Source organism: Lipophrys pholis (genome assembly GCF_963383615.2).
Source record: "Lipophrys pholis genome assembly, chromosome: 10".
Taxonomy (NCBI): domain Eukaryota; kingdom Metazoa; phylum Chordata; class Actinopteri; order Blenniiformes; family Blenniidae; genus Lipophrys; species Lipophrys pholis.
The window spans coordinates 20844313-20904879 of NC_137640.1; the positions used below are offsets into that span (position 1 = coordinate 20844313).

Here is a 60567-nt window from a genome sequence, read left to right on the forward strand (position 1 = left end):
CAACCAAGATCTCCAAGAGACGCTGTTCTTTTCTGATTCATCTTCCTCTTTAGCCTGATGCGCTGCCATTTTTTCTCCTGCTGCTTAATTTGCAAGATATGTGGAACTTACTTTTAAATAGTCTTTAATCTAAATGTGTAGATTTAGTAGTTTTGTGACTTAAACGAATTAAGTGCCGACTCCCGTATCTGTAAGACATCACAAAAATGTTCTCACTCCATCAAGAGGGCTTGAATCAGTGGCGCCCCCTGTGGTGAGGGTCGGGCCCCCACTGGTTGGGAATCAATACTTTAAGTTGTTTGTTTTGGAACCTTCGAATTCACGGGTTATTGAATCATTCTGTTCCTAATGTCAGTGTTTTCTGGTTTTCTAGCTCTGATATGAGAGTTTTTGTCCTGGACTGTGTGTGAGGGAACCGTTTTTGTCAATGACAGCTGCGGCACTGCGCATGCGCTGCGCTCCCTCTCTAGCTGTGGACGATCTGAGTGCGCGCGGGGCTGCTGTAGTAGAGTTGTGTGTGCGCGCGCGCGTCTGAGAAAAGCTCCTCTCGCTCTGGATGATATGACCGAGCTCCACCGGACGACACTTTCTTTTCCCAGCTCCGACTCGGTCGCGTCGCCAGCAGCTTGGTTGTAGTTTCGCGTTGTGTTCAGGGACCGTCGCGGTGCTCCAGCACACGGCGGGGTGAAGCTGCTGGCCTTCCGGGGCTCGCTGGCTAGCGGAGCGGGGACGCAGAGGAACCAGCTGGTCGGACGGCGGAACGGTTGGACGTTAGCATACGAGCTAATCAGCCCCAGAGACTGAGCCTGGATTACCGTGTTTAGTTCAAAGCACGGCTGCGGCTTCTCCCACGAAACATGAAGATCACTGTGGATTTCGAGGAATGTTTGAAGGACTCCCCGCGGTTCAGGTGAGTCGCGACAAGCCGAGCTTTTTGTCTCATTTCCAGCGCTGATTAATTTAGAATAGAGAGAGAAAGTACAGCGCTAGCCGCCTGCTAAGTCACGACCATCGGCGGTAGGGAGCGAGCTGTTTGCTGCCTGCCACTTTTCTATTTTCGTCCCGTAAGAGAGCTGGGGCCAGCCGGGGCAGTCTGCTGGTGGGGCGGCGGAGCCAAACACAAACTCAATGAGGCTCCCGGCAGCTGCTCCTCTCGCCTCTTTCTCCGGATAAATCATGAGAACATTAAACACGAACACAAGAAATGACACAGTGCGACAGTAGGCTTCACTTGGACAAGGTGGGATCTTATTGGTAAACAGCAGACCTGGCAATAAACACTAGAGTCATCAATTTAACCGAATAGTTAATTGATTTATTAGTCATTTCTAACAACTGACCAGTTTTAATGTAAAAACAAACAAACAAAAAGTGTTTTCAATTGTTTAAGTATTTTTTTTAGATTATTATTTTTTAATTCCCAGAATGAAACAAACAAAGCCACACAATATTTCAGTTTGTGTTTAATGACTTTCTCAATTTGAATTAAATTATGGAAACAATTAACTTGACACTGATGTTAACCAGGTAGATAGCCCATGTCTAAAGCAGATTCAGTTTTCTTTTTATTAAAGCCATAAGCAGTCTGATTTAACAAGGTATTATCTATCTATTGATGATCAATTGATCGAGATGACCAGATCAATGGATTGAAGGTCCATCCATGCCTTTATTGACCTCCAGTTAACCTAAACATGTCACAAGTCTAGTTGGTTTTTACCTGATGAACTTGCTTCCTGTCCAGGGTTTCCCTGCCTATGCAAATTGTTAACTTGGATTGAGTCCAGCCACTTGTGACCCTCAAGTGGTTAAAGTTGTGTAGAAGATCAATGGATTAGATATTCCACTGGCTCATAGTTAAAGTTGTGTTGGGCCAGTCCCTCCACTGATCCTTTAATGTCATATTTGTCCCAAACAGATGCTCAAAATAGAAATAATGATTTTATTATCAGAGATCCAAACAATTTTAAGGCAAGACAAGTTTTTAACATAGCATTATTGAGACAAAACTCAATTCGCAGTGCTTTACAAGGAAATGAATGCATACATTAAAACAAATCACTTAAAAACGGCATAAAAGGAGACTATGACACTAAGTAAATGTAAGCGCCGATAAGAGTGTCTTCAGGCCTTTAAAAGAAATGAGTATGTCGGCAGTCCTCAGGTGTTCCGGACGATGTGAGAACATGTGAGAAGTATAGGAACTATAAGCTGCTTCACCTCGTTTGCTTCTGACTCTGGGAACACTTGTTCACCTCCTGAGGACCTCAGTGGTCTGGATGTTTTATATTCTATAAGTAAATCTGAGATGTATTTCGGCCAGAGGCCATTCGGAGCTTTATAGACCAGAAGTAAAAATTTTGAAATCAATCCTCAGGCAGCCAGTGCAGAGATTGACGCTCAGCTGGAATGTGGAAAGCTGTTCAAAAACTAATTTCTTTTCTTGACAACTGCATATTAACACTAACCTCAACCCCAAATTCAGCTTTGAGAGAATAGTGTAAATCTATTAAAGATATCAAAATGGTTGAAAGTTAATTGATTAACTAAATAATTATCTAATTGGAGTTAATAATAGACTTTTGACTTTATATTGCTTTGTCATTATAACAGTTGAACAGGACACATAAATCTGTTGGGAATAGCTTGTTATATGGTCGTGGAAAAAACGGGTAGAAATACGTTGCAGTCTCTAGTGATTTATAAATGTTTGTACTATTTCCTACTCTGTAATTCCAAATCAAAATGATACAATTGGATATTGCTCTGGACAAAAACAATGTGTCAACTTTAATGAGGTTGTACTAATCAATTCAGTACAACCATGCTGAAATGACTCAGAGTTTTAGTGCTTTTTGTTGCTGCCGAATGTGCGACTGAATATTTACAAAGCTCAGCCATAGTTGGTCACACGTCTTAAAACCGAAGGTCTGAATGAGCTTATCGGTGCGGGTCAGGTGGTCTGTGTTCAGCTGACGCATTCACAATCGCACTAATTATTCCTGTTGTGTCCCACAGCATCTATATGTCTGTAATTTCTTCATTTTGTGAAGCTGAAAGTTGTGTAAAGTAGGATGTTTGCTCTCAGCTTTGTCACTTTTCAGTATTTTCAGAAGGAACCTCCCTCCTTCCTCCCTCAGCCCACGCACGATCGACTGCCGCTCCTCCAACGTCCTCTGCTACAAAAACGAGGAACAGATGTTAGAAAGTTGTTTGCAGAAGAATAGAGTATTAAAGAAAATAAAGCATTTCCTGTTGGCTCGCATTCGGAGGGTCGGACAAAGGGAATTATCTCAACTTGTGTTCGTGGCTTGTTTAACACGGCCTTTAAATGGCTGTTTTAATCTGTTGTATACTTTTGTATAAAGTTTGTCACTATGCGTCTCACTAAGACTTACTAAGAAGTTGGCACACCTCCAAACATCTTTTTCTTTGAATGTAATAACTCGAGGGATATAGCAATAGATGTTGTGGATTATTTTGCCGACACAGGCTTTTTCTCAGCACTGTAGCCGTCTGAAGGTGAAACAAATTTTTACATTTTCTTGTGTGTCCTGGTTTTTTTTTTTTTTTTTTTCCACACCGACCGCAATAAGTTGGAGGAGCAATGCCTTCACTTTGTTGTTATGAGTTCATGAAGTTTGGACTTTGCAGTTTTATTGAAGCATATATTCATCTTGCCACTAATTTGCACATTAGATTGTAAAAAAACTAAACATTTCCAAACAACCCCAAGAATTATTTTGAGTATGTGTTTATTGATGTTAGTTATAGAATCAACATATATAGGGTACAGTACAAGGTTGAATCAGAAAATTTGTGTTGATGATTAATAATGATAATGGTTTAGTAATAATAATGAATACATTTCACAGTTAAATGTGACATTAAGTGGAATGTTTGCAGTTTTTGTATTGATCTTGAGTCATTTCCAATGGTACTCTTTAATACTTGTAATCAAAAGTCATTGATTGTTCAATAAACAACAGACTGATACTTATTCAATCAATAGCTCACCCTTTTCTGAATGAAAACTGAGCGACCCGCCATATCCCAACATTGCTTATATTGACTCTGTGCGTTTCAGAACTCCCCGGACTGGTCCTTGGATGTATACGAGTATCTTAAATTTGTAGGCTGCAGTCTGCCAGGTCCCTCTTGAACAAGAGATTGAAAGCTAAGTTATAGCTGGCCCGCAGTTGTGTGTTCCTGGTCACCAAGATCACCAAAACCAGCTTCTTTATGGAGCAATAACAGTTTTTATTAAGCACACATGGCATCATGAGATACGGTTTGGATAGAATATTAAATACACCACACTGCTACTTGTCTGGGGAGGAGTCTGCTGCTGATTTGCTGCAGTTTGTTTTTTACCTTTACAGCATTGTTATAGTTCTTTAACTTATTCTAACACCCTGGACGAATGTGTTTTCTTCACAAAAATGAGGAAATAACCTCATTTGCCCAACTTTTTCTAAACAAATTGACACGATTCTGCTTCTCCACTCGTTCAACTGAGCCAAAGGTTTTCTGCACAGTTATCAAACCTTTGAGAGATCGTATCGGTGACAGCTATGGAATTGGCCGGCATGTCTTTTCCAACGTTCCCACCTCACTGCAAGAAAATAAATAAAATAAATGTTCGAAATTGACTTTGCTGGGAAGGTTTTTGGTATGGTTCCAAAATGTTCTGATGCTTTCTCTTAAGATGAACCCGGATCAACCTTATTGTCCTTGCTGATATCACGACTACAGGCAACAAATGCAGAAGACTTTTCCATTCATGAAGGTTTCCGATTCCCGTCCTGTGACCTCTGAGAGTGGTGGGCAAGCCTACCTTTCATCGTCATAACGCCTGGAGCGTTTACAATAGCTTAAAGATTCAGTGATAGCAGAAAAATAGAGCTTTGCACCCATATACTGTTCATTGCAGGTTAGGGTTAGGCTAACCCTAACCCTTTCTGGACAAATACCGTATGCATGACAAACCATACAACTCCCCATGAGCCTCTACAGCGCAGGTTCACTCATTTCTCGTCGAAGTTTTACTCTTCTGTGGTTTTGATAACGAACACAATCGAGTCTCTGTTTAATCACCTTGATGTCAAACAAAGACACTTCCCATGATCCTCTGCAGCCAGACGTTCAGCTCTGCCTATTGCTCTCCTCTTTGTTGATATTTTTAGTGACCTTTGTTCCTTGGAGGAGTCAGCATTTCTCAACCTAATCTCTTCTGGAGGTTTATTGCCGTTTGTAGCTGACAGACCTTCGTTGTAGCACCGTTTTCCTTCTCAAGCTCACACTTTTATGTCGGGCCAGAAACAGACGACGGCGCTGTAGAGGAGGAGAAAGAATAGATGAAAACAGATAATACACACACTACCAGCTCGAACTCGCTCAACATCTGTTTCCATTTTGGTGTCTCCTTTTAACTTTGTGCCAGAGAAAATAGAGCCCCCAAATGTAGCGACGGTTGTTTTTAAGTGGTAATTTGGCACGACCACACTGCAACAACCCCCCCCCCCCGGTTTTCTACTCTCATCGTCATTTCAGTGGAAAGCTGTCTTTGCTCACAAACCATGCTTTTTGCCTGGAGGAGAGATACGCTGGTGCAGAAATTCAGTATTTTTGGCAGTAAAACCCTACTAGCCTAGTTTTCCACATGAGAATAGACATTGGACACGGCCTCGGCCTCGGGAGCTTTCCTGGCTCTTCCTCAACTATGATTGTTGAAAATTCCCTTCAGAGTGCTGTGGCTTTTCTTCCCACATGTTTAGGAACAAATGCTTAACATATTTTAATTCTTTCCATCCTGTTGCCCCCCCCCCCCCCCCCCCCCCCAAAAAAAAGCCATTATCCTGAGTATATTTTTCATATCAAGTCAGCGACGACGTGTTTGTTGCTTAAGAACCACAGTAGTGACAGCTGATTTAAGTATCTGCAGAGCTGACATGTAACAATATATGGTTTTAAAAGTATTTCAGTATGTCCCTAACACAGACAGTGGCCGTCCAAGAATGAGCCTATTCTTGTGCTAAGCAGCAGTATTTCCCCGAGTTCTGTTAATCTTTCGAACACGATTGTGTGCCCTCAGTGGGTTTTGCTGATTCTTAGTTTGGGCTGAGAGCCACTGGTTGAAAGTGTTGTGTTTCAGTTTCCCTTGAGTCATCCACAGCAGCTGCAGAGACAACAGCTCGCTGACAGGCCTCAGTGCTGCACATCCCACAGTCTGGTGAGGAGATCTCATACTGATTAGTCTCCCTTCAGAGCCCAGCTGGCTTGTTAGGACGCTACACTTGTTGTGGTTTCATTTAATTGAGCCGTGGTTCATTTCCTCTTAATGGTTATCAGTAAAGGCAATTAAAAGCTAATGACATGCGAGGACTAATGCCACCCTGCGTTTCGGGCTGCTGCACCACTGTAGTAATTGAGTAAGTATGAGGCAAATAAAACACAATACTTGAAATGACCATGAAACGGAGCTAAATTGATAGAAAGTCAGCAGAAATTAAAGCTATTTAATAGCGCTATCCCCTTTCAAGCAATAACACAATATTTTAGTTTTAACTGCCTGTGAAATTATGTTTTCTGTGATTGGAAAATAGATGACTACTTTTCTTTGGCCTGTCAAATTCTGATGGGAAAATTGCCCTGAAATATTTTATATTTTCAAGTCAAATTTGAATTATTTTCTTATAAAAAAAATATTTTTTACTAAAAGATCATCAAAATCAATAAGTTCAAAATGTCTTGATTTTTGACCCTATAATTCTTGCAGCTCATAATTTAGTATTATAAACTTTTTCTGGTGCCGTCTAACAACATCCTGCTTAGAAGAAATCCAGTCCCCGACCCCTTGGATTAACTTTGCTACCACACTTGTGATGCTTGCGTAGGAGCCAGATTATAAGCTAATGTCTGAGTAGAGCCGCACGATGCTAGGCTATTAGATAGGTCACAACAAACATCTTAAAAGACTTGAGGAAAAACTCGTACCACTTCTACAAGTGTACCGGAACGAGCTGATACTCTTGAAAAGGGCATAGCAGAGACAACTATTTTGGAAATGGAGGCACAAGAAGACAAAATTGATCAGCCTTTGAAAATCTTTTCATTGTGTCATTTCGAATTGATTGAGGGATCTCATGACATATATGTGCATAGGTGTCCCATTCACTCCTTTCACTGTCCTCTGGATACTCTAAAAGCTGTAATCCCCTCCATCTTTGGCCTCGGTGTGCTTCCTTCCTGTCACTTACGCACGGATTGAACGAGGATGTACGCTGAACGCTAAAACTCGCTCATTGCAACAGCGGGGGCAATTTCCCAAAAGTTGTCAGTGTTTATCTTTATGCAATGACTTCATCTTGTTGATGTTGTTGAAGCTCTAATGGTGGGTTTTTACCAGAGAGGGCCTCCCCCTCCTCTATGTCACCACTCTCTAACAATCGCAGGATCTACGTCACGGTGCTGAAGCTCACTCCATTCTTCACATTTCCATCGACAGTAACAGATTCACTGGGCTAGATTGTTGCCTGCTTTTTTTTTTTTTTAGTCAAGTGGAATAAACCCTCGTTTTAATCGCGCTGCTCATTGCGTCATGTCAAAAACAACACTTAGTCTATTTCCTATGACACACAACACTGGTGTCAAAATGTAGAGGAGATGACAAAAGTGAGTTTGACACTGAACTAAATGTATTTAGAAAACATCAGAATGAAGGTTTAATAGAGAGCTGATGGACACTGAATTTATATCAGATGTAATAGTAATTATGAAGTAAGCTTGTTTTGCTTTGGAATGCTTTATTTGGATACTTCAAATGTAGGATTGGGCTCTGCATTAAATTAGAGTTTGTGAACTTGCCAAGAGTGCCTTTACTATTTTCCACAACATGAATCACTTTTGTTGTTGTTTGGCTGTTCATGAGACTGATATTAAGAAGAGACTTGAACAGCAACATGTACAGGTGCATACCATCAGGGGCCATGAAAATCAAAATATACCTCTACAGTACCTTCAATACTACCATAGGTGACTGTCGGTACAAGCAACGGCGACGGCTGGAGGAACAAATTTACCGACGGGCTCTTAGAGCTTAAGTTTTATAAACCACAGTGGTTTTCTTTTTTCCTCTTCATGACACTTTTTTTTTTAACAAATTCAACTTATTCCCAGGTGTGAGTTATAGTCTGGAAATTACAGTAATTGTGGCTTCAAGTTGAACAATTACATATTTTTGTATCAAATAATCTTTCCTTCATCACATGGATTACTAGGTGAATAAATTATACATTTGGTTTAAGGAAGTTTTGCTAAATTACTGTCTCGGCAGCGTAATGCTCAATTGACATTGCAACTCTAAAGCATTAATTGTACTATTGAGAGAGAAAAGCGAAGCAGAAACCTCTGAAAAGCCTGAGTTTTTACTCGCGCACACAGAAAGGCTTTCTCTGGTCTTGTAATGAACCAACAAATAGTTTTCACAATAAGAGCTGTTTAAAAGTTTCACGATGGTTACAGATTTTCAGCGGGACCAAGGATATCTGGGGTTACCTCTGCATTGGAACCCATCCTCCAACGAGCAGGCCAGTGCAAATATGCTGGTAGCAGATGGTCTCGGAGTGTCGGCTTATGTCTTTGAAGTGCTGAGCTCTGTGGCGCGGGCTCATAGAAGAGTCCATTGAGCTGGCAACATGAGTGACAAACCTGTTCACCGGCCTCACTTCTGCATGCGGAGTGCGCGCAGTCTGCTGGCTGCCTGCCAATAGCCATGCATCACGCTCCCAGGGCGGCACTCTTTGTTTTGGTGTGTGTCCACGCTGAATCACTGCAGAAGAATTAGGTGGCTCCGCTTTTATAACGACCGAGCACTGAGTAGTGTGCTCCATTGCGAACTGCGCTTTACCCGTTTCTGTTGTTTATGCTGGTTTCTTGTTGGCAATGGCCGAATGTCTATGTGCATGTGTGTCGATATAAAACCAAACAAATAAATGACAAAATATTTCACCTCTTCTCTAAATTAGTGTTGGAATTCTGAAGCCACAACCTGAAGCGTATGTTTATTTAGGTAGTCTTAATAAGTTGCACGGGTATTGTTCACGTTGACATTTTTGAGATAAACTCGTGAAACTGCATGAATAAAATGTGGTTTTTTTTCCCCCAATAAGTGGGACGAAATTGTACTGAAATGCCACCATAAAAACCCTTTAAATCACAAAAAACGGACTATTCAACAGGTCCATGGAGATTTTCAGGAGAATTTCTTTTTTTGGTTCATTTCAGCACTGTGAAAAAACACCTACAATAATGGGGAAAACCTCCAATAAAGCTACATATTTAAATAAGCTACATACCAGTACGAAGACGTAATGCTATCAGATTTTACAAATATAGGCCATCACCCGATTATTTTTGTTTCACATGGCTAGTTCTACTCATATTATTGTGATGAATGCATTATGGCACACTTTTTTTTATTTTTGGACAAATTGCAAGCCGACACATCTAAAATGTAGTTGAGGTTTAAATGATGCAGTCCTTTTGTAATGAAATATACAGTTTGCTTGTTGAGGTAGAGAACATCCTTTTATCTGGTATATTTAGTGGGGCGGTGTGCTCTCTCTCAACATAAAGAGAAGTCGTCCATGTTGCTGAATTGACCCCTTTTCTCACAGATGTGGTTGAGACTGACTTTCTCCATGAGCTGTCGACTCCCTCATACCCACACGTCTCTGTGTGGCCTCAGCACCACCCTCACACCCAAACAGGCCTTCAACCAGGACGTCTAACTTCCCTAATTTATATTGTTTCATGAAGTGAAAACGCTAGCAATCATGGGTTCCTTATCTCCTCTACGATTTTATAGAGAAATGTCTTTATTTACTGGTGATGTTTGTCATCTACATGAGTAAATTAACGTGGTGAAACTCTACAAAACAGGCAATTGGAGAAGGTTTCTCATGCAGGACACATTGAGGGCATAACTTCAGATGCTCGTTGTCACCATAAGTATTTGTTGGTTAATGTTTTATTCATGTACGAGAAGCTGTTTGTGTCATTTAACCCCTCGCCACTAATTAGAGCTGCAGCGCCATCAGACAGCAGTCCCCTTCCCCGCAGCAGCTCTCGAGTAGACGGCCGCATCAAAACTGTTGTGAAGTTGGAGACCTAAACAAGAATCTGCAGTATTTTCATCCACAAAATGCTAAGACACTAGCACTGAGTTTGAGTCTGAACAGTTTCCACATCCCACAATGGACAGAAAATAATTGATAGGGACTGGATGATATATAGCAGCTCAAAAAAAGCTTTTATTTTAAATACTATAATGCTCCTTCTCCTGTGTTGTTAACTAGCGCACTAAATTCTACAGCTGGGGTGAAACTAGTTCAGCGCATGCTGTTTCAGGTTCACATAGAAGCATCGTACCAGCAGCAGCCTTAAAGGCAAAGGTAAATATTCATTTGTTTTCTGCTAGTGTCAAAATCCCAAAACATAAAAGGGAGTTTATTTAGCCTGGAGAAGAGAAGACGAGAGGAACAGGAGAGGTAGGGGGGCATAGATATCTTGCCCTGGGCCCCAGCAACACTGTCAGCTGGCCTGCTTGTGAGTTCTCAGGTAGACTAACGGCTTGGATTGGACATCCTGCACTGACCGGACAAATCGGCGCGCACGGACAGGTTATAAAAGTTAACACACAGGGTGTAACTTCCCGCAGCATAGATTATTGTTTGAGATAATAATCGATGCTTTTATCTTTTCTCATTTGGATTATGGTAACACTTTTTAATTTTATTTGTTTAAATGAATCAGCTTTGGTCCACCGTCAGACTGCAAACTGTTGCAGGAACACTTTTAACCAGGCCCTCACATTACTCCAGTCTTGGCTTCACATTATTGGTTACCAGTAAATTTTTGAATTTTAGTCTTTAACTTTTAGGGGCCTACATGGTGAAGCTCCATGACCATGCTATTGCTGAAACCATGTTCTTCTTCCCGTGCCGAGATCTCCAGGTCAGAAGCTGCTGTTAGGCCCACGCACTCGGTTTAAAACTCAGGATCGTGTGTTTCAGGCAATGGCAACTGGGGAAGTCTCTCCCACTGATGTACAAATTCCAGCATTGTGCACTTTAGTCTTCTTATGTCTCGTGTTTCTCATAACTGCCTCATGCAGTCATGTCGATATGCACTTTGTTCAGGTGATCCTATGTGACAGCGCACCGATCCCTCCTCTGCTCCCTCAAAGTCCACGTGATTCATTGGTGGAAATCATGAACTGGTGTGCACTAAATGGTACATTTTTTTAAAGGAAATGAGAAGGATAAAAATATATATATGAAAATGTAGCTGGTATCATATGAGAAGTTTCTGGATCCTGTTTTAACCCTGCCATAATCTCCGGGCCCCATTTCAGAACCATCTGCGTAAATCAGCTATTCATCTTGGCGTCATCTGAGAGTGAAGAAAGTGTTGGTCAGCATTTTGCAAGCCAGTATCGGTTCAAATTGCTCTCGTAAGTGCTGCCAGGGTGTTTTTCAGAGTCCCACTTTGTATTTTCTTGTTCCCTGTGTACTCTATGCTTGTACTGCTCGGCGTTTCAGAGTTCAGTGTTTCTAAGGGGGCTTGTGTGTTAGACGTACATGTCTGCTCCATTTGTTCTCTCCAGCTCATTATCCAGACTCGTGTTGGACATGCTCCAAGATTGGAGTTGTGAGGCAATAGCCTAGATTTTCATTTTGTGACAGCCCCTCCTTTTCTTATTCTCCGTCAGCGCTTTCACAAGTTCAAACCACAGGACTTTTATTCTCTCGAGATCACAGGGAAATGGTCATCTCCTTGTGGATGACAGTGACTGGGCAGGCAGTTGAGTTGAACTTTCACACATAACCCTTCTGTACTAATCTTTCCAGTAGTTGAAAACTCTTGACCGTTTCTTGGCCAAGCTTCCTCTAAGTCACTCCTGAGCAAACGGCTAAACTTACCTGATGTTTGCCTCTGAGCATAGATTCAAGTTCTGATCATCAAGTATAATGGGCTTAAGTAGATCTGAGAAAAATTGTAATGATTGCATAACTTTCATTTAAGACTATGCATGATTGAGTTTGAATAATATCAATGTAATGTAAAAGTCAAAAACAACACCTTGTGATATAAAACAAAGCGACTCCATACAACTTGATATTCCTCAATAAAATATGATACCAGAAATTGAACATTCGCCCGATACTACGAGACCATACATGTTGATCCGGCATGACTTGACAAAATACTGAAGGATTTACCAAGGCTGGACTTGATACAACACGAATTATTGAAAAGTAATATGACATGACTTGATATTATAGACAACACGTATTTAATGTGGTCTATATTCAATAAAATATGACAACACGGTGTGATATCGCACCCATTCATACATTACACTTTATAGGGTGATTATTCACACACACAATGAATACCATTATTATTTAAACATGTTCTATCAGGGACATGTTCCATGTTAGACTGACATTTCCCGTAGCTTTTTGCCATTTGTGCCATTAAGTGCACTACGAGGATTACTTATATAATGAAAATACTACAATATTGTTTTTAGAATTACTTGGCAGATAAATGAAGAATTAGTCCACAGACCCTCCAGAAACCTGGATAAATCTGACCTTGGATGCTTTCACACCAATGTAGTTCACAGACTCAAGCCTACAAGGCAAACATTCATGCAACGTTCAGCAGACAAAACTCGTCCTCTAACGTGTTCTTAAACTTTCGACTGGGGTCACTGTCGGTGTGCAGTCTTTATTGCTTTTGACCTTGTTTCTGCCCTCCTTGTCTTCTTAAGTTCTTAGTTCTTTCCACTTTGTTTGGGTTGGTGTCAAACTCTCATAAAAACAGCTCTAAGACCTTTCCTTAGACTAGATTTGCTGACTTATGAAATACAGATGGTACAAAATTAACCAAACGGACAGGAGTTTGATGAAAGCACTATTATTGGATGTTTGACTCAAAGTATACAGCAAAGCAGACTTTCTTTTGCTGTAAAATTAATTTTCTAAGTTAAAGGGGCTTTTGAAGAGGCGAATCCTGTAGTTGTTTGACTAGATAAGACCCATTTTTGGCTAAAGAAAGCTCAATTCATGTGTTTTTGCATCCTCACAGTTCCACTTAGAGTGTTGGCTTTATTGCGGGGGTATGTATGTATGCAATTATTTCCTGTACAGGGAGCATCAGCTACATTTTATATTCAGTTTGTACTTGGAAATATAGGAGTCATATTTATTGTGGTTTCAGTTTATGCTCAGACAAACTGTGTGTCTGTGTGTGTGTGTGGGGGGGGGACCCTTGATGTGGAACAATTCTGACTAGTTCTACAACAGGCATTGACAGCTGTGTCAGTGCTTCAACATATGGAGGAACTCCTAATCTCTTTTCTACCTTTGTAAACATCTGGCTCTTCATCAGTAAAATCACTCAATGACAGAATTATTATTTTTTAATACTTGGATATCACACTTGCAGGGGGAAAGCGACACAATTGGCTTGAGCTGAGATCATCTGTTTGACAAGAAAGGAATAGAAAGGATGAGTCATCCAGCTTTGTTATAACAACCGTCATGTTGGTACTGTTGCTGTGGGTTGTTAAACTTCTCTTTTTGATCATTATCACTTTCAAGTGGATAGTGAGGGTCATTGCTCTCAAGTCAACACATAGATAGATACTGCCTGCAGTTAAGTTCAACTTAAACTCTTGAAGCTGTCGTCGTTATTGTCCATCTACCTGCGCATGTGCAGAGGAAGTGTTGACTATGGCCCTGGTGTGCATGCGCAGTCGCAGTGTTTCCACCATCTACGTAGGCGGAGCCCGAGCATTTTGACAAAGTTGTGTTTTGCCCAATTTACATGTGATGTGGAGTCGGTGAGTTTTCTAAAAGTTCTAGCTTGGAAGCTGTTTTCAAATAGGGGGAGTTTCAGTGGCTCCGATCTCCTGTTGTCATGTAAACGGACACCCAAAACACAAGTAAAGCTTTGCGTTTTCACTTGAAAACAATGTCGAGTAAAACCGAGTCTTAGCTATTATCCACATCTTTGCACATTTGTCCATCGCAGGTGTGAAATAGAGAAATAAATCAATGCAGCATAGGTTACTATTGGTGACATTTCTGTCCTCCGCACAGCTCTCTGTAACAGCCACAGGGATGTTTAAAATTGTATAGATTAGCTTCAAAGACACTGAAGTTGAAAATATTCAAAACGCCTGTGCTTAAGCGCGAAGAATTGGGTCTTCTTTCTCCCTCAAAGCTTGTAGGCTGTCGATCCTGTGGAGAACCAAGCTGTGCCCCATCATGTTTTACAGGACATCGTGCCAGACCTGATTTTAGACCTGCAGCATGACCCAAAATGACAGCTGTGTGTGTGTGTGTGTGTGTGTGTGTGTGTGTGTGTGTGTGTGTGTGTGTGTGTGTGTGTGTGTGTGTGTGTGTGTGTGTGTGTGTGTGTGTGTGTGTGTGTGTGTGTGTGTGTGTGTGTGTGTGTGTGTGTGTGTGTGTGTGTGTGTGTGTGTGTGTGTGTGTGTGTGTGTGTGTGTGTGTGTGTGTGTGTGTGTGTGTGTAACTTCTTCATTGTGGGACTGGCCTGAATAGCAATATCAAGATGTCTCTGGTACTGACCTAAAATGGCTTTAATGTGAAACGATGGCATTTGCTAAAAATGAAAATGTTTGCCAACGCCCGGCCATAAAATGAGTAAATATGCCTAAAAATATGGACCAGATTGCCTCAGTGAGAGAAACATCTAAGCCATTTTAAGTAGGATAAATTTGATTTGGAAGCAAATGTCACAGAGATATAAATAGAGCTTATATAAAACAACCTAAATTGAAATTGTTTAACTTTGTGCTTTCGCACAAGTCATCAGCCGGCTGTCACTTAAAATATAGGAGTATGCAAAAACAGCGCATTAATCCTACTGCAGAAGAGACAGTATAGAATGTAGACTTACATGTTAGTAACACTGTTGAAACAAATTAAAAATAATCGTTAGTGTCAGCAAGATGTGGTAACTGTGGCTCTTTTGTGCTGCATAAACAGTTTTTCCATCCCTTCGCCTTCATATCATTATAAAGTACGTCAGGTGCAATGTTGATACTGTGGACATTAAGGTGTAACAAAAATGACTACTTTCAATGTACTCTTTGCAACCTGGCTGATCTGAATGCTGAGAGCACGGGTTGGTAAACAATGTCACAAATCTGTAGGACTGAACTGGCAAAGACTGTACTTCAGACCAGGATGTGTCCCCTGTGTCTTCAGTCATGTTTCACTCTTCTTGCATTTGAATGTCAACAAGGCTTCGCTCTGTTTCACTCGTCTGTGTTTTCTGTCCTTGCAGAGCCACCATAGAGGAAGTGGAGGGGGATGTGTGTGAGTTGGAGTCCAAGCTTGACAAAGTGAGTACCACCCATAAAAAAACATTGCCTAATTGTTTATTCACTCCACTGTGTAGAAGTGGCCGCCTGTGAGTGAAGAGCTACAGGTTCCTCGGGTATTATTCCCTGGCAGACTGTCCTCAAGACGCAAACACGACAAAACATTCAAACATGAACTTATTGGATTGATCCCAATACTGTTGCCAAAAAGGTTGAGCAATGGACTCCACTGGCAAAAAGATGTTGGCAGAGAATCCTGTAAGTTAAGAGGTCGGTCTCCAATGAAACTATGATCATAAATGATCCCTTGTGAATATTTTTCTAGTTTTCCTTCTTTGGGCCACTTTTGGTCGATACAGACCACTGCAGAAAAGTAACATCCCACAAGCGCTGCAAGATGCTCCGCTTCAAGCACACTGACTTTGAGGAGAAATTGTTCACTTGCTGCCTAATTTATTGCAGCCACTTGAAGGTAAAATGATAAAGAGAGTCATTATTTACTTTACCTACCAGTGGCCTTACCCTTTTGATTGCTTGATTATAATTCTGTATGTATAAACAATATCGGTGGTTCTGTTTATAATAATAATCCGTAATAATGCACTTTATCTGGGCAGTTTGGGTGTGTTAATATGACATTGTGTTTCAGATGCACCAGTGAGTAAACACCAACTGTCTGGATTCCTTTTTTCATAAGAACCTAGTAATTATGTTATTTGTGTTAATCGGTTTGAAACTGAAACTGAAAGTTGACGATCGAAAAGAATGTTACTCCACCAGTATCAGGTTTTGGCCCCATACTGTGCGCAGGAACTATCACTCATGAAATCTTTGGATACAAAACTTGACATCAACCTGAAAGTCTTTGGCTCACTTCAATCAAATTCATTATTTCGAACTCTAAAGGCGTAGAACAAATGAGCAGAATCAGTGGGAACGTTTCAAATATTCTTTCCTTATTTCGTTGTTTTCTTACAGTACAAACTGAACTCGGAGAGCTTTAGTTTCCCTCGTGCCATGTCGGATTTAGTCTCTGATGTGATTGATGGAATATTAGCACAGATTGTGATTGTTTCATTTTAGTTTGTTGTGAACTACATGGCCGTTCGTTCTGACAGGAGCACGGTGGCAAATCAATCAAACCCGAATTCATTGTTTCTGGACTTACAGTTTCACAGAGTCTCCTCTTCCTCCTCCTCCTCCTCCCACCAGCTCTGTGACTCAGCTCCAGTCTCACTTCCCCTCTTGCTCCTGAGAAGGCAGATCTACCAAACAGTGGGCGTGGCAGCGATAACGTGCGCTTGTGCGTTGATATGGGTGGAGTTGTGCTGAAGAGATCAGAGTTACAGTTGAGCTTTCTTACCTCTCTGACCGGTACTCGCGCAACCACACTGAATTGAAAGGACACCTACTTTTACCAGTGCAAACGTTGAATCTGCTCTCATAAAAGAAAAGCCAGAGCAAGGAAAGAACTCCCATGGTGAATGTCAGCTGCCTGAAGATGAGAATTCACTGGAGTTTGATTCTTTTCGTGTTGGTGTTGGACCCAATTTCCGCTTCGTTGTACATCTGTGTACTGTGTAGTGTGGGGACACGAGGAGGAATTAACTGCACCCGTCTGTTTGCGTGACGTCTCACTGAAGGGACAGTCTGCCGTTGTCCCGATCTCCCAGTTAGAGCAGAGAGAAAAAAGCTGCGGTGTTGCTGTTTTCCACAGTCTATGCTGTGAGATTACCTGAATAGATGAACAATTCTCTGAACAGCAAAGTAATTCTGTTCACTGTATATGTTTGATTTCAGTTCTGATGTGGACCCCCAGAGTACCTCAGAATTGTATATATTTTGTGAGTTAGGCTCTCACTCCTCCAACCATAGTTCAAATTTCTGGTTTCTATTCTCAAAGTGCACAAATGAACAGATCAGCATGTTCCCGTGTGTTTACATTTTTATTGATCGCAAATAACTACTTCTTCTTTGGTTAAATAAGTTCTGCTTTTCCCTTGTCGTCTTCTGTTTTTTGGGCAGTCTGTTAAATGGTGGATTCATCACTGATACACTTTATAATATTTCACAAATTTCTGTTTTCCCTGTTGGATAGTAGTTGTCCTTCCATCTGTCACCAGTATTCTATTTTTTATCCCAGGGGGTTGAAGCTAATCCCAGTTGACTATGGGTAAAAGCAGGTTACTCCCTGTACAGGTTATAAGTCACACTTATTTTTCCATGCACCAACGATAGACCGAGGACTTGTTCCAGACCCGTCTGTGAATTTATTCATCCAGCTCTCGGCCATCTTGCTTTGAGCCCACGATTCGCCTTCGTTCATTTCTTCAACAGTCTATTCGCTTTTCACCAGTCCCTCACAAGTTTCTTTGACACAATGATCCCATGTTTCTACACAATTTCAAATTTTGGGGTTCAAATTATGCGGTGGAGCTTTTAATTTTTGGTGACGTTCTGTTTGCTCTGTCTTTGATCTATTTTTTGTGGTATTTGGCTGGATGTGTGGGACCGTTTCTCTCAGTCGTAACATAGTTTAGATGCACATCAGACACTTTGATAGATAGATAGCATTGTATGGCACAAGCCTAAAACATTCACACATTTTTATTCCCTTAAAGAGTCACTGGTCACCTGCCAAATCCTGCATATTTGTGTGATTGGACAGTTTTATTTATCAAAAGATTTTTAATCAGTGAAGCAAGATGCGATAAGTGAGAGTTTGTAATGAAGTTATTTAGTTGCTTTGGCTTCAGGCTGTGTCACCTCTGGTGTGGTAGTGGATGGAGGCCGGGGGTTTGATCTGAGTTTTTATAGCCTCGAATTATCTTTTCCCTCGATGCGTCACAAGGCAAAGAAGCATCTGTTTCTAATTGCAAGCATGAAGCGTCTTGTGTTTTAGCATTAGTCTTTTCCTCTCCACCTCCAGGATTCCACCAAATCTGTGATTCCGGTGTTTATTTTTAGCAGCAAAACCTCCGCAGGTTTTAATCAGTGTTTTCCCCGAAGAAATGGCCAGCACAGCTTCTGTCGTCTCTTCACTCCAGCGTTATCCTCAAGTGTCTGCCTCTCCTCATTTCAAACCTTTCCCTCTGCCTTGTTTTCCTTTGTTCTCCAGTTGGTGAAGTTGTGCATCGGGATGATCGATGCTGGAAAAGCTTACAATGCAGCCAACAAGCAGTTTGTTAATGGAATCCGTGAGCTCGCACAGCAGTCCACCAAAGATGAGATCATCGAGGTAAACAACATATAATCTTCCCTGATCTGAACAATACACTCCCAGGTTCACTTTGCAAATGTGTGATACTACTGGGGGGGGGGGGGTTCTTCTCCTTTTAGTCTGTAAAACTGCAATGAAATGTAAATTCAGTTAAATAAAACAAACACTTAACGTTTTTACTTCACATTTTGTATTTGAAAGATGTGATGGCTCGTAAAACGCTGCGGCCTGCAGAGGTCAGATATTTTGTGATTTCTCATCAGTGAGATGACGCATTGCCTTTGTGTAATTTCTTAAGTGCTTCTATCTTGATACGTATGTTCAATATGTGTTTTGTTTGTTTTCTTTCAATCACAATGGCTGATTTGTATTTAAATTTTTTGTGCTAAAGACCCAGTGTGGTTTCCTCTTAGCTTGTTTCTCCACTTCTTGTGCCACTGTGTGAGTTTGCAACTGTGATGGATTACAAAACACGAATGGATATGTTAATATAGGCCCGAGTATTTGACCTGGGCTATTTAGTATGTTTTTAACCTTTTATTGATTTAATGAACAACACATGGACGTATCCTCGCTCGTCTCACCAGTCTCTGTCCTCTTTCTCTCTCTCTCTCCACAGTCCAGTCTCACAAAGTTTGCCGAGAGCCTGCAGGAGATGATCAACTATCACACGGTATTCTGTCACTGACATGTGAAACCGGATGTATCGTCAGTATTTCTTTTTACCCCTTGTTGCAGCTGGGTGATGACAAAGCCCACAGGCTTATGGTCTGGACCAGCTCTTAAGCTGCCAGAGTTCATATTTACGGCTGGGAAGGACAGCAGCAGACAGAAAAATGGGTCTGTGCGGGGAGGGCTGGGGAGAAGGAGCAGCAGATAATAGAGAAGGAACAAGTTTTAGGCGCTTAAAGGCTTTGCCTTATGATTGAATGTAAAGTGGCTGTAATAAGCAGCCTCGAGATGGATTTCATATCGCTGTTAAAAACGTGCAGAGGGAGAAAATGTGCCTGCCTGTGGAGCACAAGTTGTCCTCGATCGGGGGGAAAATAAGTTGAAAAGAGGAAAAAAAGACGGTCAGTTGCAAGATATTCAGAATGTTCCATTGTAAACCACACTCTGAATGCCAACAATGCTTTGGGATTTCCTCTCACATAAAAAAAGACAGTGACTTAGTTCTTCCTCCATAAAAATAAAGTTCATGGGGCAGAGAGGAGTTTCCTGTCTTATAAAATGTACTTACTGCATCTCATCTTGTGGCCTTTTCAAAATACATTTTGCATCACTTAAGTAAAAAAAAAAATAGCCATCGTCATTTTTTTGTCTCTTTTCATAAGTGTTGCCCCTTATTCAGCTGAAATACATGAAGTAATATAATTCTCTTGTTGGCTTTCCTGTGTTTTTTGCAAAATATGAAAACGTACGAGACATTCAATCACAATATCTCGGATAATAAACGTAATATTTTTTCATTACGAGTTTTGAAACTCCAGAAGGACACATTGGATATAAAGCTGCTCCTTCCCGGAGTCGGTTTGTTAGTCCCCTCACAAGGCATTTTCCGCCAGGCATAAAAATCACATTTCAAAATAACGACACAACTTTTCTCTGACCTTCCATTAAGACGCAGAGAGAAGACATGAGGTCAGCCGGAGGCTTTTACTCTAGCTCATGCTTAGGAGTAAATACATTTTCCTATCTGGACTGTCCTTGTCAGGGGTTGTCTCTGTTAACTCAGAATAACATGTTCAGAAAGGTTTCCCAGCTGGCGTCATGCTGTCTAGGTTTCTAGAGATGGTAGGAATAAAAAAATAAACAAAACATAAACCAGAATTTACCTTTGTATTTCCATCAGAGTATGTTGGTCTTTCTTTCTTTGTTGTTTTTGTCAAAGAAATGCAGTCACAAATTCAAAAACTAATGCAAGTATTTGTCTGGGAGATTATTGAACATGGGATTAAATTGATTTACAAAGATGTGAAGCTAAAGTGCATGCTCAGACAAACCTGATGCACATCTCAGGGGTAAACAAAAAATGATCAGCTGATTGACAGCTCATGCAAACATGACTATTTAAATGTGAATTTTGACTGTTTCATGCCTCCTTGCATCATCTTAGAACATGATGGACGGAGAGTTGTGTGTCCACAAGCATTAGATTAAATATGAGAATACAGAGTGGAATGTGTTGGTGTTGGATTTTAAAACGTATATTGAGTCATACCTAGATAGCATGTATTTGGTCAGTAAATAGACAAAATCAATGTTTTTTTTAAGATAACATGAGCAACTGATGAAATTAAGAACAAAGACCCAGAAAGAAGCACACAACAGCAGATACCCTCGTTTTTCATCGTGTCCAAAGAACAGAAAGCCCAAGACGAAAACATCATGCATGAGTGGTTCAGTGAAAAAACCTTTATACAGTCATACATTAAATCCAACTTATCCATTTTGACTCAACAAGAGATCCTCCATTATCCAAAAGAACCCACCTGTCAGTCTGTCATAATATTTAGGGTATGTATGTATTTCATGGACATTTGGTGAGTCACTGCACCCTCCATTGAGTCACCATTCTACAAAAAAATCAAATAAACTCAAAAACACCAAATACATAGAAACATAAGTGTTTGTGAGTAGATAGGAACTCAGACGTAATTGAATGTTCAAAAACATTAAAGAACTGAACAGGAGATTCCACTTCCAGAGACCATTTAATTTCAAGGAGAACAGCAAATCACTAGGCTGTGATCCTTCTTTAGCTCTTATAATTTCATGTAACCCAAGTTTATTTTGCTCATGAATTTCTTATTAGTTATTCTTGTAACCGTAGCAGTTGGATTTCTGTTTAATTTGAGTTGCACATCGACCTTCAACCCTGGCAGGCCCTTTTTCTTTTTAGCAATGTTTAAATCCACTGTCTTTAACTCTTCTAAGTCATCTCTCAACAAATTGTATGCTCATGTTGCCTTTGTGACAGAAATGTACACTTAAATCATCATACAAACATATACAGATAACCAAATCAGTTCACCACCAATGGCACATCCTTGTCGTAAATGGTTAAAATCCCGAAAAACAGTTATGACTGCTTTCTTTCTTTTCTTTTTTTTTTTTTTAAAAGTTAAATCCTGGTTAGTGAAGATCAGGTGTTGTGTTGTTTTCTGAACTTGTAAATGAGCTGCAGTGTAGGCAGACTACAGTGACTTGGTTTTCCTTCGCCAAGTTCCCTATACGTGTTCCCTAAAAGCCTCCAGGGGCCACAGTGCGGGCCTGCGATGGCTGCCGGTGGAGACTGCGGTCACATCAGCTGACTGTCAGATAGCGTTTTTGCCACTCAGCGATCCTTGGGCACATGACCTGCTCAAACACAGTGCTCAATCTGTTCGTCAGCGGTAGCCCCTCTTGGCCACACTGCTCATATTGTCTGCTCTGACTGCAGGACTGCGCTGAAGCTCCATTTAAAGCGTCCGTGTCTCTTTTAGCTGCGTCGCTTATTTTTAAGGAAGCACGCAGGTTAAAGAGGGTATGACTCACAAACGGGATCAAGCAAATCACGTCATGTCTTTATGAGGGGGGTTTACGAAGTCGGCCTGTTTTGTGTAAATTTAGCAGCTTAATTGCACCCTGTGATGTTAACAAACATCCAGCTACACAGAAATGCTCAATGCCGACTTTTAAATGATGCTATGACCTGGATAAGGGGTCCAATTAGCAGCATTTTGTAGCAATAAATGGCATATTTTAAAATGTTTCATGCATTAATTGTTCTTCTAGGAGTAATCTCTCTTTTTTCCTCTCTTCACAGATATTATTTGATCAGGCCCAAAGATCAATCAAGACCCAGCTTCAAACATTTGTCAAGGAGTAAGTATGTCTTCAGATGCGGAAGTCGATTATATATCTGGGCCATCTAAGCTTTTGAAGAATCGCTCCCATTTATTTCTTGTCTCCTGCTGTGAGGGCGTCCGCATCAATTCCAAAGTAAAAGAAAGGCGTGAACTTTTTGCTTTTTCTTTAACACAATTCTATGAGAAAATGCCGGAAGAAAAGCATAAAATTAAAGTGCATTGAAGGATAGATTGAATATACTGGGACACAAAAATATATGGAATATTTTTCATTTAAATGTGGACCTCGTATCTCTTTGTTCTAAGCCTCCTAATACAGCTCAGAAATGTCCCTGTATAATTACGGGAAGCAGTTTCCACTGTGGCTCATTTCATTATAAGGATTAGAAGTGTTTGCCCCTGGCATACCGCTGCTAAACACCCACATCAGCAGCCACCAGAATTCTGAGCCAATGTTTGGAAATATGCTCCTTCACCGTTACCTTGTCGCACTCAAATGGGACATAAGAAAGAAAGATCAAAGAACAAAAGTGGGGCATTCAATCTGAGCATTTCCTCCAAGAAAACTTTCCTCTCACAAGGGAAAAAGATTTATGAGCCCACCTTTGACCTTTGTGTGTTGCGGTTGCCTGACCGTGTGTGCGTGTTCCTTTTGTATTAAAGATAATAACTTCCTTAAACAACTCCACTAGTGGAAAAAAACATTTGTCTGAAATGCTGAGTTTGTGAATGTTTTTTTTCCAGCCCTCGTCAGTCGTCCATACCAGAGTATTCACTCTTCAGCCATTAAATTATTACCACCTTCCTACTAATGAGTAGGATCCTCTTCTTCTTCCCCACATTCAGCAGGGATGTTCTCTGTATTCTGACACCTGTCACGACCAACATTAACTCGCTGCAGTTTGAGCTGCTGTAGCTTTTTTCAAGTGTTTCTGTTTTAATCTTTTTTTTAATATAATGCACACAATCAAAATTGAACACAATGGCTGATATATTTTTAATGATGAACCTATAGCCGTCATATATTGACCCTCATCAAACTCATTTAAATCCTCACACTTCTCCATTTATCTGCTTCTCACAATCAACTTGGAGAGTGTCAATGTTCTCGTGCTGCTTCACATCACTGATCATGTTTACACTAATCGACATCGTGTCGCCTCTTACTTCACAGTGACCTGCGCAAGTTTAAAGAAGCCAAGAAACAGTTCGACAAAGTTAGTGAAGAAAAGGAGGCGGCGCTCATCAAGAATGCCCAGGCTCCCCGTAACAAACAGCATGAGGTGGAGGAGGCCACCAACATCCTCACGGCCACACGCAAGTGCTTCCGACACATCGTCCTCGACTACGTCCTACAGGTACAGCTAATTATGGAGTGAAATTGGATTTAGAGGGGGTTTTTTCTTATTTTTTTTAATATTCACTTATTTGATATGAATTGTTATAGTCCATGGGGCGCTTTTAAAAAATATCCCCACACCACCCCAACCCTTGGAACGGCCTGAATCATTGATATGAGGCAGGGTGGATCACTGCTTTCATTTTGTTCACGCCAACTTCTGACGATCTGAAATCAAGACATCAAGTTTCATCAAAATAGCCGACACTCGCTGTGAGCCTGGTTGAACAGTCAGCTCTGTTTTATTGTATTTGAAGGAGTGATGTCTGGTTGATGTGCTCTGTGTTATTTCGTCTTGTTTGGTGGTTGTCTTCTTACATTGCTTACTGTCGCAGGTCCTTGTCTCTCATCTCAAATCAGTTTCCTCTGACCTTGTAATTCATTCAGATAAATGTTGCATAGTTTTTATTTTCAGACCCGTTAACAATGCAGATTGTCATGCATGAAAATATCAGTTAATTATTAGATGTGATTTTTTAATTGAACATGCAGGAATTGCAGCATTTTTTTGTACAGAGGAAGTTTTTTGTCAAATTTTTGCATAACCAAGAAACAGTTAACTGTGTAATGAATATTACCTGTATTTTAAGTAACATTCGTATTAAGATTGCTGACATCCAGCTTTTGAGTCAAAAGTTTGAAAAAAGAAAACTGCAGAGCTGCAGACTATCATGGACAAAATGTTTCCTACAACCTATTATGCTGAGTCAGGGTAAAAAAGCTGATGTGACGCAGAGAGGAATGAACCACAGCTGTGTTTGATTCTGTTGGAGGTCATCCTCCGTGTCTCGTTTCTACTGACCGCATCAGAGTGGATTCAGCTCAGCACAGACAGTCATAGTAAAAAATACAGTGGCAGCCTGGGTTTTTGCTTGCAAAAGTATCATGGAAATCACAGCACACTGCCTATATTTCCCCCAAATGGAAAAGTAAGCTGGCGTGAAATAAATAAGGAATTTATTTTACATATGCACATGCATGATGACTCTCATTCATTTTTTTTAGTTTTTCTTGTTTCTGTTCTCCCCAGAAAATTAAACGCAGAACGTAACATAGCGATACCATTATCTTAGCATGAAAAAGTCTACAACTTCTATATTATGGAGAACTAAAGATTAAATACCTTTTTAGTTTTAGCCAAAATTAAACAAAGAAATGCACCATTAAATAATTACTTCAATATGCCATTAGTTGAAATTGGAATTGAATATATAAATATGTCATTAAATTTGTAATTATTTCAAATACAATTCGTTGTATGTATTAAAACAATTAATTATGTCATGTTCTGTTGTTGCTTCATGAATATATTTCATCTGTCAATCTTCCCTGTCAAAGTCCGTGGGCGGGGCTAACACTAATCAAGTAATAAAGTATCCAAACCATCAGAGAGGTGTAACAATAGGATCTATTGTTAGTTGTATGTTGCTACAGGGACGTGTTAGTGTGAGACGCCTGCGATACCTGATGAAATTGAATGTAAACTTGCTTGCAGAAGTTAAGAAACAAAATCAGTCCGTTATCTGGGATCGATCTGTTCTGACTTGATGTGCAGGGGAACCAATCAGGTGTAAGGATCCGCCCACTGACTTTGACGAGCAAGTTCGACAGATGAACTAAATTCATGAAGCACTGCAACTCCGGACCATGAAATAATAAAATAAATCTATGTTTTTTTTTACCTAAAATGAATTGGTATTGTAACGACTTAATGACACGTTTTCATTTTTCATGCCAATTTTAATTAATGACACATTTTATAAATTAATTCATGTTGTATTTATTTAATGTTGGCGCTTTTTGTCCTCCACACTATATCGCTGCATCGCTGTGAGGAGAGAGTGCCTAGAATCAAGAAGCACTTATATTTGATTTAAAATCATACCCTTTAGCGCTTATTTTATCCACACTTTTTACTTGTCTCTTCTCAATTTGTATCAGCTTGACCCTCATGAGGCCATTTAACTCTCTTGTACTCATATTTCATGGTTGCCAGTGCTCATGTGTCAGTGTATAGATCTGCTGTGCCCTCTGCTGCTCTCATGAGTGAATGCGGTTTCTGATAAAGCCACTGTTCACCCTATTATTAACTCCTCATTTGAAAAGGAGCAAAGCTACAGGCACAGTTTATGTCAAAATAAAATGGTCAATAGAAACGTGGCTGCCTGCTCAAGCAATCCACTATTGTGACTCTTTCATGAAATGAAGTCCAACTCTGAGGAATCAGTTGAGCTTTCATCTGGCCATTTACTCTTCTTATAGGGAATCTATAAGCTGGCTGCTAAATCAGCAGATTCAAGGGGATTATGTTTCAAGTTTAGTCAGCACTTTACAAATGCAGCCAACTCCTGCCTGTGGCCATGTTTTTAGGGAAAAACTGAGAAAGATTGAAGCTTCAATTTCTTTTTTGTTCTTTTTATACTGATTTAGTGGCATTTCTGCTTAATTATACAGTACATGGTTTACAGTGACATGCAAGATGGTAGAGGGAGAGGAGACTATAAGAAGGACGTTGTAGGCCAGACTTGCACTCATGACTTTAAAAAAAAAAAAAAAAAAAAAAAAGGGCAAGTCTTATTCACTCGTATGTGCCACGTAGTGCTGCTGGATCATAAAATGTGACCCTTTTAAACTGTAGGGCTTCTCCAATTGACTGTTGGTGGATTCCAGAAACAGCATGATACAGCTGCAGTAATATAAAAATATCTTGTGCAATAAAAGGGATTATAAAACCATGGAACTTTAGCCTGACCATAATGTCATCAATCCCAACATAGGAACTATCTCCCCAAATCTAAAAACAACACAGACAAGCAGAAGCACAGTAGACCCTCACCGGAGTCGAAAACTCTGTGCAAGCCCAATTACCAACACATTTAGTCCCAAATTTTCTTCAGGGTTTACATAGAGCAGTCAACAATTGCCACAACTTGGCAACAAATTGCCAACTAATTGCTGTCAAGTTTCGCTTGTGGCTGCTGTGTTCCCGCTCTGCCTGTGAAATAACGTCGTTTAGGCGCCGCGCTCCAGTCGAAACTGCTAATTGTGTGTAATGGGCGGGGGTGGGGGGGCTTGTTAAAGTAGTGATGCATCAGTAACTGTGGCTTGGAGATGGCAAAAATAAGCTTCCTTCTCAGGATGGGAGTTAACCTCTGTGTATAAAGAAGCATGGTTAGTGTTACTGGAGAAAATGCCCTCGCAGCGTGCCGGCTGGCATCGAAGAAAGGGTTAAACTTCTATCCATAGGAAGTGAGTGTATTGTGGACCAGTAACTAGAGAATCCAGGCAAATCCATAAGAATAAATGAAAACCTTGAAGTGACTTCAGAGGCCTTGCTGTTTTCCCCTCAACACTGTATGCATCACCACGCCCAGTCAAGGCCTCGACTTTCACACAGCAGTCATTGCTGTTGGGGCACTAAAAAGGAAGCTTCTGCATTTCAGCCTTAGTGCCTCACAGTCCACTATAGTAAGTCATCATCTCCAACGATAACTCGAGATAACCTCAAAGACCAGCTGAGCAGCATGGAGGTAGGTAGTTTAATATGAGGCAGAGTTTGCTTTACACGCCAACGCGACAGCTGGGCTTTGAGGATAGTCATGATCCAGGCTTTCTAGGACTCCGGAGTTAATTATGGGGAACAGGGCTCCCCCTGGTGTCCCTGTGCTGAACCACTCAAACACAAACAGCAAGAGATGGGGCGACTTCTCCCGCCTCAGTATAGCTCATTTCACACTTTCTTTCTTTGTTTCATAATCATGTTATTTTGTTTCATCTCCTGTTTGTTTGTTTTTTACTTTTCTCCATCTTGCATATATTCTTGAGAAATCTTTTTATTTCTCTAATCTCCAACTTTCATTCACTTGCATTTTTCTGTCAACAGTCAAAATGTTTATGCACATTCTGTTCCCTGTGCTCTTGGTTGTTCCCGGTTTGCAATAGGCATCATTTGTAAACATGCACTGTGGCTCCAACAGTCATCGTTTTAATCCCTCGTGTATTTTCTTTTTTTTCCCCACCCGTCCCAAAATTCAAAAGTCAAAACTCTGAACATATTCTTCAGTTTGGATGTGCAACAACAGCTCCTTCTCACTCCGTTGTTTATGTGTATTTCAGATAAATGTGCTTCAGTCCAAGAGAAGATCAGAAATCCTGAAATCGGTAAGTTTGCTTCCAGACATCATCAGTTGGCTCACACATAATCCTGTGAGCGGTTGGCATAATCTGTCTTTTTCACAGATGCTGTCCTTCATGTACGCCCACCTGACTTTCTTCCATCAAGGTTATGACCTCTTCAGTGAACTGCAGCCTCTGATGAAACAGCTGGGAGGGCAGGTACAGACATCTTCACACACAAATGTCACCAGCGTGACACAAACCGTGAAACCATTAAAGGTTTTTTTTTTGTTTTTTTTAATGCTAATAGTAAACATTTACCGACGCTACACAACGTGCTGAACTAAAACAAGGCTGCTTCCTATTGTGTCTAAAATAGCATTTGCCAGGTATTGACTGCCCTGGCGGTGTTGGAGCTAAAAGATTAAAAATAAACTCATGTAACATAAAGAAACATGATGCTATTTTCAGAGCACAGAGCTGAGTTTACATACCAGAGCACTGTCATGAATAAACAACTTTCGTTACGTTGGCAATTGTTTGGTCACCTTAAACAGCATTATTGTCCAAAGCCTCCTCACGATAAACATTGTGCCTGCGTGCTCACACATGGATTCAAGTTTGCACCGGCACAATGGGGGAGCTGCACAACTGGGTTTGTTGTGGTTGTGGCAACAGGTTGTTGTGTCTCCCTGTGCAAACTGCAGCTGCTTTTAGTCAGTTCAGCTGTTTTTGAGATGCTTTCCCCCCCATCAGATAATCCCAGGAAGTGAGTTGTGATACATTAAATATGGTTGATATTTCTCTGCTTGTTGTGAGCCAGTCCTTTAGTTATCATGTGGGAATCTGTCAGATCTACTCTGAATAGATGCTGTTATTGATCTTCGAACGTGACGATAAACCAATATATAGAAAAAATTGTCCGACTGCAAGTGCAACTGCAATTTGATATCCTGCCTTCAAATGACCCCACTCCTACGTTGTGTATGTTTTTCTATAATGTGTGTGCGTGTGTGTGTGTGTGTGTGTGTGTGCATCCTCTGATAAACAGAGCCGTCCCTCTGAGCCACTATGCAGCCTGCATGTGACTTTTAGATGACTATCAGAGTGGAGCTGCTGTTACAGTCGGCAGGAATGAGGAAGAAAGGGGCTGGAAAAAAGGGTTTTCCCACAGTCACACTCACAGGGTTGACAGACAGCTGAGCGAACATGGCAAAGAGATCAATGAATGAAGCTCAAGCGTGTGGAATAAAAGGTTTTGAATCCAGAGAAGACAAGGAATACATTTTTCAGACGGAATGAGGAGATGAGGAGGAGCGGAGTAGCGATGTGGACTTCTGAAGAAAGCGTGGAAACATGTTTCTGTGACATTTAACACCAAAAACGCTCGGAAAGGAGCAATTAACAAACGACGGAAGATGTTTTTGGTCGACTGATGAGTTGGAGCAGCACGTCTTTAATCTCAGCTGGAGTGGACTGGTTTCTCACTCTCATGTTCTGAAGTTGGAGGCATCTGACTGTGCTGATATCGTTACACAAACGGAAAAAAGTGGAGAAGAGCGGCGAGAGGACTGATTTTAGAAAGAGATAAGAAGCTGAGTGTAATCTTCTTAAAGCAAAAAGTGACTCCAGCAAAATAGGAAGACATTAACTGCGAGCCTCCGGCTCTGCTTTTCAAAAGACAGGAGTAGAAAAAAACATCAAGGATTGTGTGAGGAAAAAGGGAGAGAATTGAAAAAAGCTTCTTTTCTTTTTTTTTAGAAAGCAGACCCTGAAGGGGGTCGGGGGGAAAAAAAACAGGGTTGGTTTTCAAGCGATGGACAACTGGAGTAAAACTGCTGTGGATTATAAGCCTGTCACACTGAATTTGGAGCAGGACAAAACCAAAAGGAGAGAAAGATCAGAGGCTGAGTTCTGGGGAGCAGCAGCGAGGGGATTGTGGGTTGTTTTTTTTTGCACTCCATCATGAAGCTGAAGAAGGTGGAGAGGCTGTGCAGGGAGGTGTGGAGGAGCTGTCAACAGGTCTGATAACACAACTGGGTGTCTGGCACTAAAACTTCTCAACATGTCAAAAACTGCTCACAAAATACTTTAACTTTACAGTTGTCCTGTAACTTTGATGAAAATGGTTGATGACTTAAATTGAAATTTCAGTAAAACATTACTGAATGTGATACTTTGTATCTTGCTGGCTTAAGGCAAAACCATGCATTTTATTATACTCAAAGATAACATTGCAGGCTATTTTCTCCCTGCTATATTTAATAAAACAATCTCTCCTTTCTATACTTTAAGTGGTATCTGCACCCCTTTAAATACAAAACAAACAAACCAGAAAACTACAGGCGTTGAGTGAAGAAGTATTGAACCTTCTGTCTCACCAGTATAATTGCTGGTTTCAGTTACCAGAAAACTTGATCATTCAGAAAACCTCACAAATATAAATGATGACTTTAAATAGACGTCTGCAACAGCCACATGTGACTTTAGTGGGAGATGATATCAAATACAACATCAAATACATGTCGATGAAATTAGTTGAAATTAGACGTACAATTCTTCTTCTTCATTAAATCTCTTTCAGTAATCCTGGCGGTAGGGCGCTCGGCCATAATGTGGCCTTCTGATAGTGGTGATGAGCTTTTAGTGGGCGTCACAATCAAAGTTGCCCATCACTGATTTAAACAAAAAGTTTTTTTTTAATTTTTAATTTTGGTTGTATTTGTACGGTAGCTCGTTATGCTGCATTAGTGTAGTTAAAGTGAGTCAGAATTTGTACATAGCTACCGACGCCCAAAATGACATGCCTGCCTTGTTAGTTACAGGTAGATACAGATGGACAATGTATTGCTCTGGATCGGACTCGTTGTGGAGCAGCGGGGGAAAAACATTTCCCATCTGATGTTATCAGTCTGCTGCTCTCCTGTCCGCCCATTTCCTCTCTAACAAAACAAAAGAACTGGCTCTCTGGATTTTTGTCTTTCCTTCGCTGTAGCTGTCATCTCCCAACACGTTCACATATTTCCATGAGTGCAATGGCTTCTATGACTACAAGTTTTATCTTTCAAAAAGTTGTTTTACTCTTGTACGATTACCATTTAAGTAAAAGTTGTGGTAACTGGTGCTCATCGCACTTAGAAAAAAAACAAAACATTAATTAGTTTCTTTAATCTGCAAATAATCTATAATGTACAACAATAAAACAATCAATCAATCGTGTGTGAGGGGTCCATAAAGAAAATAAGTGTTCCAGGCAGCTAAATATCATAGATTTCAAACTGCAGTGCTGTTAGTGTAGCAGTTTGCCAATGAAATGTTAAACTCTACTCACCACATGTTCACGACTTCACAACCCCAGTCATTGACCTACAATCAGATACTGATTCTTTTGTGTTTGAGGCCTCAGACGTCACATTGCAGCTACGGAGCGTCTGAGTGGTACAGAGTCGCAATTCAATGCTGTAAGGCAAACTGGTACATTTTCATAGACACCCTATGACCTCCAGCACTTTTTTTTCTTTTTAAATCCATCACTTTCTGCTGAGCTGAAAAGATGTCTTTGTTTCCCTCTTTTAATGCAACGGTTACTTGCAGGGACGAAGAGAGTTATTCATCGCACGTCCAATTTCACACATACAAAGCCTTTGCAGCGCAGTACATTTGGTTCAGAGGAGACAGTGTGTCCTGCGTTAATGTAGTCCCAGAAAAAAATGTTTATTTGCTGAAATAATTTTTGCTCTCAAGAAGAAATAATGTATGATCGATGTGCGTGGTTACATTCACTTGAAAATTAATGAGGGACGTTTTTATTCAAGTCTTATAATCCTACCCTATTAACATGCTTAATTCTCATAACCATAACTCCTTGACAGTTTCTCTTATTTGGAGAATTCAATAAATACTAGAAAGCAGAGAAACATTTTTTTGTGTTTAATGGTGTTAAAGTGGGAAATAACACTTCTGATGTATGAATGTCCAAACTCAGACAAAATTCCTCAGCGTGTCACACATTTGTAACAATATCCTCTCAAAATGATTAAAAAAAAACGCATAATAATATATATATATATATATATATATTTTTTTTTTTTTTATTTTTTTTTATTTTTTTTTTTTTTTAAAAGCCTGATGCTGAAAGTTAAAGGTATCTTGGAAGAATGGGCGATCATGGTACATTTTTAGGAATCCTCTAGACAGCTATGGCAGGAGTTAAACGTAGATCTTCAGCCCTCAATTCCAGATGTTCAGAAAGCTGTCCTACATATCCTCATGTAGAAATGTTATTATTTCTATGTTGGCTGCGAAGGTACCTGAAACAGCCTGCCGTGTGGGGTTCTCTCTGATGAGAGGACGGAATATTTGTGGGTGATTTGTGATGCCAAATACCAATATGGGAAAAAGGCAGAGTAAAGTTGATCCAATGAAAAGGAAGAGTGTGTGTGAGAGAATCTTAGATGTTTTAAAGTATTTCATACTCTTAAACGCTTAAAGTTACGATTCTTAATTGCTTGCTTTAATATATTTATTTTATTTCCTTGAAAAGGACTGTGGATAGTCTTGGGTCTGAATGGTGCTGTGTAAATGAATTTGCCTTGCCTTTCCATGTACATGCACACACACGCACGTCATAAGAGGCACCATTGTACATATCATTCTATAATTCACTGCGTTCTAAAAATTGATAGACCAAGATGCTCCATCTTTAAAAGGAGCACTTTATGTCCAGGACATTTGCTTGTGCTGTTTTAGATAACTGCATTCGAGCTGCCGGTTTGGGACGCTTGACTAATCACTTGTTCTGTCTCTTGCAGTTGGACCAGCTGGTGGTGGATGCTGCCAAAGAGAAGAGAGACATGGAGCAGAAACACTCCACCATCCAACAAAAGGTGCATACCCGTTCACAATATTTCCTTGTGTTCCCTCAGTTTTCCAAAAGCCTGTTCGAAGCACATGAAGTTGGCATTCACACCCGTTGTCACAGTTCACAGCATGAGACAGTGGGCTGCACAGGGGTGAATGAAAAGCATAAATGACAACTTATTTTTTTCATCTGTCCAGATGAAAACCACAAACCCCTCACGCACTCATCTGATGTGGCTCTGCAGGATTTACTTTGCTGATATATCATCACTCTCTAATAAGGACACTTCTGATAATTAACAGCATTTAAGAAAATTGTATATAAAATATTATACACTTGATAACTGTCAACAATGTCAAAAGTGTAAAGACTAAAGAAAATGAGTAATTTTTACAATGAATAACTCTCCTAGGCTGATAATAGATTCACAGCGATGTTGCATACTCTGCAAAGGCACACTACTTCCACACCGATACTATTAAACTGTCTTTTGAAGTGGGTTGGCGTCGCATCAGCATTCGACAAATTTCGCTTTATCAGACAAGCAGGGTTTAAATGTTAAGAGACATGTGGATGTGTTTCTATTGACAACAGTTGTACCATTCCTTTGGCTGCTGAGCAAACTACAACCTGCTGCAAACCTGGGAAGATACCCGTGTCGGCTGACTCTGTGGCCCCACGCCTGTTAAGCGTGTTCACACTAAGTGTGCACCCACCAGGCAGGGTTAAGATTAGAGGATTGTCAGGTCAGTGTGCAGCCTTGATCCTGAAGCTGGACTGTGGGATTGTGAGCAGAGTCTTGATTGATTACTTAGGTCATGACAGCTCACATGGTCCCTCTGGGTTGTGTGTTGAAAAACATTTCAAGCTCAGTTCAACTTAAAAATCATTCAGTTTGTTTGTACAGCTGAAATGTGGACAATTCAACACTTGTTTACAGTGAAATTGATTATTAGTAAAAAAAAAATAATAATAATGTATATTAAGTTATTTGAGAACTACAGTGTGAACTCAAAAGGTATCTGAGTTATAACTTACCCTGGAGAATCTTTAAATGCTGAAGAGTTGTTTTGTAATTTATCATTTGAATGAATGAAGGTAGTACTCTAACATCAGCTGTAAGGTGATATACAATGGTGATCTCAGCTACTCGCCCATGCATTATTGAACGGCTTTCAGAAACCCGTTTCTAAAACACGAGCTTTGGTTTCAGTGCGCTCTCATCTCTGTCTGCCACCCGTAAAAGCCCGGAATGTCTTTAGTGACTCGCACAGTTGTCCATAAGATTATAAACCGGTAAAGCAAAGATCAGATATTTGATATATTGTAATGTTTTTAAGCTTTCATAGTGACATTTATTTTGTGGTTATGAATGAATTTTCACTCCTGAACCTTCAAAAGAGTCAAATGGAAGGATGATGTTAAATATTATGTAACAGTATGTGTCGGTTGTTTAATTGCCCCCTAACTTTACTGGCACGTCCTTAACTCCAGACAACATCTGCCCATCTTTCCCAGCTGCTGTCTGTCCGTCACTGATGTTTGTTTCCGTCTCTTCCCCCATTTCTTTTCACTTGTTATTCCACTTGAGTTTTGTTCTGTGTTTCTTTCCTCTTGCTTCATCAATGATGATTCGTGTGCCAACTCCGTCTGTCCTTGGGAGTCTACCCTCCTCCTCCTCCCCCTCAATTTATCTCACTGCTATTTTTATATGGTCCTTCTCCCACTGCTCCCTCTTGCCTGGCTGTGTGTACACAGACACTCCTAACCAACTGTCTTTTCTTTTCTCCTGCATCTGCTCTCTTCTTCTCTCCTCTCTTCTTCTTCTCACTTCAGGCTGCTCTGCAGGTAAGCTGCCCCCCCCCCCCCCCCCCCCCCAAACTGTCATTCTCAGTACATGTGTGCATGGTTGCATATATGTTGTGTTGTCGGTTCCGTCCGTCAGTCTACGTCTGCAAATACGTTGTTATGCATAATAAGGTGCCATTTATTAAATAAAAGTTGCATGCTCCTGCGTATCTCAGAGTCATTGTGTCCAGTTGAAGGCTTCAGTTTATTAACTATTTTGTCCAGTTGAAGGCTTCAGTTTATTAACTATTTTAAAACCGTTTAATTTCATTAGAACTTATTTATGTCTCGCACATTTATTATTCAGCTTATGATTTTAGATGTTGGTGTATTTTAAGCTGCACCGTTCCGTGTTTATTACATGTGGCTTTAAAGTTATTTTGCAGTGGTCTCCAGTTATCTGTTTTCAAGGTTGACGTATCAGGAGTGTACTTTCTTTTGTCCAGACAACTTGTAACATAACAGCAATTTTTTATTTTTTTTTAAATGATTTGCTTCGGGCCGTGTCCTAGTACCTTATATAGTTTCCCCATAGCTCTGTCATTTTCTCAGACACTTGGGGAAGAAAAGGAAGTTACTGGATTTATATTTGACATTAAGTATTTCCATGTTCCCACTTAACGAGACAAAGTTATTTTAATAAACTCATACTCACTGTTGATCACTGCTGTGGCTCTAATGCTAGAGGATCCTCTCACTGCTGAGATGCCATTACTTCATAATATAATATCATTAATATTGACTTTTACAGAAATATTTCAATACTCCTAAATACATATACTATATGTATTACAATACTCTAGTTGATAGTTTGTCTGATGATATAGTTTAAATTTATTAATTCGAGTAGACTTTTCTTTGTGACCAGCGCTGCTTAATACCAATATGTGCATCAGTCAAATGAGGGAAATCAATGAATGGCTCATATTACTAAATGCATCTTAGCTTGTTGTCACTTTTTGATTTTGCACTCTTATTGTCTGCTCTGCCTCGTCAGTCCTGCATACCATCCTTGTTATTTGTTGGCCGGGGTCTTGAGGTTGAGCTCTGCACACTTCCTTTTTTCCATGCGTGAAGCTTCGGCAGTGTGAATACATCGCATGCCAGAGGCTCAGTGGTTATGGGAAAGTTTGCGAATGGTAGCTCACTTGAAGATTTCTGTCTTATCTCGTTCAAGAACAAATCAAGAGTCAAAACAAGGGCTGTAATTTAAAAAAAAAAAAAAAAAGAGGTCTCTCTGTTTCCGTGAGATTATAAACTGAGGTCCTTCATTATGCATTAAAAACTGCTTTCAATTTGATATCAGAGGCATAAATGGTGCAGAAGTTCATCATATTAAAAAGGTGGGCTTCTGCAGTCATGCTTATGGGGAGAGACATGAGAGAGTAAAAGGAAAAGCTGAATCCACGTCTGTTTAACCAAAGTTGGCATAAATGTTTGATGCCAGAGCTCCTTCGTACGAGCCGCTTGATTATTCAAACACACACACAGAAGTGACCTTCGCTAATCGCACGAGGCTCCAGACAATGTGACATCTTTTGAGGGACCCGGACCTGCAGGAGGGGGGAGGGGCTCAGTGTTTGTGGAGGAGACGGGCCACACTGCTGCAAGTGACTTTAGAGATGCTCTGCATACGGACATGGAGTTAGAAACAAACTGTCAGCCTTACAGGAAAACTGACACGCGCGTGTGAACAGACTTGCCTGCAAAAAACAGTGAAAAAATGAAGATATTCAGTCGTTTTCACTATGTCTGGATCCTGGTGAGTGCATCGGGATTTGGATTGTTTGTTTGTGCTCATGCATGTGACAGTGCCTCTCTGCCTGGGGCTACATTGTTTTGCTGTTTTTTTGTTTTTGCTTATTTTGCTAGAGTTTTTTTTTTTTTATTATTATTTAAATTTTTGCCTTTCACAAATCAATTCCTTTTTAATAGTGTAAGGAAATGCATTTTTTTTTCTTTCTCTGTGTCTTGTCCTCTTGCTTTGTGTGATATTTTAGGAGGTGACAGAGTTCGAGAAATTACCAGACTGCCGCAACTTTTGCGCTTGGAGGTCATCCTCCGTACGTAGAGTCAATGCATCGATTTCCATGTGGCTTCCGTATCGTTACCCGACCTTCTGCCCCGGTTCTTCATCTGTCCTGCACATGCTAACAAAGCTGCATTGCAGTGGTTGTGAAGATATTTGCACCTTTTGTTCGTGTTGTCATCTTGAGCTTTAACGCCTGCATTTGCGTTGACGTGTGCAGATAGTGCAGCATGTTTCATTCTGATGCCTTGCTCTCGTGGTCAGTGTTTGATACAGTGAGCCCTTTTTGCTGGTTTTGCTGTCGGTGTGTAGTTTATTTGCAGTTCGTTGTGTCACTGTTGTACGTTTTGAGTAACAGATTCCTAAATGTCTGTGTGAAGTCCTTGCGTCTCTGTAACTGAGACTGACAGCCATGTGGTTTTATATTGTGACTGCTGCTTGTATTGAAGTCTCTGTCACAGTGTTGGAAACACTTGGCTAAGCCCCACACGGTCACAACCCGTAACTGAAACTAGAGAACCTGAGAGGCTTTTTGCATGAGAGCCCGTGCTGATCTGTATGTCAATGTTTGGCCTTATTCTTGGACTTTTGGGATTGTTTATGGCAATTTCAGTGCGAGTGAATACACACATCAAGTTGCCACTGTCGTATCCTCCCTGGTCTTAACTAAATTAAGGGTTTTATCGCTCCATCCGCCACAGTTTTAGGGGTAGTGTTCAAAGCTCTGTGATTTGCAGAAGCTATTTCTGTTCCTCCTCTGGGAAAGGGTGAGTAGGTAAAGCCGGGACCGGTGCTTTCCATTATCTTCCTGTTTAGAAACTTAATACAGACACATTTTGTTCCCCCCTGTGTATCTAAAATAACCTGACTTGTCCTGCCGTATGTCATACTGGAAAATTGTGTGTGCTCTCATATGCACTTCCACACACGGCAGGACCACAGGATGAAGGGGCTTCACGTCGTAAGCTTTTCCTCGGGTTACATTGATAAATTTGTGGCATTAAGAGGGGTCATGCATGCACAGCCAACTGTATTCCACTAAATGTAAATACACACCTCGAGATGTAAATAATTTAAGTAAAGCATGATTTTAATCCCACCTCAAACATTTGTACATTCTCCAAATCTGGCGAGAGTTTTAAGAAATGTAAAGTAAGTGTTTTTAATATGTAATGCTATAGCTGGTGTACAAGGGACAAAATACATTGTGGCTTTGCGCAATTTTATAAAAGATCATTTCAATCAAACTTTCAATGAACTGAAATAGTTTAATTAGTCCTGTTTATTAAAACTAAAAAGATTCTTATGTGTTTGTCCTTTTAGGGGAAACGGGCACATTTCATATCCTGGTATTTGGTCGCTTTCCACAAACTAAACGAGTCGTCATCGTCACCCCGTGTTGAATCACTGAGCTCATTTGTAATCGGCCTGAATTATCAACACCGACACATTTTTGTCACTGAGCCTTTTTTTTAATGTGTATATTTAGTATATTGTCGTCCACCAACTTCCAAGTAACTACAGAAGAAGGTGATGATTAATAATGTAACTTCTTCTTCCGTAAAAACGTACAAAAAAATACTCCGGATGTTTCTAGAAGAAGAACAGCAGAAAAGATGACTTCTTGGCTCACTAGTGTCATAGATGTTGATATCCGGAGCTGTAGTTGGCTGTGGAGATGGTGACACCATGTGTAAATTGACTCCGCACACAGAGGAGGGTGTCGGTAGAGTGTGGCAGCAGCTCAGGTAGTTAAAGGTGGAATGACGACCGGGACGTCCCATGACAACATATCAGATTGAGTTACAGTGAGAGAAAGGATGCATGACGGCTCACCATAATGCTTTTCTCCATTGGGGAACGACAACTAACTCACTAAATGCATACATTACAAAGCATGCAATGAAAGACGGTTATTTTTCGGCAGAATTCCTCATTTTAAACGCTGAGCCACAAGTAAATCACTTGGTGGTTCACTTTCTTTGTCGTATTGCAAATGTGTAAGAACCGTTTTTGTAGTTTTGCTTTGTCATGCCTGACACGTTATGTAAATCTCCTTTTAAATGTATTTTCAAAAAGAAAGATTGCCAGATATTCAGACTTCACAGCTTCAATGATGTCAGGTTGCATTTGAGTTATGCTTTAATAACGTTTTCAATTGATCTATATTTGTGTGTTTGAGTCTCGAGTTTTGGGATGGGCTCCTCCTTTTAGGATTTGTTCTTTATAATCTCTGTCTCATATATGCAAATTAATGGCCACAACAAACTGTACATTTTGAAGTGACTACAGAGTATTTGCGTGCTAAGTATTGGTTACAAAAGTATTATTTTGTGAGGTTACATTGTTAGGATTGCATTTTATTGTTCTGATGAGCTGCGGCTCTAAACTGCTGCCTTGCCCAAGGTCACCAAGTTCACTACTGTGATAATCACAATCAACAAAAATGCCGAGTCACTCATTGAAAAGCAAAAACAAAAATTATATTCAGCACTGCCAGTGTTTGATCGCTTCTTTTCTCGGTTCTGTTTTCAGGATTTTACAAATGACGACACCAAGCTGGAGTACAACGTGGATGCAGACAATGGTATCGCTATGGAGGGGTATCTGTTCAAGAGGGCCAGCAATGCCTTCAAGACATGGAATAGGTATGATAAACTCACTCTGTACCTTTATTGAGCTGATTGTTTGTTTAACAGGATGAACATTCACTCTGTTTTGGGTTTTTTTTTGTCGCGTGTATCAGGTTTTACTTTAAAACATGTGATTGAAGTCATTATTTTAGTGATTGTAACCGTACTGTACAAACTGACATATATTTCTCAGCAAATTTTCATCCTCTCTCCTTTGTGGTTGTCTTATTATCACACATTTTGGTGAATTGATTGCAATGACTTGCCCTTTTAGTCCATGTTTAAAATTAAAGCATTTTATGCTTATCTTTCAGTCTAATTCAAATTTTTCCAGTTCTTCCTAGTGCATGTTTTAGTGGACTCCCAAGTAAAGTGAATAGTAGTCTAAATACTAATATTTGCAGTTATTTCAGTAAACTAATTAAAATATTGTTTCTTCCTGAAAATTGGGCAACAAAAAAGAAAAGAGAGACAATCCGTTAAAGTACCAATGAGCAGTTGTCTGTTATCTGCCCCTTCAGCTGCTGCCAAATGTTTTTCTTTGAAGAAATCATCCAAACTTTAGTTATCTTTTTGATACATAAATTCCAATTTACACAAAAGGGCAAACTGAATTCAGTTGTAGACTGAGCCATCAGGAAATGTTTCAAAATAAACTCAACTGTTGAGGCTCGAAACAGGCAATTTTCCTTTTGTTGACCAGGAAACATTGACTGCACCTAATTAAAACATCTTTATTGATTTCTTGAAGTTGCATGTGATTTGTTTTTTGTTTTCGTGGTTATCCCTCTAATAAATGTACAATCTCCTTGCAGGCGTTGGTTCTCCATCCAGAACAATCAGCTAGTTTACCAGAAGAAATTCAAGGTTTGTCAAGTGACTCTCTGTACGCCGACCACAATCAAGTATGCATGTTGGACTTCCAGCACAAGTATTCCTCCGTGTATTTTTAACTGGATGCCGAAGCTTTGCTTCAGAACAGAAACTGCCAACAGTCATTTATTGTTGAATAAAACGCAGCTGAGTGTCGAGCTGCACGTCAGTGTGTGTTTGTTTGATAATGTGCAGCCAGACTGTTGTAGGGCACGACAGTCCGCAATGCTGTTCAGATTTTTAAAATATTGACATTTTATTAACATTCTGTGAAAAAAAAAAAAAGCATACACGCCTATTTCTGTTGCGGTTTAACATAGTTTTAGCAGCATTATCATTTATTCATTCATTCTTTCATTCAAAAAAGGGTGTTGTGATTCTAAAGCAACAATGGAAATACAAATACAAAAAAACCCTATTACATTAATACTAAAGTTCACATTACCAATACACAAATTCCAACAAAAAACAAACTATAGGACAAATGAAGTACAGACTGTATTTGAAAAAAATAAGAACACAAGTAGAAAAGCTGAGACATGAAGACTCAAACTAGAACACTGATGCAAACCCATAACAGACACACAACTAAAAGACAAAAAATCCCAAATTCGCAACACAAATAGTAGAACTACAGCAAGACCACACAAAGCTATGGTGACCCTGCAGATAATCACACTGTTGTGAAATAGAACACGATAGTTGATGAAGGCTACATCTGCTTCATCAGACGTTCTCGGATGTTTCTGTTTTACATTTTGGCGCTCGAGTGATTTGTGTTTGAGAAAGACGAGATCATCAGTATGAAAGGAGTTGATCTTTTTCTTTTTGTTCCTGTAGGACAACCCGACCGTGGTGGTGGAGGACCTGAGGCTATGTACAGTGAAACACTGCGAGGACATAGAGCGCCGCTTCTGTTTTGAAGTGGTTTCACCCACCAAGTGAGTCCCAGTCACATGACTGCACCTCCGTCAGTCTAATAAGGCCTGGATGATATTAACAAGGAGGCACCGCCGCTCCACCTTCCACCACATGCTCAGGCACACAAACACACTGACTGACACCCCCCCCCCCCCCCCCCCCCCCCCCCCCCACAGGAGCTGTATGATGCAGGCAGACTCCGAGAAGCTGCGGCAGGCCTGGATCAAAGCCGTGCAGAACAGCATCGCTACAGCCTTCCGCGACAAGGGAGACGACGGCGAGGTAGAAACCAAACACAGTGATATCAAGTGAAAGGGTGTCTTAACGCTGACATAAATTAATGTAATGCTGTGTATTAATATACTATAATCACTACATTTATAAACTCACACAATCTTTCCTGTTTCTTCAGAAATAATAAATTTGTGACTTTTGCAAATATTCTCGGCAGAACAAAGTGGAGAGAAATGACACTGCTGGCCACTCTTATAAATATATTCTTTAGTGTATGTTCATATTCATGTGGTGATCCTAATATTTTCCCCGTACGTCAAGCTTCTCTTACCGGTCTCACAAAGATCAGGTTTCTTTTTTTTTTTGTTTGTTTAATGAGCCTGTTCATTTCACCCCTCTCTTGTTAGAAGCTGGACAGGAAGTCGTCCACATCGACGGGGAGTCTGGACTCTGGCGGGGAGCCGAAGGAGCGATCCCTGAAAGGAGAGAGTGCCCTGCAGAAGGTCCTGGTCATCCCTGGCAATGCATGCTGCTGCGACTGTGGCCAGCCAGATCCCCGCTGGGCCAGCATCAATCTGGGCATCACCCTCTGTATTCAGTGCTCAGGTATCCACAGGTATGGAACTGAAACGTATGTACTTTTGATATTGTGGCGATGGACAAGTCCACACTTGGAATTGGAATCAAAAGCTGAACCTATGAATATAAAGGAGGCAGTCAGTACATACATTTAAATGCAGTACAAATTTTAATAAGATTCATTCCAGAAAGAGGAAACTAATAATCTCAGTGAACATTTGAGATTATTTTTACTTGTTCGCCTTCCTCTTTTGCAGGAATGTGGTTCATTCGGAGTTCATTTCAGCTCTGTGAAAACTACAAAGAATTAATAAAAATCAATGTTTGCTCATGTATGGAAAACATTTTCCGTCGGGGCCATGGTGTGAACACTTTGTATAAAATGTTCGTCCTCAGGGATTTATGAAATGTAAACTCTCAATCTGTTTGGGAGGCTGTGGTGACCTTCCCAGGTCGAATTATTTAATTACAGTGCAGCTCAGTTATAAACTTCATCAAAGTGCTCAGGTCAGTTCCCTTCCTGTGACAATCAGGACGATTCAGACTGTGTTTCTCACTGCAGCCTTAAAATAGAACGTCTTTTTTTTTTTTTTTTTTTTGTGAAATTTGACATTAAATTAAAATAATCATATGATTTACCTTCTCTGTAAAAACCTTTCTCAACTAAAATTTACTGCGCAAACCTTTGTAAAATAAGGTTTGCTCATCATATTACCTTAAAGTGCAGCACATTTAAACAAAATGCTCCATAAAGATAGCACCGTCTTTATTAGGATCACTTTTTTTCAAGCTGTGCCTGTAAAGAAATAAACAGCTGTTTGACCACTACCTAATTATCCACACACTACGCTCATTCCACATACTAAATATTTTCAAGATTCAGCCGGGTTGTTGAATTTGCAGATTTCAGTTTCCAACTTGTGACCTAAATACTAACTGCACTCACTCAGTTGTGATTGTCTTTAAAGCTTCACAAAACTAGTTTATTGAGTGAATTGATAGTTTTATCTCTTCTCCTCTGTCTTCAGGAGTTTGGGAGTTCATTTCTCCAAGGTCCGGTCTTTGACTCTGGATACGTGGGAGCCAGAACTGCTGAAGGTGAGTGAGAACGACACTCATGAAACTGGCACCACCGAGTATCTACTGCACTGTTCAGGTTATTCCTCCTCACGAGACTCATCTTCAATTTCACAAGTGTAACTCCAGTGAGCCACACGTGAGACTGTTTGATTGTCCAGCAGGTGTCACTAATTTTACTTTCTTAAACTCACAGTTGATGTGCGAACTGGGAAACCAAGTGATCAACCAGATCTATGAAGCTCGGCGAGAGGAGCTGGGAGCCAAAAAACCAAATCCAGGAGACCCGAGGTATGAAAGGAGAATAAAACAAAATTAAACCTAGTTTCATTTTTATTTTTGGTTGTTTGTATAGTAGTATTGTAGAGTTTTTTTTGTTTATTCAATGTAAAGACACTAAAAGAAATTTCCTGAACACTGAAATCCAGTGAAATCTTTATTTACCAAACATGACTTACCTGATAGCCCTGGTGCAATTAAAAAAAAATTGAATTCAAATTCTTAACTAATGTGTAATTGTCAATTCACAAAGTGTGAAAAAAGCACATTTTCACCTAATTTACAACTACGGTATATTTGGGGACTCATCTGCAGGCATGAGGTGGAGGCCTATATCAAAGCCAAGTATGTGGACCGCAGATTTGTCCGCCGGCCGTCGGACGAGGAGCTTCGTAACAAAGTGATTTCTCTGAGCAAACAAGAGAAGAGACTGAGCAGCAGCATCGAGCACCTGCCTCCAAGGCCCCCTCCACCCACCCCAAAGCTGCGACCTGGCTCTAATGCCTCTGGACAGTCAGGTCGGTACAAACAAAGATACACTTTGTTCAGTCGAACACTTTTCTCCACACCAAACAATGCACTATTTACCTGTCTGAAATGTACTGCACATGGGTGGACGTCGGCTTAGAGAGGCAGTTTCAGAGTTAATTGTGGGTTTTGGTACTACCACAGGGGTCAACTTTTCAATGAGGTACCAGCGACTGACCAGCCACCTGTCATGGAAAATGGCCTGTTCACCGTGTAAAGATAACAATAACACAATCCTGTGTGCTCCTTTGGGATTGCATCTGACTGGATGAGACTTGGGTGGTCAAAAATATCATTGCATTTGAGAAAAAACACATTTATTTCACACACATGCAGTCATAGTGTGCGATCATTATTTGTATGCCCCCTGCTTTCTGAGTTGACATAGCCGTTGTCTGGGATTTGTATGCAGGAGATACCAACTCTTTCATCAGGAGCTCAATTGAAGTAACTTAAAAAAACCTGAGGATGAGTTAGTTGAGTTTGAGATCTAGATTGTGAGTGTCTGGTTAGGAGAAGCCAGATAACGAACAGATACTACAGTTTGAAAATATGGATTTGTTATACAGAAACATCTTCAGAAACACAACTGTTGCACCACATTGTGAATGATTGTCCGCCCTCATGTGACTACAGTGCAGAAGTGTGCATCTCCTGACATACTGTATGTTCCATGTGAATGTCATATGTCTGAGCCCTCTTTGCTGCCCATTGTTTCTCATAGTCTGTCTGTACCAGCGTGAGCCAAGCCCGTTGTCTAACTCTCTGTGCTTTCACCTTGATCCCTTCTTTTTCCTTCCTTTCCATCTCTCCTTTTCAACATCTTTCTTCACTGCCTCTCTCCCTGGCTGCTCTGTGCTTCTGGACTAACGCCTTCCCCTGCATCACCGCCTTCCCTGAAACCTCCCTCACCACCCGATTGACACCCTTTGCCCTCTAATCCCCAAAAACATCTCCCGTCATCGTCATCCCTTGCATAGCTGCTGCTGGCGGCGCGGAGGCCCGCCGTGACTCTCTCTTCTGTCCCGATGAGCTTGATTCGCTCTTCTCCTACTTTGACAACTCCTCCAAGCTCAGGAGCAGTAAGTACCGAAAGCTTAGTGTTCCGCTTGCTTTCCGTCCCCTCTGTCCTTCAAACCCACTGCTTTGTGGCTGTCGACTAATATCCCTTGATCCGCTCCTCTTATCCTTTCTCATTCATTTCTTCCTAACAAGCCATCTCATCACTACAGAGGAGACCATGTTTTGGGTTGAGGGTTGGGTTTTGTCTCTCCTCTCATGGTGTTGGTCGGTGTCTGGTTTATGGACTTTTGTATCTGTGCCATCTTTTTTGTTACGTTTTGTTATTAGGGACGTGGAACTTGAGGTGATGGAGAGAAGACGCTCATCCACTTTTCTTTCAGTTGTTTTAAGACAGCTGCTGTATTTGTTTGCATGCTGAGAGTAAATAAACATTTGGTGCACCTCGGACTGGAAAGAAAATACACAACCAAAGGTTGATCCCGATGGGCCCACAGAAAGAGGCTCTCAGTTGTTATGCATTAAGACTTTGGTCCTACTTTTCACAATCAGAACAGTCAACTGGTGTTCCTTTTATTTTCTTTACACTCAGTATATCAAATCATGACTTTTTCTAAGCCACAAAAGTGATGCAGACTCCTGGTTTTACAGTCAAAAGTGCAGACAGCGGCATTCAGAACAGCGCTGATGGGAGCAGGGAGATGCTGGCCAACACTCCGTCCAACAACAGTCTGGCTGATGCAGGTAAGACGCCGTGACCTTTGCCGGAATCGCTGTTCCCGATGTAAATATAATAGAGGCACCAGAGGGATAATGAATGACATGCTGGACACTGTCGTCACAGAAATAATAATCGAATAAATTAAGTCTGCTAGTCGCCATCCAGTCCTGCAATCATGGAGGAGTAATTAATCAGTGTCGTCATTCTATTAATTTAATTTATGCTCGTTTCACAGTTGCTTCCACTCGGAGTCAGTTGCCATCAGCTCATATCCGCTTTTACAAACATGTCTGCTCTGCATTTTATTGGTGCAATACATCATGTTATATTGCAGTATGTGGAGACAGTGAAATTTAATGAATTTAGTCCGATAAATTTGGAAGATGATATAAAAGGTATTTCTTGGAAAATAATGTTTATAAGTGGAGAGGACATGTTACAGGTTTGACCTATAACAGGCAGGCAGCATATGCATTTATATTGGACATTTGGGATTGTGTTAGAAAAAGAGAAAAGGTTTGATTTTAATATAGAAATACTTATAACGTTTTGGGATGTAAAATACGTGGCATAGATCACAAAATAAATGAATGATTATTCTTTAGATGGGTGATTCGATTCCATTTTCTTTTAGCTTAATTTATTGTGAAAAATTGACTAAGGTTTGAAACAGAAGTGCATATTATTACTCGCATTCACTCAAACCAGATTCTTGCCATCTGTAAAGGTCTAATTTGTGGAAAATATTAACTTTATGTTTAAATCTGTTTTCTCCTAACTCAGAAGCTGCAGAGCCCCCTCCCATGGCCATGCCTGCCACGCTTCCTCCGCCATCGCCCTGCAAGGAGGTCGTTTTCTATGAGCCCAAAGAGTACAGCCAGGGTCTGCAGCTCTACTGGGCGTCGTGCGCCCGCAGTCTGCCCGACATGGCTGAGGCGCTGGCGCACGGAGCTGAGGTCAACTGGGTCAACACGGAGGAAGATAAGAGGACGCCGCTCATTATGGCGGTGCAGGGGGTCAGTATGGCGGCAGGAAACCATTTTGGTCTCATTCACTGACAGGATTGTGTAAAAGACTAAGACAAATATGATGTTGACTTCGGTATGAAATGGAGAAACTGGACCAAGTTTGATTAGAGATATTACAGTCAACAGTGTCTACTTTTCTCATGAATGACGTGGATGGGATTGATAATTGGTCTGTTTCAGGGTTCGCTGGTCACCTGCGAGTTTCTGCTCCAAAACGCAGCGAATGTGAACCAGCAGGACACTCAGGGCCGAGGCCCGCTCCACCACGCCACCATGCTGGGACACACAGGGTTGGTTTTCTCCTCTCCCTCCATTGTTGTACCGAGAGCTACGATGTAGATTGTCCAAAGACCAATGTTTTGTTTCTGTTACAGGCAAGTGTGCTTATTTTTGAAACGAGGAGCCAATCAAAATGCTGCAGACATCGATGAGAAAACACCGCTGAGCATCGCAGTGGAGGCTGCCAATGCCGACATCGTCACATTGTAAGTGTGGCGATTGCTTCTTCTCAGGCTTTTTCAGGAGCTTTTAAGATCGTGTTTATGAGCTCTGGTATACAGCTAATAAAGTATTGATTATTAGTTATCCTTTAAATATGCGTCGCACATAATCATCTACTCCATTTCCGTTCTATAATACAATACATTTTTCACAATGAAATCTTCGGGCCAATAGATGGAAACAGACAGGGTTAGAGACTTTCATGATGTATGTATTGCAACAGACGTTTCTAAAATCCCTTAATCAAATGCTTCCACTCCTTGGAGGATTGTGGTTATAATTGTACAATTTGAAATCTCATTAAAAGCTAATCAATTATCTAAAGGAGTAAAAACAACTGCTTATCTGATTCTCTTGTGTCTGATCTGTTCATGGCTGCAGTCATCTTTGAATACAACTCCGCCAAAGTTTGACAATGTGGATGTAATAGTGGCATAACCTCTTTGGGAATATAAGATTACATGCCATAATGAAAAAAATGCTCCCTTAAATATTTGCCGGCATAAAAGACTACTGGAAGCAGCACAACATTTCAACCTGTGGTTGAAATCAGTGTCTTTTTCTTTGTTTTGTCACTCACCATCTCATTTAGCACAAAGATGTGAGGTGTTCAAGGGTCATCTACCTCTTAATGTGTGGTATAGAAAAGAAAATAGGCTCACTACATAAAAATATGCTCATTGATTGTCTCAAATAATAACATTGAACAAAGGTTTCTTCTATACTTTTTGTACCTAAAAATTTCCAAGCATTTGTTAAATTTTAAATATGATAACAACCTCTGATTAATATAAAATGTGATCTTATGGAAAAATTCTAATATTCTAAAGTACCGTATTGTTAAGTCCCACCGCTTCTGATGTAGAATTCTAAAGATTTAAAAAAAAAAAAGGCTTGAAATATTTTTGGTGTAAATTGAAATGATGGAAAAGTTTCACTTTTTTGAATCAAACTTGAGGAAAAGTTTCAGTCGTTTTCGAGGCGCCATAATATTGTAGGTTGATATAATGTCCACAAACCGTTCTGGGACAGTGTGAGGTCCGTCTCTCATGGGTTGTTTGTCGGTGTGTCCCGCAGGCTGCGACTGGCCAAGATGAACGAGGAGATGCGGGAGGCGGAGGGGCCCTACAGCCAGTCAGGTCAATATAACACCAACAGCCCCACCGAGATGCAGTACAGGAAGTGCATGCAGGAGTTTATTAGCCTGCAGCTGGACGAAACTGAATAACTCTCTTCAAAACAAGGGGGCGACGAGGAAAACGACAGACTTAGGAGGCATAACGCTCAGGTTCCAGAGTCGGGTTCGGTTGACTTTAAGCATGTCTGGCCGTTTCATTACACCTTTTAAAGCGAGCCGCGTCTTAGTGGAATCTGATCCTCCGACCGCGACGGCGAGAGGGAGTAAACTGAGCCCAGCTCTCCTGCGTCCGACTGTAAGTACTTCCAGCTCCTGCTGGGTCAAAGCCATTAACTCCGGGTGACACTGCAGAGCCAGTGTGCTCCACAGTGAAGCGTCCAAGCTTTTCCTTTAAGTGACTGTTACGCCTGTCAAATTATTCAAGAGCACAATTCTCAAGTCACTTTTTACTTGAAAGTCTGTATCAGCTGGGTTTGTGGTTTGAATATATCGTGCGCCGATTTCTCGGCTCACAAATATCAGTGCAAAGAAAAACGGGGGGGGGGGAAATCTTCAAACTGCCACCAATACTATCCAGTGACCTCAAAATGATTTTCACCCGTTTGTGGCAATAATTATGACATGAATGATGTTTTCTATGATGACCTGAGCGGTCTGGAGAGACGTGCCGTGTGTCTGTAAAAAGATTCTCCGTCACGGGGAGCTGTCGGAAGACGTTTCTGCACATTCCTGTAACCGGTGATGCAAACTCCTGTATCTTTGTCCCGTGGATTGTTTTTATTTTTATTTGAAGTCTTAACCGCTGTCGAAGCCTGTTTACGTGTCCGAATTGTTTGCCGTTTGAAAACATGATGCATTGTGATGTTGTTACATGCCTGAACAAAGAAAAGAGAAAAAAAAAGTATATTTTAGTGCAGTTTATTCAAAATATAAACATCCAGAAGTTCTATGATCCGTATTTTTGCTGTACATGTTGTAAATGACGTGGAAACCTTTATTTCTTCACGGTCCTGTCAGACAAAGGGGAGTTGACGGAGAGTCTGGTGCCACCGGGACTTTATGTCGACTGCTTTTCTCTAGTGATTGTGTGATATTTACTCCTGCTTTGGAAAGTGCTGTTTCGGCGTTTAGTCGACTCGGCATTGAAATCCAGAATTGTAAGAGAAGGGCGTCTCGGTGCCGTCGCATTGATCGTCACGAATGTCGGGGGGGATATTTTTCCTTTGTTGTAGACAAACCATCCGAAGATGGTTGATCGTCAAGCAGCACGTGCAATAGCTTAGAAAATAATCTACGTATATCTATGTATAGCTTTTATTCACCTGCTAGTTCTAGTTGATATCTCTCGTAATCAAATAGAAGCTTTGTAATTAAAAAAAAAAAAGCTATCCAGACGGAATGTGGAGCCATCGGAGTGTGAGGCTCGTCTCAGTTTGGTTGATGGCGAGTGAATGATTGAAATGTGCCCCGAATATTCTGGGGGCGCCGACGCACTTTGACCAAGCAGAGCTTCCTGTCGCCTGCGGAGAAGGAAGTGACGCTTAGAAGAGCTCGGTATTCAACAAGTAGGGGTTTCTGGTTGTGATTGTGATTGTTTGAGTCCTTTAGAGTAGATGAGGAGGAGTTCCTTTGTGAGGACTTTGTGTCAGAATGTGGATTAAAGGTTGTTGGGTTTTTTTTGTGCATTTAGGCATGTTGGCCAGGAGAGGGCGCTGTACTGAGTTCAGAAGTGTTGAATCTTTGGGTGGATGAACTGAGGGGCTACGTGCTGCTGTAGGAAGTGACTGTTGCAAGCCTGATGGCTTTTATTTTGAAGGTGGAACCACACCTGTGGTCTTTTCTGCTTTTCAAGAATTCTGAAATATTTTGGACCTGATGGATTAGAAGTATTTGTTTATTTTTCTATGTGAAATGATCATTTATAGGAATTGATTTGAGAACTTCTGCCGGCTGTTGTTACCTCCAAAAGTCGTTGGAGAAACAAAAGGAGGTTTGAGCCGAAGAGGGAAATCTGTGCTTCCAGTCGGTGAACGATCCTCCCCGGTGTTACGCAGAGTTCAGCTTCACTTTGTTTGTCGGAGTGTTTTCAGTGGAGCCATGATCAAACCAAACATTGACTCATTAAGTCAAACGGATGTACATGGAGCACCGTTTGACTCCAAAGTGTGAGAAGAAATAAAGCATTAATTAGATGTTTGAGCCAAAGAGCCACATTATTTTGATAAACTCGAAACATCTTAATTTACTGTTTGTATTTTAATGATTTTAAAAAGGGTACCAGTTTTTTTAGATCGTTTGGAATCTGAACGTTTTTCAACATTTTAGGTAACGACTATCCCAGACTCCTTTGAAATCATCAGTCTAAATTCTTTGATTGCCAGATTACATTCATGAATATAATCTGGCGTTTTCCAAAGCGCACATCACTGCCAAGGGGCTGCACTTCTTGGCACTTCTTGGCAGCCATACAGAACTCTGCATAACACCCGTGTCGTCTCCGTCCTGTTGGAGAGCCCCGAGCCTCTTCATCCGCACCTCCAAAACAGCCGATGAGTGATAGGACTGGTTTTAATCTGTTCTTCGGGGGATTAGGAGGGCGGAAGAAGAGCGGAGAAGTCGTTCCAAGCTTCACAAGACAAGAATATATATTTTTTAAAAACACCCTGAATCTTCTTTTAATGGTTCTCACAAATGTTTTGAGTTTCTGTGTTAAAACCCAGAAAAAAAGAGACGTTTTTATGTCGAACACTCCGAGGTGGAAAAAGCACTGCTTCGATGAGACGAAGCTCCTCGTCTTCTTTTCTCTTCCGCTCCTCTCCACGTCGATTTTCTGTATTTTGCTTTTCGTGTTCTCACTCTCCTCCCCCAGAGTTTGTGCCTTTCTTCTGTTCTCTCTTGTTTTCTTCGGGGTGCTGAGGCCAACACAACTGTATTTCTGTACATAAACTCCTGCACTTTAAACGCAATACAGTTGTTGACAAACAAACAAAAAACCGCAACCTGTGTGTGTGTGTCTGTCTGTGTGTGTGGGCTTTTTTCTTTTCTCCAGTTGCTGTTGAGCGTCATTCTGGCTGTTTACTTGAACACGTTTGCCTCTTTGCTTCCATATTTTCTCCCTCTTGCCTTGTTCTGTTTCATATCTCGAGCCGCGCCGACGCCGCTAACAGGTATGACCAAACCTTTCTTTTCTTCCCTTGTTTCCACCGAAGACACTCTCACTGCTCAAACCCAGCGCATGCTTCATTCTGCTCCGCTCGCCCCAGCAGGCGGTGGTGTGTTTAGTGGGAAGTGGGAAACCTACAACTCCCAAGAAAATAGTTTTTCCACGAGGCAGAGTTAGTTAGTAAGCACACACACGTTTTGTTAAACCATTTATATGTTAATATTACATAAAGCTGCGTCGCAGCGTCGCCTTTGTTTATGAAGTTACTGTGGTGTTTGAGAAGAGGGTGAGAGTTTTAATCCACGGTAACACACTGAGGGTGATGCTCTCCGTCCATCAACAGGAGAACTAGTACATCTTCACCACTTTGTAATAGATTGGATAAACGCTGCAGGTGACGACAAAGCCCTGCATTCATCCCAGGAAATGTTCAAAATGAAAGTTTCCCGACATGCTTGTGGATTATACGCTCCTCCCAACTGGAAAGTGGAAACCTCTAAACTGGTAACTTTCCAACTTCCCAGCTCCATGAACTCTCCGTCGCTCTGCTTTACTTTGCTGCTCTGCGTTACAGTGAACCGCCGAGAGGGAATCAGATTACCACCTACTTGCCTTTTAATCCAGGATGTGTTCTTCAGATAAACATAATCTGAGAAGATAAAGCAGGAACTGTTAATTCTACCTTCTTCGATCTTTTAACATCTAAAAGTCTTAAAGTTGTCCAGTGATTCATAAACATACAAAAATAGATTTATTTATTTGTTGTAGTCGTAATTGTCGAGGGGCATTCTTTGTTTGCCGCTCTCTTTATAAGTGGCTCATGTCTCGTGTCTCTGTTGTTGTTGCAGGAGATGAAACCTACCAGGACATTTTCCAGGACTTCACCCACATGGCCTCCAACGACCCGGACAAGCTGAACCGCTACCAGCAGTACGACCTGCCGCGGCCCTGACACGTCACACACACACACACACACACACGAGACGCCCGTTCGCTGAGCAGGCAGAGCAACTCGCAACCAAACAAAAAAAAAAACCAAAACAAACCCAGCCAGATTTCTGGAAGTGACGTCCCTTTTCCCCTCCAACATCAATCAGGAACATCTGCTGCCGTTACCGCGGCCCCGCTCGCCTGGAAAGGTTCCCCCTCGCAGCTTCGGCTGAAGGCGGCGAGGTTTGTGTGAACGGAGACATCACTTTTTCATTTTTTTAAAAAATTGTGCTTCCCCTGTAGGAACCGTTGTAGTCAGTTAATGGTACAGTGTTAAAGCCTTCGACAAAGATTTTCAAAATCAAATGATGAATGAACTCGGTCCGGATGTCCGCGGTGATTCTGACCCAGTTACATTAGGAAATGTCCAACTTCTTCTTTTTATTTTATTTTTTTTAATTTGATATGAGAAGTGTGCCGGAACAAGGCGAATGCATGATAAAATACTCCCATTTCAATTTTTATTAAGACTTTCTTTACGAGCGTCGGCGTCTTTTCTTGCCTTTTAAGTTTTGCGTCGCCGATCCCTCGGCAGGCTGCTTTTACTTTGGTAGCACACACTCACGTTGTCTTAAGTGTCCACTGACGTTGACCAGCTTCCATGGCGACTTTGACGTGTTGAACTTTGTACAGTCGTTGCAGAACACACCAGTTATAAGCGTGTCTGTAATCTTAAAACAGTAGTTGATTTGAATAGATTTTTTTAAATGTTTGTTGTTTTGTTTCCCTGATCCTTGTAGATTCTGTCCTGTTCGTCCTGCAGCAGTTCTTCAGCGCTGTCCTTTTATATCTCATTTTGATTACTCCGTTCAAACTTTCCCATTAGATCATTTTTAAGGTTGTGATGAACTTTATTGCGTTCGGTCCGTACTATTACAAACGTCTCAGGTTGTAATCTGGACCTGGTTTAACGGCGCCGTCTGACGCTGAGGAAAAGCTCGTCTTTATTCCTGCTGTGGTTGCAGAATTGAAATGAACGCTGCTTATTTGACTGGAAATGCAAAAGAAAGAGAGAAATCCATCCATCCATCCATCCATCCTCCTCCTCCACCCGCTCCATCCCGTCTCGGCTCCCAGCGGGGATGGAATCCTCTCCAGCTCGAGGGAGAAAAGGCCGAGTCAGCTCGTCTGACGTTTTCCCATCAATGGGTCGTGATGTTCCGAGTGTCCTGACTTGTTTCCTCGCTGCAGCGCTGCAACGCTCAGAAAAAGCTTGATGGGAGGTGCTGCTTCGCCTCATCCTGATCAGCTGCTTTGTTCTTTTAAGTGATTTTTGTTTAGTTGTTGTTAAAACATGTTGTTTTTTTTGTTTTGTTTTAAGGTTTACAGGATTAATTAAAAAGAGACAATAAAAAAAAAGAAGTGAATGAAAAAAGACCAGAAAGAAAAAGCAGCTGGATCATTAAATCAGATTTAAAAGAAAGAAAAAAAAAAAGATTGGAAAATGTTTAAAATAAAACCAATAAACTATTTTCTCTGAATGGTTTGTGTGTGAAGTGAGTTCACTTCATGCTGGAGCAGCGCGTCGGGAGAGCGAGCTCTGCAGGTGATGTCCTGGTTTAATAGCAGGACTTCCTGTGTGGAGGTTCCATGGTTCCCCTTTGTGGGAGGTGACCTTTCCTCTCTGACCCGCCCTCCGGGCTGTACCGGGGGGACACCTGGGATCACCTTCAGAAAGGGAAGAGGTGCGACGCCAGGAGATTAGAACCTGGAACCGTCACCACGTCTGGACTTCATCGGCTTCTTTTATTTCCTGTCAGAAATGAGTTCTGCTGCGTTCTGCTGCGTTCTGCTCTCCGACCCGTTCTGTCAGCCGGCCGTGTTGACGATTGAGGAAAACGTTCACCGACGCGACTCTTGTACATTTTGTACAGAAGCTCTTGAATTCTCCAGAGGACTGAAGTATAAAGTGACTGGTACTTGAATTATTAATTAAGCTTTTGTACATGCTGTTCTTTGTATCCTTAGATCATTTTAGCCCGTCTTATATTACCTTGTCTGTATACGAGCATACATGTACAACATACCTGTTATTCCTAAGAACTTCCAAAACATATAGACGAAGAGCTGACTCCTGAATGTGTTGGGTTGGTTTTTTTTTCTCTCTTTCTTCATTAAAGTCATTGATCTTATGTGGATCTCCACTTTCCCTCCTCTTCCTGGTCGGCCTGTCACCCTTTGAAAGTTAGCCCTATTTCAGCAGCAGATGAATGAATGAAACTTTAATGAGAACATACAAATAAAGGGGAAAAAAGGACATTTAAAATGGTAAAACAATGAAATGACACATCCCATCTAAAAAAGTTGAAAATAATTAACTCCTACTCCTCACATAACAAAAATGTCTTTAGAAATCCGTGAAGCAGGATTATCAATCCTCACACATCCAAAGTGAAGCTCCCACTATTACCTCTAAACTCTCACTGCACATCCTTCCCCTCATGATAAGTGGCGGCTGAACTAAGAAGAAGACTGGAGGTTATCGATGTTATTGATCCAGGAGGATGACCTGGACTTCAGTCACTCGTCCAAAACGACACAAATAAATACAAAATATTCAAATAGTAAAATCCAATCCCTCAAACTGGATCCTAAACTAAGAGGAGCCACACTGAAAGAGTCACTATGGAGGTTTTAACTGACAGGAGAATTATCCTTTGTGCTCCGAGAGCCAAAACATTCCCTCTGAAGTGATTGAGGATTCTGCGCTCAGAACCAGGCTGTGCTTCAGCGTTGGTCTTTTACTTACATGTTGTTTTTTTGGTTAAATAAAGAGGTTTTGCTGTCAGTTTTTTTTTTTTTTTCCCAAGTTTGTACGTCTGGCTGACTCAGGGTTTCAGGCAAAGACACTCAGGGTTTGAATTGTTCTTTTTCTGGATGAAGGTTCCAAGAATTTAACATAGAAATATCTCTGTCTCTCTAAGGAACAAGAATTTCTATCTTTAAAAAAAAAAAAAAACAACTTCCAAAAACTAACATTGTTTGATGTTTTCATGCCAAAAGCCTGGACCAGTTTTCGAGCCTATGAAGCTGATGTTTCTCACATATTCGGCCCACAGCTGTCATGGTTTTCCTCTTTGGACGTGTTGTAATAACGTAGACAAGTTGCGCCGTGAATCATATTTTCCATTTACTCAGAAAAGACATGTTTTATTCCTGCTGTTGGTTTTGTTTCCCTCGTCAGGTTCGGTCCTGTAAATGTGCTTGTCCAGCAGAGGGAGGCTGCTCTCACTCTGACGCGGCGCTGCTCCTCTCTTTTCTGTTCAAACTTTCCACGAGACTTGATTTACTCCCTTCAGCTAATCTCTTGTTTTTCTGCGCAGCGCGAGGAAAAGGGGCCTTACAGCAGAATATCTAGACTTACTCTAAACCTTTGCACCACCATGCAGCACTTGTCTCCACCGACATGCAGCGAATTAGTTTCACTCTTTTATTTGCTTCAGCCACGATCTGTTTAGCAGTTATTTGTTTTATAAGAAGGTTTCAGAGGGAGACTTCCGGTTCACACTCTGTGTGTGTACACTATTGACACACGGCTCCAGCGCCACCCTCTGCTGAGTGTCAGCAGGGAAACTGCTCTGGTCCCTGTAATAATCGGTATACATGAGCGTTGATGTATCACCCAGACTCGGCCCATCTTTAATAATCACAGTGTTTATCTCTGCAGCCGGCTGAAGCGGAGCCGCGCAGGCCTGTCGTGCCCACCGCTTCAGATGACTTATGCACCTATGTGAGTGTGTGTACAGTACGTGTGTGTTTAGTCTGCCGCAAACTGAAGTTCCACCGAACGTATCGTCTTTTTTTGTTTTTTCCCCCGACAACGCTCCCTCGGTCTCGGTAGTCCAAGGTGGTGTCGGTGTTCAAAGTCTAGAACGCGAGGCGGTTTGCAGGTTTCAGGCCTTCCCCAGATGAAAACGTTCCCGCCCGCTTCAGCCGACCCGCCGGCGGAGTTTGAGCTTTACAGTTGACCTCCGTGCAGACATTCAACTTTCCACAGAAGATAAAGATAAAGCCGCGCGGTAATACGGAAATCTGCAGCTCAGCTGTGTGTGTGTGTGTGTGTGTGTGTGTGTGTTGGGGGGGGGGGGGGCTGGGCCTACAAGCCACTTTCTCTGTGCAGGTTATTCCCAAGGTGGCCACTCTCAAACCAGCCTTTAATTTTCAGAAAGAGAAAACTCAGCAGCTTCAGAGCCTCGCACGGAAGAAGAAGAAGAAGAAAAAAAACCCTCCTCTCACACATTCCCACCTGGAAGTCATATTGGAAACGTGGCAGATAAAATTTGGCTGAACTCTTTTGTATTTCTGAGGCTGATGTAGTCGAATAGTTAAAACAATCTGACGTGACGTTTGTTGTCAAAGCACAAGGCTGAACAAACTCATGTGAAGGATGCTTGTTTTGCATTATGCAGAGGATGTTGCTCGCTGATCACTTTCAGCTCTTCACAGGGACAGTTTCTGCTTTGTTCTTCTCATCAGGAGGGTTTTTGTTTTTTTGTTTTTTTAGAAGAAGGAAAGAAGCAGAGAAACAATTTCAAACAGCTGCTTTTGTTCAACTGACATAGAAACTCCACGACTTTCTACTCATTTAATGGAAACAAGTTTCCCTGGAATTCTGTTAGTTTAATAAATAAACGCTCTAATGTCGTTGTATCTATTGTTCTCGGGGTTGTTTGTGTTGTTTTTTTTGGTTGTTTTTTGGGGACGTGTTAAAGTATTTCCTCGCTGTTGACGCGAACAGGACTTCAGTGTTCGACGTGTACGCCGTCCTCAAACAGATTTTCCAATTCGCTTTAATTCAGTTTTGCCGATTACAACACATCCATCCTGTGACGTTTTCCCCCGCCTGGAGAAAATCCTAAGAAGAAAGCAGCGATTCCACGCGCAGCGGGCGCAGGAAACGGTGGAAGGAAAGAGCCGAGCGAGCTGAAGTGAGCGATGGCAGCGGCTTTCTGCCTCCACTGGTTCCAGTTAGAGGATAATGAGAAACAAGACGGCGAACACGTTGACATGGAACAACACTGGGAACTGGGGAAAGGGTTTCGTGTAACTCGAACTTGTAAATGTGTTTGAGGTCAATTGGCGACTCTGAAAACTGTCTGCATGTATTCGTCACAAACCCCCAAGAAAACCTCCTGATATCTGCTTGCATGCTGCCATGTTTGGAATGTCCGGATGTGTCGATGCTTTAAATTTGTGATCAGAGGTCTTCCTTCCATGCGCGTTATGCAAGATATGACTCGGGGGGAAAAAAAAGAAAAGAAAAGAAGCTGACAAAACACAGCGTCGCATTAAATTAAGGATGGAAAAAAAAAAACATTTTGAACCGAACCTTTAATTGAACATGGAGAGAAAATGAGGAAAAACCCACCTGACTTAAAGCAGAACGACATGAATTAAACACACAAACACAACTCCCGTTTCTACAAAACGTACCGTGGTTCTGGTTTCGCATTGGCCTTGTCTAACGTGAGAGCTGCGATATTCACCGAGGGCCGTTGTTTGTTTGTTTTCTCTCACTTCTCAGCTCGTCTCTTCAATGGAATCAGATTAAACTAACGTTTGCGGTCATCAAAGTTGTGTCCAGTCACCGTACGTTTGGTGAGATCGCTGTTCACCCGCATGATTCAGCTTCTAACAAACGTTCTTTAATGGACCAAAAGGTTCTTAAAAGTTCAATTCAAAGCAAACAATATTAACAGATAGTTGGCGTCTGATCGACACCAGCCTCTGTTTCTGCCTCCACGTGAGAGATTTCAGCCGCACGCACGTCGCTGTCGCCCCCCCCCCCCCCCCCCCCCCCCCCCACCCAGGAACAAACACCCACCGTCGACAGGTCTGCAAAGGATTTCACATTAAAGGTCATCTGCTGCGTGACAGCCTGCCCCGTCGGGCCCGTGTGCTCGCCACACGGCGTTCGCCCCGTGAATCCAGCCTTTTTTTTTTTTTCCAGGAAGTCTGTGGTCTTGTGCGCCTGTGGAGAACCGAAGGGCCGCCGCTGGAGACGTTTCCCCCCATTAAAACACCATGTGAACAAACGCTGAGGGGGCCAAGCCCCATTAATGCCGCTCAGACTGCCAGGGACCAGACCGGAGAACAGATTCATGTTAACAAGTCACCAAGTCCAGCGGTGACTGAAGCCTTATTTTCGAAAGAAACTCCGACGGGGTGAGATCACCCTCGCCCCGTCGCCAAAAGCGAGAACCAACAAATTCATTGAATTAAACAAGACGTTCGGATTTGCTTCACTTTCGGCACGTTGTCGCTGCTGGAGTAGGAAAAAGACGACACTGGACTCCGTGGGGTGGAAAAAGGACTTTTTACTCAATGACTTTGTGGAGGAACTGTCGGGCCTGCAGGTGTTTCCTCCTCTGACCAGAGACGGAATAAACTTCACTGGTGTTCTCAGAGACGGCGGCGGAGGGGGGGGGGGGGGGGGGGGGGGGGGGGGGGGGGTCGCCACTCCGGTGGAAGCCTGAAGTCTTGGTAGCAAAAGGTCAGAGGTGAAAAGATCTGAAGTGGGCAGAGAGCGAGTGGCACGAGCAGGCCGACCATAAATGAATCAAATCAAACGTTAAACGGTTTGCCTGAAGCGTTCAAAGACCTGATTCCATTCAGGGGTTTGGTAAAGGAAGAATGGGCGAGGTTCAGACGTCAAACACTTTAATCTGGGAGTAAATGACGTTTATCTGAGATTAGACCGGGAAGTCATTCTCACTCATTATTCGGGAAATATTAACACAACCTGAAGCTATTAGTTCTACATGGTCAAGGATCAGAATAAGAATAATAACATCAATTACTTAAAAGCACGAAAACAATTAAACCGAGATCCGAATTTCATGTAAAACAATTATTCTAAACACAAAATGAATCTGTATCCAAAAGTATGTTCTTTAAAAATTATTGCATTTTTAATAAGTGAAGGAACTAATTTGTTTTATTCATATTTATGAGTGAAAATATGATGGCGACGGGGATGATTCTCAGTTTACGGCGGTAATATTCATGTTTAAGTGAACTATAATTTTACATTTTGTCTTCCAAACATATATGAAGTCTTTCTTCACTGTGAGGCGAGACTCTTCACTACAGCATGAATCTCATCTCCAACACTCATTGGCTCATTTCAAACTCTGCGTACTCTGAAAAAAAACAACTTCTGTGTTTCAAACGATGGTCAGTCAGAAACATTTGAAGGATTTGCGTGAGGCCGAAGCGTCAGTCCTCCTGATGGTCCCTCCGCCCTGCTCACAGTGAACAGGAGGGCTTCATAGTTTCTCCTGGTCTTGTGCAGAGAATCCAAACAGTCCTGCCCGTTTCCCCTCCACGCTGATGATGAATGGACAGACGCCATGAATAGACGCAGTGTTACGGGCTGGTGTGTTCCCGTCCTCGCCACCGACTCGCAGTGAGAAGTGCGAGGTGCTCCTCCGTCAACCGTCCTGCACAACTTATGTTTGTTTAGTTTATGTCTCCGCAGGCGGCGTTCCCAGAAAGACTCGTCCAGCTGCCTCTTCTCCTTTTTTCTTTTTCTTTTTTTTTTCCCTCCTCCATTCTGTGGCGATGCTCTGTCTTTCCTCCCTCCGAGCGAAGCGTCCCCGGAGAGCGCTGCTCCACGCCGCGCTGAGCGTCGGCCTCTCCAGCAGCTTTCCCCGGCTGAGAGACCTGAGCGGCAGGTCTGGTGTCCAGCTGGTGGTCCACCTGGAGGACGGAGGCCTCCTCTCCGTCCGGCAGGGAGCTCGCGCCCGGGCAGCCTTCTGCTGGAGGTCAAGGGTCAAGGCAACAATCAGACCACTGTATGGTGAACTCCTAAAACCACCAGATGGACTTGGATCCAGCCGGAGAGTCAGAAAAAAAGTCAAACCGTGTCTTATAAAGAGACGAACCCAGAGTGCAGCGTCTTCTTTAACACTCTTCTGTGTAACACTCTACTTTCCCCCCTCTGACCTCAGTGTGGTTCTGTGTGTTTGCTCAGACCATCTACTGTCCAGCGCACGGCCACGGTGAGCACTGCTGGGTAACGTCGTTCAGGTGTGAGGTGATGGTCCAGTGTCTCAGCCAAGGCCCGTGCAGAGTTTTCATGTCCTCCCTGTGCTTGTGCAGGTTTTCTCTGGTACGTCTGTCCACGTTTTCA

The 60567-nt window shown here is 41.5% G+C and overlaps 1 protein-coding gene across 2 annotated transcripts; it reads left to right on the forward strand.

Annotated features, from left to right (window-relative positions):
• Positions 1-441: 441 nt before the first annotated feature.
• LOC308115845 (arf-GAP with coiled-coil, ANK repeat and PH domain-containing protein 2-like) lies at positions 442-54564 on the forward strand. Of its 2 annotated transcripts, XM_080473655.1 has the most exons (24): positions 442-910; positions 15388-15445; positions 18543-18662; positions 19264-19317; positions 22453-22511; positions 23670-23853; positions 28011-28055; positions 28134-28229; positions 32822-32896; positions 39284-39396; positions 40197-40248; positions 41095-41195; positions 41352-41457; positions 41817-42025; positions 43017-43086; positions 43262-43356; positions 43660-43862; positions 44853-44954; positions 45544-45636; positions 46397-46629; positions 46822-46931; positions 47016-47126; positions 48220-48281; positions 52292-54564. In XM_080473655.1, the coding sequence occupies exons 1-24, from the start codon at positions 858-860 to the stop codon at positions 52393-52395; spliced, it is 2508 nt and encodes an 835-aa protein (XP_080329781.1). In that variant the 5' UTR covers positions 442-857; the 3' UTR covers positions 52396-54564. The 2 variants fall into 2 exon arrangements, with proteins under 2 accessions (XP_080329781.1, XP_080329782.1); XM_080473656.1 differs by lacking the exon at positions 44853-44954.
• Positions 54565-60567: the final 6003 nt, after the last annotated feature.

What these genes read in the sequence shown, in the direction of transcription:
- LOC308115845 (XM_080473655.1), top strand. Translation starts at nt 858, where the DNA reads ATGAAGATCACTGTGGATTTCGAGGAATGTTTGAAGGACTCCCCGCGG. An exon ending in TCCTCGACTACGTCCTACAG is followed by an intron (nt 23,854 to 28,010) that starts GTACAGCTAATT and finishes TGTGTATTTCAG; the next exon opens with ATAAATGTGCTTCAGTCCAA. An exon ending in GCCTTCAAGACATGGAATAG is followed by an intron (nt 39,397 to 40,196) that starts GTATGATAAACT and finishes ATCTCCTTGCAG; the next exon opens with GCGTTGGTTCTCCATCCAGA.